Below are 72,089 nucleotides of genomic sequence, written 5' to 3'. Positions count from 1 at the left end.
GGACATGGTCCTCCCACTCACTCAAAAGCCACTGCCTGGGACTGGGAGTAACTGACTGACTGAATCTAAGAGAGCAGGGATAATCCTCTGGGAATGGAAACCCTATCTGGGAGCAGAACAATGTCCTCGCAACACTGTCATGATTAAATGAAGGCCCTTTTTATATAGTATACGGTGCATTCGAGAAAGTATTCAGACCCCTTGACTTTTTCCACATTTTGTTACGTTACAGCCTTATTCTAAAATTGATTAAATAGTTTTTTCCCCCTCATCAATCTACACACAATACCCCAAAATGACAAAGTAAATATACAGTGAGGGAAAAAAGTATTTGATCCCCTGCTGATTTTGTACGTTTGTCCACTGACAAAGAAATGATCAGTCTATAATTTTAATGGTAGGTTTATTTGAACAGTGAGAGGCAGAAAAACAACAACAAAATCCAGAAAAACGCATGTCAAAAATGTTATAAATTGATTTGCATTTTAATGAGGGAAATAAGTATTTGACCCCTTCTCAATCAGAAAGATTTCTGGCTCCCAGGTGTCTTTTATACAGGTAACGAGCTGAGATTAGGAGCACAAAGAGAGTGCTCCTAATCTCAGCTTGTTACCTGTATAAAAGACACCTGTCCACAGAAGCAATCAATCAATCAGATTCCAAACTCTCCACCATGGCCAAGACCAAAGAGCTCTCCAAGGATGTCAGGGACAAGATTGTAGACCTACACAAGGCTGGAATGGGCTACAAGACCATCGCCAAGCAGCTTGGTGAGAAGGTGACAACAAATGGAAGAAACACAAAATAACTGTCAATCTCCCTCGGCCTGGGGCTCCATGCAAGATCTCACCTCGTGGAGTTGCAATGATCATGAGAACGGTGAGGAATCAGCCCAGAACTACACGGGAGGATCTTGTCAATGATTTCAAGGCAGCTGGGACCATAGTCACCAAGAAAACAATTGGTAACACACTACGCCGTGAAGGACTGAAAACCTGCAGCACCCGCAAGGTCCCCCTGCTCAAGAAAGCACATATACAGGGCCGTCTGAAGTTTGCCAATGAACATCTGAATGATTCAGAGGAGAACTGGGTGAAAGTGTTGTGGTCAGATGAGACCAAAATGGAGCTCTTTGGCATCAACTCAACTCGCCGTGTTTGGAGGAGGAGGAATGCTGCCTATGACCCCAAGAACACCATCCCCACTGTCAAACATGGAGGTGGAAACATTATGCTTTGGGGGTGTTTTTCTGCTAAGGGGACAGGACAACTTCACCGCATCAAAGGGATGATGGACGGGGCCATGTGCCGTCAAATCTTGGGTGAGAACCTCCTTCCCTCAGGCAGGGCATTGAAAATGGGTCGTGGATGGATATTCCAGCATGACAATGACCCAAAACACACGGCCAAGGCAACAAAGGAGTGGCTCAAGAAGAAGCACATTAAGGTCCTGGAGTGGCCTAGCCAGTCTCCAGACCTTAATCCCATAGAAAATCTGTGGAGGGAGCTGAAGGTTCGAGTTGCCAAACGTCAGTCTCGAAACCTTAATGACTTGGAGAAGATCTGCAAAGAGGAGTGGGACAAAATCCCTCCTGAGATGTGTGCAAACCTGGTGGCCAACTACAAGAAATGTCTGACCTCTGTGATTGCCAACAAGGGTTTTGCCACCAAGTACTAAGTCATGTTTTGCAGAGGGGTCAAATACTTATTTCCCTCATTAAAATGCAAATCAATTTATAACATTTTTGACATGCGTTTTTCTGGATATTTTTGTTGTTATTCTGTCTCTCACTGTTCAAATAAACCTACCATTAAAATTATAGACTGATCATTTCTTTGTCAGTGGGCAAACGTACAAAATCAGCAGGGGATCAAATACTTTTTTCCCTCACTGTATATATATATATATATATATATATTTTTTTTTTCAAATGTATTAAAAATAAAAAACTGAAATATCACATTTACATAAGTATTCAGACCCTTTACTCAGTACTTTGTTGAAGCACCTTGGGTATGACGCTACAACATTTTACATTTTTACATTTTAGTCATTTTAGCAGACGCTCTTATCCAGAGCGACTTACAGTTAGTGCATACATTATTATTTTTCATACCCCCTGTGGGAATCGAACCCACAACCCTGGCGTTGCAAACGCCATGCTCTATCAACTGAGCTACATCCCTGCCGGCCATTCCCTCCCCTACCCTGGACGACTTGCACGCCGCCCCATGGGTCTCCCGGTCGCGGCTCAAACCAGGATCTCTAGTGGCACAGCTAGCACTGCGACGCAGTGCCTTAGACCACTGCGCCACTCGGGAGACTAGAGATCTCCTAATCACTCAAAAGCCACTGCCTGGGACTGGGAGTAACTGACTGACTGAATCTAAGAGAGCAGGGATAATCCTCTGGGAATGGAAACCCTATCTGGGAGCAGAACAATGTCCTCGCAACACTGTCGTGATTAAATGAAGGCCCTTTTTCTATAGTATACGGTGCATTCGAGAAAGTATTCAGACCCCTTGACTTTTTCCACATTTTGTTACGTTACAGCCTTATTCTAAAATTGATTAAATAGTTACAAGCTTGGCACACATATATTTGGGGAGTTTCTCCCATTTTTCTCTACAGATCCTCTCAAGCTCTGTCAGGTTGGATGGGGAGCGTTGCTGCACAGCTATTTTCAGGTCTCTCCAGAGATGTTCGATCGGGTTCAAGTCCGGGCTCTAGCTGGGCCACTCAAGGACATTCAGAGACTTGTCCCGAAGCCACTCCTGCGTTGTCTTGGATGTGTGCTTAGGGTCATTGTCCTGTTGGAAGGTGAACCTTCACCCCAGTCTGAGGTCCTGAGCGCTCTGGAGCAGATTTTTTACTTCTTCCATTTAAGAATGATGGAGGCCACTGTTCTTGGGGACCTTCAATTCTGCAGACATTTTTTGGTACCCTTCCCCAGATCTGTGCCTCGACACCCTCCTTTCGTTTTTGCCTTAAGTAACCATCTGTCTCATGTAACCATACCAAACGTAAGATATCATACTAAATGGAGTGTCCCGGATTTACATACAGAATAATACGACATGCTCTTAGACCAGGTTGATGTAAAAGATCAACTGTTAAATTTGACTGTATCCTGGTATTATAAACCACGCTGCCTATGATATTGCAAAACTTGAAATACAGTGGGGAGAACAAGTATGTGATACACTGCCGATTTTGCATGTTTTCCTACTTACAAAGCATGTAGAGGTCTGTCATTTTTATCATAGGTACACTTCAACTGTGAGAGAGATGGAATCTAAAACAAAAATCCAGAAAATCACATTGTATGATTTTTAAGTAATTAATTTGCATTTTATTGATATGATAAAAATTACAGACCTCTGCATGCTTTGTAAGTAGGAAAACCTGCAAAATCGTCAGTGTATCAAATACTTGTTCTCCCCACTGTACATAGCCTATCTGTTTACTAGGCTACTAGATTCACAAAATACTTACCTGCCAGCTTGCAATACAATTTTTAACCAGTAGCAGATGTCCGTAGGCATGGTCTAAAACTTGCGGGGAGGTGAGCACATTCTCACATCAAGTAAAAAAAATGAAATACCAACTTTGAGTGAAAACTGGTGCATGTATATTTTGGGTTTATATTTTGTCCTTGATATAAAGTTGCATATGCACAAAATATGCCCCAAAACATGGGTGCGCCAGTTTTCACTCAAAAGTTAGCATTTATAAAAACTGAACTTGACATGAGAATGTGCTTATCCTACCTTTAGACCAGACTGTTCTTAGTGGTTGAAGCATTGCATTGAAATAAAACAGTCAGTGAAATTGTTGAGGGGTGAGAGGGTCTTTCTGGTTTCATTCTACAAAATGTCTGTTAGAGTGTAGTGTTGAGAATGTTGAGCTGATACGACTAGATTAAGTTCATTTTATTTTATTGATAGGCTATACAATTACATATTGGCTACATCATATAATTATAAACAAGTATGATGATAATAATAATGATAATAATTAATTATAATTAATGTTCCACAAAAATACATAGAAAATGTTTTAATACATTTCTTTTGTATGAATAATTGAAGTTTATCATTAAAATATTGAAATTACTCATATACTCTAATTTATCCTTCTTTACAATAAAGAATTAAGTGTCCCGCTTTGCCAATCAAGGTGTCCCAATTTGCCAGTATCGACTTTAAAAATGTGGTCTCAGCACAATTTGTGTTTGAAGAAGAGTCATCCATTCTGTGTTTAATATTTCTAAATTTTTTATTTTGTATGGTGTAGTAGAATTCTTAAGCTATTTAGAATGATATAATGTTGGGGGTTCTGACAATGGAATAATTCTGTAAGGTGTTCCGGAAAACACATTTTCAGAAAGTGTCCCACTTTACCAATACTCACCCTACCAGTAAACAATAATCACTTGACTCCGACCACATTAGGCTATTTTGAATGTTGAATAATTTATTCAAGGCCATTTCTGACTTTGAAGTGAAAAATCAAAATTTCAGTTTAGATTTGTTTCCTTTCCTTGGTCCTGTGCAGTTGTAATTCAAACAAATACATGCATGAACACCTAAAGTTTTTTCAATTTCAACTTATCTTAGAAGAAATAGTGAAATGTGCAAGGGTGCCAAAACACCTTCATAATATTGAGTTGCACCCCCTTTTGCCCTCAGAACAGCCTCAATTCATCGGGGCATGGACTCTACAAGGTGTCGAAAGCGTTCCACAGGGATGCTGGCCCATGTTGACTCCAATGCTTCCCACAGTTGTGTCAAGTTGGCTGGATGACCTTTGGGCACCTACTACCATACCCCGTTCAAAGGCATCTTTTGTCTTACCCATTCACCATCTGAATGGCACACATACACAATCCATGTCTCAATTGTCTCAAGGCTTAAAAATCCTTCTTTAACCTGTCTCCTCCCCTTCATCTACACTGATTGAAGTGGATTTAACAGGTGACATCAATAAGGGATCATAGGTTTCACCTGGATTCACCTGGTCAGTCTATGTCATGGAAAGAGCAGGTGTTCTTAATGTTTTGTACACTCAGTGTATTTGACCGTATCTGTAGTCAAATATAAATATAATTTCTGTTGTCATCTGGCGTGACTGGGATTATTGTCAGTCATCCCAATGTCAGTTGGCATTATGATGACCACTCAGATAAAGTGTGACTGAATGTTGTTAGGTGTTGTTAGGGGTTTGTACTGCATGGCTAGAAGAAGCAGTTTGCCACTGACTCCTGTTGTATAGAAGAGGGAGAGTGAGAGATCAAAGAAGCGATGGGGAGAAAGTCTCACCTCACTGTTACACCACGGGATAACTAACACAACACTAAAGTGGCACATTTAAGTGTGAAAGTTATCACATAACTGCAAATTGGTTGCGAAAGTTCCATTTCCTAAAGCCACATTTCTCTGATTTCCAGATGTATTTTTGTCTATGGCTTCGTTGTTCTATGGTTTATTTTTATTATATGAAGTACCATTTCATATTTACAATGTGTTGCCCTGCTCTTACAATTTTTCACAGAGTTACATCAGATAGAAGGGTAAGGTACACTGACAAACACCCATGGAAATTATTAATGAACGGGTCACCAGCACAGTGGCTGTGTGTGCCTTCAAGGCCATGGTGGCAAAAGGTGAAATGGAAGGTGTGACAAAGGACTATTAACATCAGCTGGCATGGTATTAAAGTCAAGGAGAACTGGTCATTCATCCACCTGTCTTGTCCGAAAGACGTTCATTGAAAGACGTCAGATGTCATTTGAGATTCAGACACGTAGTTGGAGCTGGTCTGATTGATTTGACACAAACACAGAGAAACATCTTGCCTTGAATCAGATATAAAACTATTCACAACTGCCGAACCTTAGATCGTTAGATAGGAAACTGTTTTGGCACAAACAAACTCCACAATTTACACAATACCCAATACGGCACACGGCCAATGGTCAGACACTTGTGGTTTGAACTTACATAAGGTGTAATTATGTGAAACTGACAGACATTTCAAAACAACGAACAGAGTCATAAATCATCTGTCCAGCACTCTGTCTCCCAGTCGCAGAGTCCTGTATAAACAGACCCACATGAATGGGAATCACTCACTGCATCTTCACACATGACATCCCCTCTGCTATCAGGCCTTGTCTGATGTCTCTGTCCCCAGACCTGCTGTGGATGTGTGGTGTTTGTCAGATGGGTCGGCGTGGGCTGTCCCCAGTCCTGCTCCAGCGCCTTCTAACTGGGCTCCAGACATTATCACTCAGCTGGGCCGGAGAGTCTACGTGTTCAAGGTCGTCTTTCCCCCTCTCTGGGGAAACAATGAAGAAAGCTTGCTTTTAGCCAGAATCAGCAGGTTTTCATAGGCTAGAGTGATTCACCAGCCCAGCAGCCGTGTGCCCTGACATGACACAATGTTGTAAATCGATTCCAGAGTCTCTTCATGGCCAAAGGTTTCCAGGTATACTGCGTTTATCTCATAGGTGTATTGTGGAAAGGTACTGTATCATTGGCCTTGGATTCAATCACCTTGTTTTGCTTCCTATTAAATTCTCAGACTAAGCAAGTGAGATGAAACATTGGTATGAAGAGTTTCAACAACATCAACTTGCAAAAACCTTATTTGTCAAGACTTGTTGTTTTTCAATGTTGGGAAATTATTTTAAACTTGGCTTCAGTTCAAAGGCTGATATTTTCATGGCTATACCGGGTACCTGACTTACCTTGCCTGGTGCTGTCGTGCTATATTTACTACACATTACAACTCAATGTTAATCATCATTCCAACTTCCAAGGATAACCTGGAGCTAATCACATGAACAAAAACTAAAAGCCATCTGGCCCCCTGCCCTCTGTTGGAATACAGCCCCTCTGGACACCCAGACAGACAAAGCTCCTCGCTCATCACCCCGCTTCCTTCCCTGCCTGCCACCACCCCTGTCACCTGATCCTGAGGGTTTGGGCCACGACTGTCATATCTGTCCCCTCCCCACACACCCACACAGACACAGATACAAGCACTCTCTCTCTCTCTCTCTTGCTCGCTCTCTCTCTGGGCTATAATCAGGGGGCCCAGCTGTGGCCAGGCTCACCCAAGGCTGAAGAGAGGATCACAGAGCACTGAGGAGCTGTGGTGAGGCTCACCCAGGGCTGAAGAGATCACTCGTGGAGGATGACAGCGCTCTGAGGAGCTGAAGGTCAGCAGTGTCGTGATTATATGCCAGAGGTGGCCCAGCATGGAGCATTCCCAGTGTCACACAGGATGGCAATTCATGGATGAAATGTATTTATTTCCGGAACCGATGAAAGACTTTGCAGTCACCTGTTAGAATATTATTTTGATTCCTGAATATGGAGACATGACTGAATTTCAAATCATCACAGGGCAGAAATTCAAGCGCTCAATGAAAATGACAATGTGAAATAATCTGCTGCAGCACATGCATGAATAAAGGATTTCATGAATAAATCAACCTCTTAAGCCTAATTTGTGATTTTCGGACTGCAAATAAGGAGTGTTTATATACCGCATACATGTAAGCGCTGGCGGTAGCGCTATAGGTTCAGGGGTGTGTCAGAAATATTTTGCTATTTTCACAACCAGAATTATGGGCGCAGTAGCTGGTGGTGGACCTTCAACTTGAATAAACAAGTTAAAGGTACAAGCAAGTTGAAGGTGTGTCGAGGCTTGACCCCTCACTGGCCAATCAGAACGTGCTCCATGGCTAAATGCAGTTGAAGTCGGAAGTTTACATACACCTTAGCCAAATACATTTAAACTCAGTTTTTCACAATTCCTGACATTTAATCCTGGTAAAAATTCCCTGTTTTAGGTCGGTTGGGATCACCACTTTATTTTGGGAATGTGAAATGTCCAGTATGAAAATGTATGCACTCACTAACTGTAAGTCGCTCTGGATAAGAGCATCTGCTAAATGACTAAAATGTAAATGTAAATATAAAAAGGAGTGTTTATATACCGTACCAAGTCTTTATCGTCATTTCTGTGACGAATCTATTTCATGTCATTACAGCCGAGGTCAAGGGGCCAGACAGCACATCAGTCACTCTTGACATTTAATATTGACCCCTTTTAAGAGGCCTTGTCTGCGTCCCAAATGAAACCCTTTCCCCAATGTAGTGCACTACTTTTGACCAGAGCCCTATGCTGCCCTACCAAGCAAAAAGGCAGTAGCTGCTCATAGCGTGGAACTGAGAAAAATTGCTTTTATTTACCTTGGTTTCACAGTAACCTTATGCAGTTACTGCTAACATGACCCCCATTTTCTCCAGAACACAATACAACAGAGGCAGGATACTTGTCCACGTGATTAAGCAGGTATTTAATGTAGCAAAAATGACATTAACTCGTTTTTGACCAAATTAGCAGTTACTGCCTATTTGCTTGGTAGAGCCCTATGGGCCTTGGTGAAAAGTAGTGCACTACATAGAGAATAGGGTGACATTTGGGACACAGCCTGGTCTGAGGCACATTAAAGAGAACAGAGTGGGTGCCTGTGAGATCTCATCCTCGGGAACCAAACCCATTGGAGACGTTTAACTCATCACTTTTCTCTTGTAATTATTATGTTGTTAAGGGTTGTTCATTGTTTGCTTACAACCCATTAAAGTGACAGATCATTGATAGATACAGGGATAATTATTTATTACCGCAATTCCATTGATTTATACGGAATCAGTTGTCGAAAATAATTGTACTACGAATCGTGCTACATGATGAGTTCCTATCTCACACTAAAATATCAAGTGAGCAAAAAATCAACAATTATTTCTAAACACATAGATGTCACATATCTACACATAACTTTTTTTTCATAAATAATTTCAGATTTCTTCTAAACATGTCAGACGAAAACACATCCCTCTCCATGCACTACCGTGGGTCCAGGTGAACCGCCATGTGTGAGGGTTCAGATGGTTTGCTGTGCTGATGACGTGTGAGAGGAGGAGGAGGGCTGAATGAACAACATGATAAGTGCACGCGTTGGTTGGTTCCCAACTGTGAGCTATCTAGTGTTCGGTCTCGCCCACTGTCCCAGTCTCTTCATCCATAATAGATGAGGCCTCCCAGGGGGTCGGTTCCCTCCTCCCTCCTCACCTCTCTCCCCATCTCCATCCCTCACCCTCCCTCCCTCATCTCCCTCCCAACCTCATCTCCCTCCCTCCTCCCCATCTGTTCTCAGCCAGGTCCACCATTTGCATGCTAGCCCACTTTCATTCATTATTCTGACAACACAAGCCACTGAAAAGCACACATCACAGCCTCTATCACCGGGCTTTTATGGTTTGTATGGTACGAGGCCTGAACTGACTCCCTTTATGGAAGTGAAGTAGTGTACCTTGAAAATGCCACAGCACCGGAAAGATCATCTGGTAATGGGCCGTCTCTGACTGCCTCCGGAGATCAGGCGCTATCCACAAACATCTACAGATACATGATGAGGTCAGGCAGGCAGGCTGGCAGTAAATCTCCTACTACGCCCACACAATGTTATGTCTTTCCTCCGCCTTAACTAGATGGGACCGACAGAGGGGTGCCTTTTAATGGGGCTATCTGGTGAGGCTTACAGCCTTGCATAATGAAGCCACAATCACAGCTGTGATTATAGTGTGGCCAGGAGACTGTCTCGGCTGGTGGACTGGAGATCCAGACCCTTCTGTCTACATCTAGACTGATCTACAGCGGCCAATGGATGATGTCTGGTGGGGGGCCTTAGAGGCAGCCCTGCAGCCCAGACTGGGTCAACGCTCCCTGCGGTCAATCTGCCCCTCCTCCCCCTTGCAGATGCTGAAGCACTGGAGCTTTTTTTCCCTGAAAACAACTAAATACATGAAAACCACTACACAGTATGAATGAATGAAGCATGAACAATGTGACTCCTGGTTAATTCCATGTTGACGTGCATCGTAAAAAAAACATGTCTTCATCAATGGAATCAACTTCTCTAAGCAGTCAGAGAATATCACCGGTATTTCTGTATCGTCTCCACTTTCTTATTTTTATAATGCAATGAACACGTCAGCACAGTGAATTACTGGTGTTAAACTTTATCATAATCAGTCAATTAATACCGGTATCATCCATTTTTGTTACTTCTGTGTTAGAAAATGATGTAAGATTATATAATTGTCACACCATTACGATTATATATGTCTCAATCTGGTTCTCTCGATCTCTAATTCAATTCTGCATCAAAATGACCCATCTGTACAACGTAGACTAGAGCAATCTAAGCAGATTGAATAATGGTTGTTCCGCACGACTGGAAAAGCTTGTGTCTTTAACTAAAGATGCATGCTACAGAATGTATCACTGGTCATTTTCATTGGCTGAATAAGACGTAATCATGGATGCTGAAAAGGATTCACCACCATGCACGTTAAGGTACTCCCACACCTCACATAACTGCCGTGCCTCAGCCAAGCACATTATGGAATTATGTATAGTAAGCACTGCAGACTGTAAGCACTGCAGACTGTAAGCACTGCAGACTGTAAGCACTGCAGACTGTAAGCACTGCAGACTGTAAGCACTGCAGACTGTAAGCACTGCAGACTGTAAGCACTGCAGACTGTAAGCACTGCAGACTGTAAATACTGCAGACTGTAAATACTGCAGACTGTAAATACTGCAGACTGTAAATACTGCAGACTGTATGAATTGTCAGACTGTATGAATTGTCAGACCTACTCGTTTAGCAGAGAAGTGTGGCTCTAGTCTTGCACACATACTCCAAACCTGTAAATATTGTGACATGTCTATGAGGTGATCATATTGTGACATGTCTATGAGGTGATCATATTGTGACATGTCTATGAGGTGATCATATTGTGACATGTCTATGAGGTGATCAAATTGTGACATGTCTATGAGGTGATCATATTGTGACATGTCTATGAGGTGATCAAATTGTGACATGTCTATGAGGTGATCATATTGTGACATGTCTATGAGGTGATCATATTGTGACATGTCTATGAGGTGATCAAATTGTGACATGTCTATGAGGTGATCATATTGTTACATGTCTATGAGGTGATCATATTGTGACATGTCTATGAGGTGATCATATTGTTACATGTCTATGAGGTGATCATATTGTGACATGTCTATGAGGTGATCATATTGTTACATGTCTATGAGGTGATCATATTGTGACATGTCTATGAGGTGATCATATTGTGACATGTCTATGAGGTGATCATATTGTGACATGTCTATGAGGTGATCATATTGTGACATGTCTATGAGGTGATCATATTGTGACATGTCTATGAGGTGATCATAGCACAGTAGCACCATAGAAAAAACAATCAACTCTTCTGCAGTTAATAAATTATCCTTTTACTGCTGCACAGCAAATATGGAATCATGATCGCCACCACAGCACAGGGAGCAAGCTAAGCTATAACTAATTTACTTAAGCTCGGCAGTAACAAAGCTCTTTTATCCACTAAGTCAACATGGTGCACAAAAATATTCAGCAGACAATATAGCTTACTTTAGAAGCAATTTATTTACCATAATTCACAGTCTATTATTAGTACTATAGGCAAACCGTGAAATATTCATGTTCTTATGCTTATTAACTCTCAAAGTTGAAGAGTTCAACTGAAAATGTGTAACAGCTATAACCTCTGTGAAATACTGATACAAGACCATGCGTAACACTTAAAGACCATGACCGTCGTAACACTTAAAAGACCATGACCGTCGTAACACTTAAAAGACCATGACCGTCGTAACACTTAAAGACCATGACCGTCATAACACTTAAAGACCATGACCGTCGTAACACTTAAAGACCATGACCGTCGTAACACTTAAAGACCATGACCGTCGTAACACTTAAAGACCATGACCGTCGTAACACTTAAAGACCATGACCGTCGTAACACTTAAAGACCATGACCGTCGTAACACTTAAAATACCATGACCGTCGTAATACTTAAAGACCATGACCGTCGTAACACTTAAAGACCATGACCATGCATAACACTTAAAGACCATGACCGTCGTAACACTTAAAGACCATGACCGTCGTAACACTTAAAGACCATGACCGTCGTAACACTTAAAGACCATGACCGTCGTAACACTTAAAGACCATGACCGTCGTAACACTTAAAGACCATGACCGTCATAACACTTAAAGACCATGACCGTCGTAACACTTAAAGACCATGACCGTCGTAACACTTAAAGACCATGACCGTCGTAACACTTAAAGACCATGACCATCGTAACACTTAAAGACCATGACCGTCGTAACACTTAAAGACCATGTCTATTATAGACTATGCCAAAAACAGTCCTCAAGTTATAGGCCTAATTTGAGTACTGATATACTATATATTATTTGCATGGTCTAACATTCAAGTCTACACAAGTGTAATGAGATGAATACAGTTGTAATTGCCTGTTTCAGAGAAGTCTTAGTAAAATGAGGTTAAGATGGATGAGAGTGTGGGCTAGTGAGGGGGAGGGCTGGGCTGAGGGAGGTAGTGTCTCGTGCGTGTGAGCTCAGCAAGCGGCATGGCTCCTAACCAGCATCGTCAATCTCATTAGCACACACATTCACACGCACACTTCCCTCCCCGCCTAGAAGCAATGACACTGCTCCTCTTCCCACAATAGCCTCCCTTTCACGTACGCAAACAAGGATGCATGCAAGTGAATGCCAGCATACAGTACAGACACTTGTATAAGCAAATGCACACACATGCGCACGCATGCACGCACAGGTAAACAGGCAGACAATGACTGGCGCACACAGACACAATTACATGGTCACATGCATGCCCGCCCGCACACACACTCTACTTAATCAATCGTGGGATGTAGCTCAGTTGGTAGAGCATGGCGTTTGCAACGCCAGGGTTATGGGTTCGATTCCCACGGGGGGCCAGTATAAATTACAATAATGTATGCACTCACTAACTGTAAGTCGCTCTGGATAAGAGCGTCTGCTAAATTACTAAAATGTAAAAGTGTTGGGACGGCTATTGAAAAATCTGTACAGAATAAAGATGCATAAATACTTAACCAAATGCATAAATAAAAATAACAGAGAAATAAATAAACAAGCAAGTTAGTTACAGGAAACACACAGACTCAAGGCAGGCACTGAACAGCAGGACAAATAACAAGTCAAGTTGGACAACATGAATGGGGTGGATTTCAGAGTGCATTAGGAAGCTGCAGAAAGACAGTGTCTGGAGTGAAGGATTGTTCTGTGGTAAACAGATGGGAAAATGTGCAGAGGCAATAGGATTTTCTCTCTGGAACCGTAGGTACTTGGATTTGTGAAACAGGATTAGGTGGTGTGTAATAATATGGATGCTGTGGGGGTAGACTTGCTATACTCTGCTGTTTGTGTTTGTGTGTGTGTGAGACTGTGAGTGTGTGAGAGAGTGTGTGTGTGTGTGTGTGAGAGAGAGACAGAGAGAGCAAGAGAGAGCGAGAGAGAGAGAAAATGGGGGTTGAGGAGGTAGTGGTAGGGATTAGAAGATCTCAAGGATGAAATGGGTTTTCTCAGAGTTTTAAGAATTTATGTGACCGTCCTAATTTTAGGACTCTGGCTGTGGTGAAATATGAATGAGCAGGTTTTGTTGGGATGGCCCTCTCACACAACGTTGGCAGTACTGACAAGATTACAGTACATCCCCAGACAAAGACAACTACTGCTACAAATTACACAGGAGAATCATGGCAGCCGGTTATCACTCTTTCATGTTTTCCAATCTCGCTCCTATATTACAGGGGAAATAGCAGCTTAGCTCGTAACTCACAAGTGCTATCTAGAAAAACACAATTTCCTAGTGATGTCAACAGTCTTGTTTTGCGGCATACGGACACAGCCTGGTATTAAGGCCCATTTACAAGCTACACTACATGGCCAAAAGTATGTGGACAACCTAACCCTTCAAATTAGTGGATTCGGCTATTTCAGCCACACCTGTTGCTGACAGGTGTACAAAATAAAGCACACTGCCATGCAATCTCCATAGACAAACATTGGCAGTAGAGTGGCATTACTGAAGAGCTCAGTGACTTTCAACGTGGCACCGTCATAGGACGCCACCTTTCCAACAAGTCAGTTCGTCAAATTTCTGCCCTTCTAGAGCTGCCCCGGTCAACTGTAAGTGCTGTTATTGTGAAGTGGAAACGTCTAGGAGCAACAACAGCTCAGCCGCGAAGTGATAGGCCACACAAGCTCACAGAACGGGACCGCTGAGTGCTAAGCCCCACCTGTTTTGAGCCCCACCTGTTTAGCTATAAAAAATAATAATAATATATATATATATATATATATATATATATATACACACACAGTTGAAGTCGGAAGTTTACATACACTTAGGTTGGACTCATTAAAACATGTTTTTCAACCACTCCAAAAATGTCTTGTTAACAAACTATAGTTTTGGCAAGTCGGTTAGGACATCTAATTTGTGCATGACACAAGTAATTTTTCCAACAATTGTTTACAGACAGATTATTTCACTTATAATTCACTGTATCACAATTCCAGTGGGTCAGAAGTTTACATACACCACGTTGACTGTGCCTTTAAACAGCTTGGAAAATTCCAGAAAATGATGTCATGGCTTTAGAAGCTTCTGAAAGGCTAATTGACATCATTTGAGTCAATTGGAGGTGTACCTGTTGGATGTATTTCAAGGCCTACCTTCAAACTCAGTGCCTCTTTGCTTGACATCATGGGAAAATCAAAAGATATCAGCCAAGACCTCAGAAAAAAATGGTAGACCTCCTTGGGAGATCTGGTTCATCCTTGGGAGCAATTTCCAAAATTTCCAATTTCAACATAACCTGAAAGGCCACTCAGCAAGGAAGAAGCCACTGCTCCAAAACCGCCATAAAAAAGCCAGAGTACGGTTTGCAACTGCACATGGGGACAAAGATCATACTTTTTGGAGAAATGTCCTCTGGTCTGATGAAACAAAAATAGAACTGTTTGGCCATAATGACCATCGTTATGTTTGGAGGAAAAAGGCGGTGGCTTGCAAGCCGAAGAACACCATCCCAACCGCGAAGTACGTGGGTGGCAGCATCATGCTGTGGGGGTGCTTTGCTGCAGGAGGGACTGGTGCGCTTCACAAAATAGATGGCATCATGAGGAAGGAAAATTATGTGGCTATATTGAAGCAACATCTCAAGACATCAGTCAGGAAGTTAAAGCTTGGTCACAAATGGGTCTTCCAAATGGACAATGACCCCAAGCATACTTCCAAAGTTGTGGCAAAATGGCTTAAGGACAACAAAGTCAAGGTATTGGAGCGGCCATCACAAAGCCCTGACCTCAATCCTATAGAAAATGTGTGGGCAGAACTGAAAAGGCGTGTGCGAGCAAGGAGGCCTACAAACCTGACTCAGTTACACCAGCTCTGTCAGGAGGAATGGGCCACAATTCACCCAACTTATTGTGGGAAGCTTGTGGAAGGCTACCCAAAACGTTTGACCCAAGTTAAACAATTTAAAGGCAATGCTACCAAATACTAATTGAGTGTATGTAAACTTCTGACCCACTGGGAATGTGATGAAAGAATGTGATGATAAAGTGGTGATCCTAACTGACCTAAGACAGGGAATTTTTACTAGGATTAAATGTCAGGAATTGTGAAAAACTGAGTTTAAATGTATTTGGCTAAGGTGTATGTCAACTTCCGACTTCAACTGTAAATATATATATATATATATATATATATATATACACTACCAGTCAAAAGTTTGGACACTGTCACGATCGTTTACGGACGAGAAGGACCAAGGCACAGCGTGATATGCATTCATGTTTATTATCGACTAAACACACGACAAAACAACAAACGAAACGTGAAGTCCAAGGTAGCATACAAACAACATACCTTACACGGAACAAGATCCCACAACTGACTGGTGCCAAAAGGCTGCCTAAGTATGGTCCCCAATCAGAGACAACGAGCTACAGCTGCCTCTGATTGGGAACCACACCGGCCAACATAGATCTACACATAATAGATATTCACCATAGAACTAAACACAACACAGAAACTACACACCCTGGCTCAACATTTAAGAGTCCCCAGAGCCAGGGTGTGACAGTACCCCCCCCCCCCCCTAAGGTGCGGACTCCGACCGCGCAACCTAAACATAACAGGGTAGGGGCCGGGTGGGCATTCCGCCTCGGAGGCGGATCCGGCTCCGGGCGTGACCACCACCTATTATCCGCCTCCCTGTTGCGCCCCTGGTCTGGTCTGGAACCGCTGACTGGAGCTGGACCCGACGACGGTGGATCGAACTGCTCTGGCTCGAGTGGGAGCCGCTGACCGGAGCTGGATCGGGCACCGGTGGAGCGGACTGCTCTGGCTCCGAGTGGAGCCGCTGACCGGAGCTGGACTAGATCCCGGTGGAGCGGATTGCTCTGGCCCGGAGTGGAGCAACTGACCGGTGCCGACCAGGCACCGTGGAACAGGGCACGGCCGTGCCGACTGGATACACGCACCACTGGCTTGGTGCGGGAGTAGGAACGAGCCGCACGACTGGCGACGCGTACCACTGGCCTGGTGCGGGGAGCAGGAACAGGCCGGGCCGGACTGGCGACGCCGCACCACTGGCTTGGTGCGAGGGGCAGGAACAGGCCGGACCGGTTGCTGGGCGCACCACCAGCTTGGTGCGAGGGACAGGAACAGGCCGGACCGGGTGGCGACGCGCACCACTGGTTTGGTGCGAGGGGCAGAAACAGGCCGGGCCGGGCTGGCGACGCGCACCACTGGTTTGGTGCGAGGGGCAGGAACAGGCCGGGCCGGGCTGGCGACGCGCACCACTGGTTTGGTGCGAGGGGCAGGAACAGGCCGGACCGGGCTGGCGACGCGCACCACTGGTTTGGTGCGAGGGGCAGGAACAGGCCGGGCCGGGCTGGCGACGCGCACCACTGTTTGGTGCGAGGGGCAGGAACAGGCCGGGCCAGGCTGGCGACGCGCACCACTGGTTTGGTGCGAGGGGCAGGAACAGGCCGGACCGGGTTGGCGACGCGCACCACTGGCTTGGTGCGAGGACAGGAGCAGGCCGGACCGGCTGGCGACGCGCACCACTGGTTTGGTGCGAAGGCAGGAACAGGCCGGACCGGCTGATGCGACGCACTACCAGCTTGGTGCGAGGGAAAAGGAGCAGGCCGGACCGGCTGGCGACGCCACCACTGGTTTGGTGCGAGGGGCAGGAACAGGCCGGGCCGGGCTGGCGACGCGCACCACTGGTTTGGTGCGAGGGGCAGGAACAGGCCGGGTCAGGCTGGCGACGCGCACCACTGGTTTGGTGCGAGGGGCAGGAACAGGCCGGACCGGGCTGGCGACGCGCACCACTTGCTTGGTGCGAGGAGCGGGACTGGGTTCCCTTATAAACCCTCGCTGCTGCCTAACCAGCTCCTCTCGCCGTGCCTCTACACTCTCCTTCTCCCTTATAGCCTCCTGTAGCTACTCCCTCTGACCAAATAACTCCTGTTCCCTCTGAACCAATAGCCCCCGTAACCTGGTGGCCTCCTCTCCTAACCTGCAGAATCGCCCTGTCGCTGCCTCCTGCTGCCTCGTCGTCCACACCGTGTGCCCCCCCAATTTTTTTTATTGGGGTTGCCTCTCGGGTCTCCGTCGTCGGCACTGTTGGCGCCGTTTCTCCTCTCCTACCTGGACATCCTCATTCATCGCCCTCCGGTAACGGACGGCCTCTTCCTCCGTAATTCTCCCCCAACCGAGGAGGACATCAACTAATGTAACCTCCCGTTGAATTCCCGGCGTTTACTCCTGAACACGCTGCTTGGTCCTATTTTGGTGGGATCTTCTGTCACGATCGTTTACGGACGAGAAGGACCAAGGCGCAGCGTGATATGCATTCATGTTTATTAACGACTAAACACACGACAAAACAACAAACGAAACGTGAAGTCCAAGGTAGCATACAAACAACATACCTTACACGGAACAAGATCCCACAACTGACTGGTGCCAAAAGGCTGCCTAAGTATGGTCCCCAATCAGAGACAACGAGTTACAGCTGCCTCTGATTGGGAACCAAACCGGCCAACATAGATCTACACATAATAGATATTCACCATAGAAATAAACACAACACAGAAACTACACACCCTGGCTCAACATTTAAGAGTCCCCAGAGCCAGGGCGTGACAGACACACCTACTCATTTAAGGGTTTTTCATTAGTTTGACTATTTTTTACATTGTAGAATAATAGTGAAGACATCAAAACTATGAAATAACACGTATGGAATCATGTAGTAACCAAAAAAAGTGTTAAACAAATCAAAATATATTTTATATTTGAGATTCTTCAAATGGCCACCCTTTGCCTTGATGACAGCTTTGCACAGTCTTGGCATTGCCTGTTTTGCATGTTATTTTGGCATTAATACATGTCACATATCAGTTTGCAAACAATGTAAAAATAATAAGAATTCAGTTAATAAAGCTGCATACAAACATGGTCTCTTTTTTGCTTTCAGCCTCAAATTGCTGTTGTTTCAGCCTAGCTCAGTGCTCTCTGTGGTGGTGGGCAGCCAGCGGAAAATATGGAGCGTAGGGGTTGGTAATGTTCTCTAGTTGCGCCGTGATTGGCTCAGTGTTCTGTCACTCATGGGGACACTACGTTACCGTAAAATATACGGGGAGAGGTCAAAAATTCAAGCCCCTTGGGTGCTGCCATAGATTTACATTAGAAGTGCCCATCCAAGAAGGTTCAAGGTCATTGGCCACAGATAAAATGACGTCAAATTATAGATAAAACGTATAGGTGCTCATCGGCCATTGGAAATCGCAAATTCAACAATGAGTGGTTTGGAAGGAATCAGTGGCTAACTGCAAGCTTTGCAAAGCAATCACTAGCCTGCTATTCAGTGGAGAGGGTGTGTGGTCCAAGTCTGTGTTTAAGGGTCTGTTTTCCAAGCTTAAAAGGATCAACATTCACTCGCAACACACCATGGGCCAGAAAAGGTTGAATACATTGGCCATGCTGTCAATCCAGCATGACTTCTGCCGCGTTCAAAACAACTGGAAACTCGGAACTGGGAAATCTCAGACTTCAGTGAGTTCAAGACAACTGGGAACTCTGAAAAAAACGACCTCTGACTGGGAAAATAAGTTTTGAACGGTCATCCAACTCGGAATGCCAAGTCGGGAACTCTGGCCTCTTTCTAGAGCTCCGACCTGAAGATCACTGACGTCATGATTCAACCTTGTTTTTTTCAGAGTTCCAAGTTGTCTTGAAAACACCATAAATCCAGAGAATGCCAGACTTTGATAACAAAGTTTAATGACAATATTTGTCCACAAGAAGGACCGCCGCGCCACCTCGCTGTTCAAGTGAGCACAGCACAACAAAGTCCAAAAATGTCTTGTATGCTGCTGCATAAATGATGTAATATGCCAGGGAGGTATGTATACTGTAGCTAAGAAAGTAATACTAAGTGCATGTTGTGTAGTAAGCTGTTAGTAGCCCATGTGCCTCACCCTAATAATTTGGTCCCTTTCCCTCTCATAACTTAGCCTACTGTTCTGACTTGGTGGTGCACATGTAGCCTATAGCCTGTTATAGAGAAATATAATCATTGAGTATTGTAAGAGCTTTCATTGTCTGCTTATATGACCCCTTTATTTATCCTATTGTTCTGACTGACTTAGTGTACAGGGAGAATACTGTAAGAACGGCCCATGTTCTGAATTATTTCTCTATACATTTCAAAAGTGCTAAACAAGTAGTTATAATGACTACGTCCATCCTAGCTCGCTCATTGTATTAATTGAAATTACGGATTGCCTCTTATCTGCTCGTCGTTCCCTTATGCCATAGTTTGTACATCTCAATTGTCAGTAGAAACCTAATTTGTTTAAGCAAGTCAACCATATCAGCTATGTTTTTAAAAAAAGGCAGTAAATGAGGCTGAATGAACTGTTTAGCTGCCAGACAAGGCTCCTTTGATAGCCAGGTGTAGCTCTGCTGTTGGGACAGCTTTATGTAGGCCCTAACAGTTTGTGGGGACAGTTTTTCACTGTTATAGTGCAATGAATGTGTTGTGTAGGGTTGTGGCTTTGCTGGCATGCATAAAAAAAAAATTGGGGGGAGTTTGCCCCACCAACATTTACATGCTAAAATCGCCACTGGTCCTCAGTTGCAACACTCACTACCAAGTTCCAAACTGCGTCTGGAAGCAATGTCAACACAAGAACTGTTCGTCTGGAGCGTCATGAAATGGGTTTCCATGGCCGAGCAGCCGCACACAAGCCTAAGATCACAGTGTGCAATGCCAAGCGTCGGCTGGAGTGGTGTAAAGTTCGCCGCCATTGGACTCTGGAGCAGTGGAAACGCGTTCTCTGGAGTGATGAATCACGCTTCACCACCTGGCAGTCCGATGGACAAATCAGGGTTTGGCAGATGCCAGGAGAAAGCTGCCCGAATGCATAGTGCCAACTGTAAAGTTTGGTGGAGGAGGAATAATGGTCTGGTGCTGTTTTTCATGGTTCGGGCTAGGCCCTTTGGTTCCAGTGAAGAGAAATCTTTAATGTTACAGCATACAATGACATTCTAGACGATTCTGTGCTTCCAACTTTGTGGCAACAGTTTGGGGAAGGCCCTTTCATGTTTCAGCATGACAATGCCCCCATGCACAAAGCGAGGTCCATACAGAAATGGTTTGGTCAAGATCGGCGTGGAATAACTTAACTGGCCTGCACAGAGCCATGACCTCAACCCCATCGAACACCTTTGGGGTGAATTGGAACGCCGACTGCGAGCCAGGCCTAATCGCCCGACATCAGTGCCCAACCTCACTAATGCTTGTGGCTGAATGGAAGCAAGTCCCCGCAGCAAGATTCCAACATCTAATGGAAAGCCCTCCCAGAGGAGTGGAGGCTGTTATAGCAGCAAAGAGGGGACAAACTCCATATTAAAGCCCGTGATTTTGGAATTAGATGTTCGACGAGCAGGTGTCCACATACTTTTGGCCAAGTAGTGTATCTCTTCAATTTGTTAGCGTTGGATATATAGGTCACAGGATGATCACGGGCACAAATGAATATCAAAATAAGTAAGGAGATCAAAATGAAGCTAGGGTTGTTTGATGGAGAGCCTGCGGGCTGAGCAGTATGTTAGGGCTGACGGCCACCCCTCAATCTGTTAGCAGAGGGCGGAGAGGCCTCCTCTCTCCCTGAACCTGCCATGTGTACCACCACCACCTCCCATCTGTGTCTCCAACTATTTACCCAATGTACTGCAACAAAACAGCCACCTCAGTGAGGGCGCCGCCACGCTTCACGCAACACAACAACAAGGACATCTGCAGCAAACAAGAGGGAGAGTGGGAGAGGGAGGAAGAGAGCGAGAGAGAGCAAACGACTTAAAGCGGTGATCTAACACAGAGTGGAAGAGAAAATACGACGGCTGAAGAAACTGGTGAGGAGAAAGAAGAAGCTAGTGTATAGTGGCACGACTGTCATGACGCTGTGCTGCCAAGAAGGCTGGAGACATCCTCAGCAGACACCGGCCTCCACCATAGAGATAGATAGAGGACTTTTTATCTGTGCAAATACAGTGGGGGAAAAAAGTATTTAGTCAGCCACCAATTGTGCAAGTTCTCCCACTTAAAAAGATGAGAGAGGCCTGTAATTTTCATCATAGGTACACGTCAACTATGACAGACAAAATGAGGGGAAAAAAATCCAGAAAATCACATTGTAGGATTTTTAATGAATTTATTTGCAAATTATGGTGGAAAATAAGTATTTGGTCACCTACAAACAAGCAAGATTTCTGGCTCTAACAGACCTGTAACTTCTTCTTTAAGAGGCTCCTCTGTCCTCCACTCGTTACCTGTATTAATGGCACCTGTTTGAACTTGTTATCAGTATAAAAGACACCTGTCCACAACCTCAAACAGTCACACTCCAAACTCCACTATGGCCAAGACCAAAGAGCTGTCAAAGGACACGAGAAACAAAATTGTAGACCTGCACCAGGCTGGGAAGACTGAATCTGCAATAGGTAAGCAGCTTGGTTTGAAGAAATCAACTGTGGGAGCAATTATTAGGAAATGGAAGACATACAAGACCACTGATAATCTCACCCCGTGGGGTCAAAATGATCACAAGAACGGTGAGCAAAAATCCCAGAACCACACGGGGGGACCTAGTGAATGACCTGCAGAGAGCTGGGACCAAAGTAACAAAGCCTACCATCAGTAACACACTACGCCCGCCAGGGACTCAAATCCTGCAGTGCAAGACGTGTCCCCCGCTTAAGCCAGTACATGTCCAGGCCCGTCTGAAGTTTGCTAGAGTGCATTTGGATGATCCAGAAGAGGATTGGGAGAATGTCATATGGTCAGATGAAACCAAAATAGAACTTTTTGGGTCAAAACTCAACTCGTCGTGTTTGGAGGACAAAGAATGCTGAGTTGCATCCAAAGAATACCATACCTACTGTGAAGCATGGGGGTGGAAACATCATGCTTTGGGGCTGTTTTTCTGCAAAGGGACCAGGACGACTGATCCGTGTAAAGGAAAGAATGAATGGGGCCATGTATCGTGAGATTTTGAGTGAAAACCTCCTTCCATCAGCAAGGGCATTGAAGATGAAACGTGGCTGGGTCTTTCAGCATGACAATGATCCCAAACACACCGCCCGGCAACGAAGGAGTGGCTTCGTAAGAAGCATTTCAAGGTCCTGGAGTGGCCTAGCCAGTCTCCAGATCTCAACCCCATAGAAAATATTTGGAGGGAGTTGAAAGTCCGTGTTGCCCAGCGACAGCCCCAAAACATCACTGCTCTAGAGGAGATCTGCATGGAGGAATGGGCCAAAATACCAGCAACAGTGTGGGAAAACCTTGTGAAGACTTACAGAAAACGTTTGACCTGTGTCATTGCCAACAAAGGGTATATAACAAAGTATTGAGAAACTTTTGTTATTGACCAAATACTTATTTTCCACCATAATTTGCAAATAAATTCATAAAAAATCCTACAATGTGATTTTCTGGAGAAAAAAAATCTCATTTTGTCTGTCATAGTTGACGTGTACCTATGGTGAAAATTACAGGCCTCTCATCTTTTTAAGTGGGAGAACTTGGACCATTGGTGGCTGACTAAATACTTTTTTCCCCCACTGTATAGCGTCTGTGACAGCATGGGCAGTGCCACTGAAGCTATCTCATTTTACATTTACATATTATAATAATAATAATAATAATAATAATATGCCATTTAGCAGATGCTTTTATCCAAAGCGACTTACAGTCATGTGTGCATACATTTTTACGTATGGGTGGTCCCGGGGATCGAACCCACTACCATGGCGTTACAAGTGCCATGCTCTACCAATTGAGCTACAGAGGACCACATTTGAGTCATTTAGCAGACGCTCTTATCCAGTGAGTGCATACATTTTTTATTTTTCATACCCCCTAAAGTAGTACATTTTCTTCTTCACGATTGGCTGATCCCTCCTGATGACCCGGTTTGGTCCATGACTCCAACAGGGTCACCAGGAGGGACCAGCCAATGAAGTTGGAAGTCACACCCAGTTGACTACATTAAAATGGTGGAAGCCCTTAATGGCGCACCCAATACAAGAGGCCTCTATCATTCTCTATGGCCTCCACTCAGACCTGGGTCGGTGGCACCAAGAACAGCAGCAGCGGAGCCGCAACACAATGACACTTGTTTTCCAGACACTTGGGCTGATTCGGCCCATTCTGCTGACATGAGCCTATGTGATAAGGGATCGCCGGATTTTGACAGGAGGCGGCATTGTTGGTGAGGCTCAGGGCTCGGGCTGAGAGGAGAGGACCCTGTGAGCACGACAGTACAGTAAGTTGGTGGCTGGTGGGGTTCTGGGGCTGTGTGTCCTCAGGTCTGGTAATGCCCATGGTTTCAGCTGGCTGTGGATCCAGAAACCCCCACCCCATTGTACCATTACATCACATAATTCATCACAGTGGAGACGCCATAGACATAGAACACTTGTTATATTGTCTATGGGAGACACTGTCGCTCTGCAGTGCAAACTGTGCCCTATAATCTGCCACTAAAAGCAAGATGAGACGTTTATTTAGTTGAGTTGATGTGCGGAAGCGTTGATTCTTCTCTGTGAAGTTTTAGCCTGGAGAGCAAATACTTCTGGAGTTCCTTAGACGGCCTTGCACACTACAGAGTATCACCCCTTCTATTTTCAATGTTATTGTCCATCTTTATGGTTAACACTCAAGTGTCTCAACTAAATACTGTGTGCAGACCATTGAGTTTTTATTTTATTTTTATTGTCAGTTTGTGACTGGGTTAAATTGTCTGCTTCTTCTTCTTGGCCCATTTGTACCAGGGCTGCCGTTATCTCAGCCCATTATTTGAAGGCCAGCGCTCTTTGCACAGTAGTTGACTAGTCTTATCCAGGATTAGTGCATTATCCACTTACTTGAGCTGGCTGGTTCAGGCCACCCTTGACAATTTTCCATAAAAACCTGAATGCTTCATGTTTACTGTCCAGCAGGCCTTGACACACACACACACACACACACACACACACACACACACACACACACACACACACACACACACGAGTAGGACTCGGTTCTGTTCTCTCAGTTGGAGACTCAGCACTGATACTTTTTCCACGGCAGGCTGCGAGCAGCCATCTGTTCCCCATGCTGTAGAATACACAGCTCCCTCAGGCAGTGACTTTGGTGATGTTTTCACATGGTGGCAAAACTGTAAATTGGGTAAAATAACATCCATTACAGAGCTCTAGAGAGGTTTTCTAGAGAGGTGACTTTATTTGTGTATTTTTATTTTGCATTTCAACATCAGGTTCAGAGTGCTCACCGCCTGGTATCTTCACTCCAGAGTTCAAAGAGGACGAAAGTAGAGCAAAGGTTTTATTTATTTTTCAGTTATTCTCCAACTTGTCCTGCCTGCGGCAGAGAAGCATGGCGCAGCTGCCAGAACCTACTCTTAAGTGAGTGACTAACTCATTCGTTTTACAGCGGCTTTAGAGCCCATTCCACATGCCTATTACCACATTGACACAGACACTGCCTGCTAAGGTTGATACAAAAAGAACCAAAGGCTACATAATTGTTTAGTAGGAAACAGCTAATTGAAATGAAAACTTTGCTCAATAGAAATCTCCATAAATGTGATACAAGGCCGTTAAGTGTTTTATTGGGGGCGGAGGGGGACAACGGTTTCCTCTTCTTTTGTTCAGAGCGATGTGGACTTGACAGGTATTACGTGAGGAGGAAGGAATAATGTGAGACCTTCAGAGAAAAACCTGTAGCTATCTGTTTTGGTGAAATCTTGACCGTTGGACAATTCAGTTCATTTAAATGGCACATTTAATATGGCTCCATTTTGTAATGCTCATTGAAAATAATGTGCTCCATCTAGGAACCTCTGTCCTGCTAACTGTGGAGACGAAGATTTGAACTGTGTCGCTACACTCCTATCTGATGAAACTACAGGTGGGAGAATAAATAACGATGCCACTTTTCAGATTACAAAATGGATATATTCCTCTAGTGCTTTAGATTACATATACATGATGTCTTGACACGTTTGTACATTAGTAACGTTTCATCAGCAGTCATATAGAAACATCCATAAAAATAACATTGCCTGCATTTTTCAACAACAACATTCATGTTGCAAATCGGAAAACACAGGTAGAAAAATAGTTAAATTGAAGGATGAAATGTAGTTGGATTACAGTTATATACACACGCACATCATTCGCAGTCAACAAACAAACAGGGAAATGTGAGATCTCCCTCATTATACCAGCACATTGTTATGATAGGTGTCCTGTCAGTGTGCATGGGGAACTTTAATGACAACACAGCTTCCTCCATAGCTGTAATCATGTAAAAATAGAATGGCACACGCATCAAGTGAGGGAGTCCAACTGTGCTTGGACCATCTCTAGCTGCAAGGAGACAGAGAATGTTTGACAATTAGGAGAAAGGCAACATGTCTGCGGGTGTTAAGGAGTCAGTCATGTGGAAAGCCGAACCAACATGCAGCACTGACCTTGTTGTAGAACTGAAGAAGCTCCTGGTGGCTGAACTCCACAAACACGTTCTCCACCACACTCTGGAAGAGAAGGAAAGGTTCACCATGAGACAACCAACGTCACGACCGCTTTCTATAAAAACATCACTCCCATCAATTATTTGTGCACTTCTGTCCATTGAAAGTAAGTACACATACTGTCCAGTAAGTAATTCCCATCACTGCATTTACACTGAACAAAAATAAATGCAACATGCAACAATTTGAAAGATTTGATTGAGTTAAAGTTCATATCAGTCAATTTAAATTAATTAGGCCCTAATCGAGGCGTGGATCAGAAAACCAGTCAGTATCTGGTGTGACCACCATTTGCCTCATGCAGCGCGACATCTCCTTCATATAGAGTTGGTCAGGCTGTTGATTGTGGCCTGCTGTGGAATGTTGTCCCACTCCTCTTCAATGGCTGTGCGAAGTTGCTGGAACACGCTGTCTCGTACACGTCGATCCAGAGCCTCCCAAACATGCTCTATTGGTGACATGTCTGGTGACTATGCAGGCCATGGAAGAACTGGGACATTTTCAGCTTTCAGGAATTATGTACAGATCCTTGTGACATGGGGCCATGCATTATCAAGCTGAAACATGAGGTGATGGCGGCGGATGAATGGCACGACAATGGGCCTCAGGATCTCTTCACAGTATCTCTGTGCATTCAAATTGCCATCGATAAAATGCAATTGTGTTCGTTGTCCGTAGCTTATGCCTGCCCATACAATAACCCTAGCGCCACCATGGGGCACTCTGTTCACAACGTTGACATCAACAAACCGCTCGTCCACACAACGCCATACACGTGGTCTGCGGTTGTGAGGCCAGTTGGACGTACTGCCAAATTGTCTAAAATGACATTGTCCCCAGCACAAGGTGCACCTGTGTAATGATCATGCTGTTTAACTAGCTTCTTGATATGCCACACCTGTCAGGTGGAAGGGTTATCTTGGCAAAGGAGAAATGCTCACTAACAGGGATGTACACTTTTTGCACCAAATTAGAGAGAAAAGCTTTTTGTGCGTATGGAACATTTCTGGGATCTTTATTTCAGCTCATGAAACATGGGACCAACACTTACATGTTGTGTTTATATTTTTGTTCAGTGCAAAATGAGAACCCCCACCCCCCTCCTCTGATAAGCAAGCATTCGCTCTGAAATGATCGTCACCCAAAACGGAATGTTCCAACTATCATGATTCACCTAAACATAAACCACAATTTCAATATCAGGGATGTGATGGTATCCACATTTCCAAACATACAAGGACACTTCTTAAGCTCAGAAAAGGGCAACTATAAGATAGGAAATATATTGTGAAAAAAATAAACCAAAATTAACATAAATAAGAAGATACCAAGGAAGTTAATCAAACCAAGACTTTGCTGTGAGGGTTGTCCCAGTGTTGGGTTGTATATACACACACACGAAGTAGCCGATGCTGTGGGGCTGAAGACCCAATGGGGGAGGGAATGTGTCAGAGCACATTAATGAAACAGATATGAATTAGACCCAACATTATCATCCATAATTAAGCGAAGGGGAAATATTGTCTCTCACCAAAGCCCACTTGGTATGTAGGGCACACACACAGACCCACCCACCCACACTTGAATTGAGGTTTGACAAGGTAACAGATTTTGTGCAACCATATTTGCACATTGCAAATATAATGTGACACAAATCAAATATTATATTGTGGCAAATTAATTGTGGGAATGAACCGGAAAGCAACATCTACAGAAATCCCAAAAGATGACAAAATGCCAGAGCATATTGGCTTTATAATTGCCCATTCAATCTTCATCCCTCAATACTTAGATTTGTGTTGGTTTGCAGAGACCTCAGGATGATACATAGTGCTGGTTGAGATCTTTAACATCCAACAACAAACCTCCTGCGATGCGGAGGTGAACCAGAGGACAGACCTGAAGGGTGAGGGATGTTCCTGATGTCTGTGATCTTCTCCAGTGTAGACATATCGACTGGGGATCCTAAACATCAATGTGTCTGTCTGCCTGCCTGCCTCAGTCACAGAGGGATTGGCTGTGTTTGGAGGAGTCAGTGAGGAGTCAGTGTGCGTGGCATTGGTGATGATGGGGAGGGAGCCACGTTTAAACCCAGCCCAGTGTTTCAGCACCAAGGCCTGAGTAGGATTTGACAGATCTGGGCTAACACTAATGGGTATACTTCCAGAGCACATCAAACATTGAGGTAGCTAGGACAAGAGGATCAGGAGATCCACCACCGTGCTGCATTTCTCTGTTTGCATGGGCTTCCTGTACAGGAGAAAATGCTGGTTAGAGCATGACAAGTAAATTATGTATTGGTGAAGAAATAACCCTTTGGGTACAAGGTATGGAAGAGTAATACAGTGGCTTGCGAAAGTATTCACCCCCCCTTGGTATTTTTCCTATTTTGTTGCCTTACAACCTGGAATTAAAATGGATTTTTGAGGGTTTGTATAATTTGATTTACACAACAAGCCTACCACTTTGAAGATGCAAAATATTTTTTCTTGTGAAACAAACAAGAAATAAGACAAAAAAACAGAAAACTTGAGCGTGCATAACTACTCCAAAACCGCCATAAAAAAGCCAGAGTACGGTTTGCAACTGCACATGGGGACAAAGATCGTACTTTTTGGAGAAATGTCCTCTGGTCTGATTAAACAAAAATAGAACTGTTTGGCCATAATGACCATCGTTATGTTTGGAGGAAAAAGGGGAACGCTTGCAAGCCGAAGAACACCATCCCAACCATGAAGCACGGGGGTGGCAGCATCATGTTGTGGGGGTGCTTGGCTGCAGGAGGGACTGGTGCACTTCACAAAATAGATGGCGTCATGAGGAAGGAAAATTATGTGGATATATTGAAGCAACATCTCAAGACATCAGTCAGGAAGTTAAAGATTGGTCGCAAATGGGTCTTCCAAATGGACAATGACCCCAAGCATACTTCCAAAGTTGTGGCAAAATGGCTTAAGGACAACAAAGTCAAGGTATTGGAGTGGCCATCACAAAGCCCTGACCTCAATCATATAGAAAATGTGTGGGCAGAACTGAAAAAGCGTGTGCGAGCAAGGAGGCCTACAAACCTGACTCAGTTACATCAGCTCTGTCAGGAGGAATGGGCCAAAATTCACCCAACTTATTGTGGGAAGCTTGTGGAAGGCTACCTGAAACGTTTGACCCAAGTTAAACAATTTAAAGACAATGCTACCAAATACTAATTGAGTGTATGTAAACTTCTGACCCACTGGGAATGTGATGAAAGAAATAAAAGCTGAAATAAATCCATTCTCTCTACTATTATTCTGACATTTCACATTCTTAAAATAAAGTGGTGATCCTAACTGACCTAAGACAGTTTTTGTATTTGGCTAAGGTTTATGTAAACTTCTGACTTCAACTGTATACTGAGATCATGTGACACAGATCTTATTTAGGGGCTTCATAGGAAAGGGGGTGAATACATATGCACGCACCACTTCTCTGTTGGGGTGAATACATATGCACGCACCACTTCTCTGTTGGGGTGAGTACATATGCACGCACCACTTCTCTGTTGGGGTGAATACATATGCACGCACCACTTCTCTGTTGGGGTGAGTACATCTGCATGCACCACTTCTCTGTTGGGGTGAATACATATGCACGCACCACTTCTCTGTTGGGGTGAATACATATGCACGCACCACTTCTCTGTTGGGGTGAGTACATCTGCACGCACCACTTCTCTGTTGGGGTGAATACATTTGCACGCACCACTTCTCTGTTGGGGTGAATACATATGCACGCACCACTTCTCTTATTTATTTTTTAGAATTTTTTGAAACAAGTTATTTTTTTCATTTCACTTCACCAATTTTGACTATTTTGTGTATGCCCATTACATGAAATCCATTTAAATTACAGGCTGTAATGCAACAAAATAGGAAAAACGCCAAGGGGGATTAATATTTTTGCAAGGCACTGTAACTGTTTGGGTACAAGATATGGAAGAGAAATAACGCTTTGGGTACAAGGTATGGAAGAGAAATAACCCGTTGGGTACAAGGTATGGAAGAGGACACTGAAGTGGCCCTAGTGCTGCCATATAGTTTTATCTATGATTTGTAAATGAATCATTATGATTTTATGTTTTAATGTCAACTTATCCGACGACATTCAAGCAGCAGGTAGTGTTATTTGATGATACGCCTAATCTCAGCAGGTGAGGAAAGGTTGACATTAAAAGGCACTTTTCATGAATGATTTGTTATTGTGCACTAAAAGAATTCTGATTTGCAACACTTGTCAAAGCTTTATGGAGCAAGTGCTATGGAAAGGAGAATTCATATTAGTGATAAAAGCACAGAGAGATAACCCAGGAGTGCTCCCACTTGTGACAGATCATCCTAGCCATCCAAACCATTAACACAGGACCTAAATAAAACACACCATGTCAGAGATAAAATGTTGATTTAAATGAAGAAACAGAAAAAAACACTAAGACTAAAAACATTGTCAGAGAACCCTCGGTAGATACGTATAGAGAGAAGGGGAATGTCAAACAGCTAAAATTCAATTAATCAACGTATTGATCGTGTTTATTGGTCAATACAATCCCCTACCTATGTACTGTTTTAAATACTTGCTGTATACTTTCGATGAATGGGACTAATTGGGAAACGTACAGATTTCCCTGGAAATCAATATGAACCCCCTAAATAAATGTGCAAGGCATACAAGTTTTGCAGGGTTATGTGGCTTAACAGTTAAATGAGGCCATTTTGAATGCTCTTGCCTTTGCCTTGTGAATTGTTGATGGAAATCTTGACAGAAACAGGAGGCAGAGCTGTTGGGTTTCTGGCATCTCACCCTCAGCTACCCAAACATTCTTAATTATGAATAAAAAACCCAACTCCTGGGTTAACCGTTGCCATGGACACAGAGCTCTTAAAAAGCCAGCTTGAAGGTGTATGGTGCTGTCTGTCTTGGCACAAAATGTCAGACATCCCTCTGTGTATTTGCCGAGCTGCTCTGAGGGATATGCTCTTAAAGGGAAATGTTCTACTTCATACTCATCATGTCCAGCACCACCCCAACATCAACATGTGAAAAGGGGTGTGTTTATATGTTTTGTAGTAAAAAAGATAGAGGAAGATAAGTTCCCAATGACATCATCGGTCTGCATTGTGTGATTTTAACCAATTATGAGTAGGCATTGCTTACCAATTGCCTCCTAATTGTCTCCTAATTGGATGAGGATGTCATTGGAAACACTTTCTTTTTTACTACAAAACGTAGAAAGGTGCCATTTTCACATATGTTGATTTTGGGGTGGTGCTGGAGATGATGAATATGAAAGTAATTTTTTGAAATTTCCCTTCAAGTAGAATCTTTCTGTCAATAATTTCTCACAGGTGACAGTAAAATGAATATTTTCAAGGGAGAGAGCTGTAATATTTTGCTACAAACACATGGGCATGAAAACTGCTCCATTGTCAATGTAATTTGTCTTTTAATTGAAGGTGAGAAGAATATAATTTTCATGCTTGCTGGAATGCTTATTGACAAGTCTTTGATGAGTCGAAGAAAAACACTGACTTGGAGTAGAATTGGCAAAAGCCAAATGTGTATCTCTTACAATCATATGTTGGACATTTAGGTCATCATGAAATCTATCAAACTTCTTCACTCACATGTCAACACAACCATTATGTTGCATGGCAAATGTAATGAAAAGTCCCCAAATCTGACATACCATTATCCATTGTTATTTCATGGAATGAGGCTTCTGTTGAGCCAACCAACACAGCACCACATGGAGGCTCCAAACATCCGACGTTCACTCTGATCTAATAAACAAGTCAAACAGTCTTCCCTGTCACATCACCCTGGAGGGCTTGACGCCTGGGGAAAGGTGTCTGTCTGCCTGCCTGCCTGTCTCGGAGAGAGTGGTCAGCCTAGGGAGAGACTACTGTTTATATCCCCTACATTCCACCACACCATAAACATACCAGGAGCCAAAATGTAGGATATTTACAACGCTACAATTCAATGGGATTTTCAACTGTTATAAATAGATGGAGGGTTCGTGCAAATTCCTGGCTAGGGCCCCCAGCATGCAGCCTGAGAGATGTGTAGATTACGCACACTGAGCTGAGGTGGCCCCAGGCTGGGGGCCAATGTGCCATTCTGCCACTCAGAGCTCTTCTGAATGGAGCGACCAGGTACAGGGAGAAGTGAGTGACTATTAGAAGTCACAGAGGGACACCGTAGTTTATGACCATTAACTGGAAACCATGGGCTTTCGCAACAACCAGAACTGACCCAAGGTTGTTTTGATATGTCTTCACAGAACAGAAGCATGACGGAGTGAAGCGTTGCTCCTGCCGAGCCTGTGCAGAGGCAGGACTTTGACCTCCTGTCTTTCACACCTTTGTTCCCGCTGCTGTAGAAGCCCAGAGGCAGAGAGGTGTTTTTTCCTCTAGCTCTGCCTGCATTTCGAAAGCCCACATATAAACAGGCTACCAGGAAAGCATCCATCCATTGCGAGATTGGATTGACATTTGTTGAAAGCTAAGTCGAGTCAATCCCCAGATGAATACAAAGATCCAATTAGAGAATAGGAGAGCATATGTCTAGATGCTCGGCCAGCCAGACTTGAGCACTGCAGAAAGATCAACAAAAAAATGACGGAGAGGATCAGACAGAGGACACAGTCAGCAGACAATCCTAATACGCTGCTGCACACTAATGGTAGCACTCCTGAAAGGATTGGGTTATCAGACTGTTACAAATGGAAACTGGGGCTTTCTGGAGAATTATGAGTATTAGGATGTTTAAATAAGAGCCTTTTTGATGTCAGAACCTTGCGTCTATGCAAGAGACAAGGATTTCTCTAGATTAGAATATACGTTCAGGATTTAGGATATCAAAGAAAACATCCTCTGTGTCTTTTAACACCAGGTTTGACTACACACCAAGCTCGTACTCAACGATGAGCATATATTTGTGAACGGTACAGGTATTTGGGATACAAAGGACGTCCTTGGTGGTCAAATGAAAATACCAATGGTAGTTTTGCCTATTGGTTTGTATACTAAAGATGTCAGAGGCAGACTTCCTGTCAGTGCTTGATTACAATAAGCCACATCCTCTGTTGTGGCTTCAAAACAATGAGGCCGTCGCTGTGCTCCAACCACGACATGCAGTGCACACATCCGACTCCTGACCCACCTAATCTGCATTGCTCAACCACAACACAAAACCCTGAATTCTTTTTTGAGAGGTTAATGTTGGTCTGAGATCGAAGCCTCCATGTCATTTTGTTTAGCAGTTAATGAAATAGAAGAAAACAAATATCCCATTGAGGACTGGTGTCCCCCCAGCTGACTGACTGACTACCCCAGCTGAATGGCTGTACCCTAGTCTGACTGTACCCTAGTCTGACTGAATGTACCCTAGTCTGACTGAATGTACCATAGTCTGACTGAATGTACCATAGTCTGACTGACTGTACCCTAGTTTGACTGGACCTTAGCTGACTGACTGTACCCTAGTCTGACTGAATGTACCCTAGTCTGACTGAATGTACCCTAGTCTGACTAACTGTACCCTAGTCCTACTGGACCTTAGCTGACTGACTGTACCCTAGTCTGACTGAATGTACCCTAGTCTGACTGAATGTACCCTAGTCTGACTGAATGTACCCTAGTCTGACTAACTGTACCCTAGTCCTACTGGACCTTAGCTGAAAGACTGTACCCTAGTTGACTGACTGTACCCCAGCCGACTGACTGTACCCCAGCCGACTGACTGTACCGCAGTCTGAATGGACATTAGCTGACTGACTGACTGTACCCTAGTCTGACAGACTGTACCCTAGTCTTACTGGACCCTAGTCTGACTGACTGGACCTTAGTCTTACTGGAACTTAGCTGACTGACTGTACCCTAGTCTGACTGACTGGACCCTAGTCTGACAGACTGTACCCTAGTCTGACAAGACTGTACCCTAGTCTGACAAGACTGTACCCTAGTCTGACTGACTGTACCCTAGTCAACTGACTGGACACTAGTCTGACTGACTGGACCCTAGTCTGACTGACTGTACCCTAGTCCGACTGACTGTACCCTAGTCCAACTGACTGTACCCTAGTCCGACTGACTGTACCCTAGTCCGACTGACTGTACCCTAGTCCGACTGACTGTACCCTAGTCCGACTGACTGTACCCTAGTCCGACTGACTGTACCCTAGTCTGACTGTACCCCAGCTGACTGACTGTACCCTAGTCTTACTGGACCTTAGCTGACTGAACCCTAGCTGACTGACTGTACCCAAGTCCGACTGAAAGTACCCTAGTCCAACTGACTGTACCCTAGAATGACTGTACCCCAGCTGACTGACTGTTCCCTAGTCTGACTGTACCCCAGCTGACTGCCTGTACCCTAGTCTGACTGACTGTACCCTAGTCCGACAAAGTACCCTAGTCCAACTGACTGTACCCTAGTATGACTGTACCCCAGCTGACTGAATGTCCATAGTCTGACTGACTGTACCCCAGCTTACTGCCTGTACCCTAGTCTGACTGACTGTACCCTAGTCTGACTGAAAGTACCCTAGTCCAACTGACTGTACCCTAGAATGACTGTACCCCAGCTGACTGACTGTACCCTATTCTGACTGTACCCCAGCTGACTGCCTGTACCCTAGTGTGACTGACTGTACCCTAGTCTTACTGGACCTTAGCTGTCTTACTGTACCCTAGTCTGACTGACTGTACCCTAGTCTGACTGAAAGTACCCTAGTCCAACTGACTGTACCCTAGAATGACTGTACCCCAGCTGACTGCCTGTACCCTAGTCTAACTGACTGTACCCTAGTCCTACTGGACCTTAGCAGACTGTACCCTAGTCCGACTGACTGTACCCTAGTCCGACTGACTGTACCCTAGAATGACTGTACCCCAGCTGACTGCCTGTACCCTAGTCTAACTGACTGTACCCTAGTCCTACTGGACCTTAGCAGACTGTACCCTAGTCCGACTGACTGTACCCTAGTCCGACTGACTGTACCCTAGTCCGACTGACTGTACCCTAGTCCGACTGAAAGTACCCTAGTCCAACTGACTGTACCCTAGAATGACTGTACCCCAGCTGACTGCCTGTACCCTAGTCCGACAAAGTACCCTATCCAACTGACTGTACCCTAGTATGACTGTACCCCAGCTGACTGAATGTCCCTAGTCTGACTGACTGTACCCCAGCTTACTGCCTGTACCCTAGTTTGACTGACTGTACCCTAGTCTTACTGGACCTTAGCTGTCTTACTGTACCCTAGTCCAACTGACTGTACCCTAGTCGACTACCCTAGTCCAACTGACTGTACCCTAGAATGACTGTACCCCAGCTGACTGACTGTACCCTATTCTGACTGTACCCCAGCTGACTGCCTGTACCCTAGTCTGACTGACTGTACCCTAGTCCTACTGGACCTTAGCAGACTGTACCCTAGTCCGACTGACTGTACCCTAGTCCGACTGGCTGTACCCTAGTCCGACTGGCTGTACCCTAGTCCGACTGACTGTACCCTAGTCTGACTGTACCCCAGCTGACTGACTGTACCCTAGTCCTACTGGACCTTAGCAGACTGTACCCTAGTCCGACTGACTGTACCCTAGTCCGACTGACTGTACCCTAGTCCGACTGACTGTACCCCAGCTGACTGACTGTACCCTATTCTGACTGTACCCCAGCTGACTGCCTGTACCCTAGTCTAACTGACTGTACCCTAGTCCTACTGGACCTTAGCAGACTGTACCTTAGTCCAACTGACTGTACCCTAGAATGACTGTACCCCAGCTGACTGACTGTACCCTAGTCTGACTGTACCCCAGCTGACTGCCTGTACCATAGTCTGACTGACTGTACCCTAGTCCGACTGACTGTACCCTAGTCCTACTGGACCTTAGCAGACTGTACCCCAGCTGACTGCCTGTACCCTAGTCCGACTGACTGTACCCTAGTCCGACTGACTGTACCCTAGTCCGACTGAAAGTACCCTAGTCCAACTGACTGTACCCTAGAATGACTGTACCCCAGCTGACTGACTGTACCCTAGTCTGACTGTACCCCAGCTGACTGCCTGTACCCTAGTCTGACTGACTGTACCCTAGTCCACAAAGTACCCTAGTCCAACTGACTGTACCCTAGTCCGACTGACTGTACCCCTAGTCCGACTGACTGTACCCTAGTCCGACTGACTGTACCCTAGTCCGACTGACTGTACCCCAGCTGACTGACTGTACCCTATTCGACTGTACCCCAGCTGACTGCCTGTACCCTAGTCTAACTGACTGTACCCTAGTCCTACTGGACCTTAGCAGACTGTACCCTAGTCCAACTGACTGTACCCTAGAATGACTGTACCCCAGCTGACTGACTGTACCCTAGTCTGACTGTACCCCAGCTGACTGCCTGTACCATAGTCTGACTGACTGTACCCTAGTCCTACTGGACCTTAGCAGACTGTACCCTAGTCCGACTGCCTGTACCCTAGTCCGACTGACTGTACCCTAGTCCTACTGGACCTTAGCAGACTGTACCCCAGCTGACTGCCTGTACCCTAGTCCGACTGACTGTACCCTAGTCCGACTGACTGTACCCTAGTCCGACTGAAAAGTACCCTAGTCCAACTGACTGTACCCTAGAATGACTGTACCCCAGCTGACTGACTGTACCCTAGTCTGACTGTACCCCAGCTGACTGCCTGTACCCTAGTCTGACTGACTGTACCCTAGTCCGACAAAGTACCCTAGTCCAACTGACTGTACCCTAGAATGACTGTACCCCCAGCTGACTGACTGACTGCCTGTACCCTAGTGTGACTGACTGTACCCTAGTCCTACTGGACCTTAGCAGACTGTACCCTAGTCCGACTGACTGTACCCTAGTCCTACTGGACCTTAGCAGACTGTACCCTAGTCCGACTGACTGTACCCTAGTCCGACTGACTGTACCCTAGTCCGACTGACTGTACCCTAGTCCGACTGACTGTACCCTAGTCCGACTGACTGTACCCTAGTCTTACTGGACCTTAGCTGACTGAACCCTAGCTGACTGACTGTACCCTAGTCCAACTGACTGTACCCTAGTCCGACTGACTGTACCCTAGTCCGACTGACTGTACCCTAGTCCGACTGACTGTACCCTAGTCCGACTGACTGTACCCTAGTCTTACTGGACCTTAGCTGACTGAACCCTAGCTGACTGACTGTACCCTAGTCCGACTGACTGTACCCTAGTCCAACTGACTGTACCCTAGTCCGACTGACTGTACCCCTAGTCCGACTGACTGTACCCTAGTCCACTGACTGTACCCTAGTCTTACTGGACCTTAGCTGACTGAACCCTAGTCCGACTGACTGTACCCTAGTCCGACTGACTGTACCCTAGTCCGACTGACTGTACCCTAGTCCGACTGAAAGTACCCTAGTCCAACTGACTGTACCCTAGAATGACTGTACCCCAGCTGACTGCCTGTACCCTAGTCCGACAAAGTACCCTATCCAACTGACTGTACCCTAGTATGACTGTACCCCAGCTGACTGAATGTCCCTAGTCTGACTGACTGTACCCCAGCTTACTGCCTGTACCCTAGTCTGACTGACTGTACCCTAGTCTTACTGGACCTTAGCTGTCTTACTGTACCCTAGTCTGACTGACTGTACCCTAGTCTGACTGAAAGTACCCTAGTCCAACTGACTGTACCCTAGAATGACTGTACCCCAGCTGACTGACTGTACCCTATTCTGACTGTACCCCAGCTGACTGCCTGTACCCTAGTCTGACTGACTGTACCCTAGTCCTACTGGACCTTAGCTGTCTACTGTACCCTAGTCCGACTGACTGTACCCTAGTCCGACTGGCTGTACCCTAGTCCGACTGGCTGTACCCTAGTCCGACTGACTGTACCCTAGTCTGACTGTACCCCAGCTGACTGACTGTACCCTAGTCCTACTGGACCTTAGCAGACTGTACCCTAGTCCGACTGACTGTACCCTAGTCCGACTGACTGTACCCTAGTCCGACTGACTGTACCCCAGCTGACTGACTGTACCCTATTCTGACTGTACCCCAGCTGACTGCCTGTACCCTAGTCTAACTGACTGTACCCTAGTCCTACTGGACCTTAGCAGACTGTACCCTAGTCCAACTGACTGTACCCTAGAATGACTGTACCCCAGCTGACTGACTGTACCCTAGTCTGACTGTACCCCAGCTGACTGCCTGTACCATAGTCTGACTGACTGTACCCTAGTCCGACTGACTGTACCCTAGTCCTACTGGACCTTAGCAGACTGTACCCCAGCTGACTGCCTGTACCCTAGTCCGACTGACTGTACCCTAGTCCGACTGACTGTACCCTAGTCCGACTGAAAGTACCCTAGTCCAACTGACTGTACCCTAGAATGACTGTACCCCAGCTGACTGACTGTACCCTAGTCTGACTGTACCCCAGCTGACTGCCTGTACCCTAGTCTGACTGACTGTACCCTAGTCCGACAAAGTACCCTAGTCCAACTGACTGTACCCTAGAATGACTGTACCCCAGCTGACTGACTGACTGCCTGTACCCTAGTGTGACTGACTGTACCCTAGTCCTACTGGACCTTAGCAGACTGTACCCTAGTCCGACTGACTGTACCCTAGTCCTACTGGACCTTAGCAGACTGTACCCTAGTCCGACTGACTGTACCCTAGTCCGACTGACTGTACCCTAGTCCGACTGACTGTACCCTAGTCCGACTGACTGTACCCTAGTCCGACTGACTGTACCCTAGTCTTACTGGACCTTAGCTGACTGGAACCCTAGCTGACTGACTGTACCCTAGTCCAACTGACTGTACCCTAGTCCGACTGACTGTACCCTAGTCCGACTGACTGTACCCCTAGTCCGACTGACTGTACCCTAGTCTTACTGGACCTTAGCTGACTGAACCCTAGCTGACTGACTGTACCCTAGTCCGACTGACTGTACCTTAGTCCAACTGACTGTACCCTAGTCCGACTGACTGTACCCTAGTCCGACTGACTGTACCTAGTCCGACTGACTGTACCCTAGTCTTACTGGACCTTAGCTGACTGAACCCTAGCTGACTGACTGTACCCTAGTCCGACTGACTGTACCCTAGTCCAACTGACTGTACCCTAGTATGACTGTACTCCAGCTGACTGACTGTACCCTAGCTGACTGACTGTACCCTAGTCCGACTGACTGTACCCTAGTCCAACTGACTGTACCCTAGTATGACTGTACTCCAGCTGACTGACTGTACCCTAGCTGACTGCCTGTACCCTAGTCTGACTGAAAGTACCCTAGTCCAACTGACTGTACCCTAGTCTGACTGTACCCCAGCTGACTGCCTGTACCCTAGTCTGACTGAACCCTAGTCTTACTGGACCTTAGATGTCTTACTGTACCCTAGTCCGACTGACTGTACCCTAGTCCAACTGACTGTACCCTAGTCCAACTGACTGTACCCTAGTCCAACTGACTGTACCCTAGTCCAACTGACTGTAACCCAGCTGACTGACTGTACCCTAGTCCGACTGACTGTACCCTAGTCCGACTGACTGTAACCCAGCTGACTGACTGTACCCTATTCCAGCTGACTGTACCCTAGTCTGACTGACTGTACCCTAGTCTTACTGGACCTTAGCTGACTGAATGTAGCCTAGTCTTTTTGGTCTGGAGGGGATTTTCACACGCCTCTCCCACTGCCGTTCAGTACAGTACACAGCCTGGTGCAGTAAAAGAGCACAAAGGCTGGGATTGTCCCCAGCCGTGGCCTAGCCAAAGAGCTGTAATGACAGGCCTTGCCACACAGAGGCCTCTTTCAGAGCAGGCCTCATCTTTGGGCACCAGCTAGGTCTTGCCTTCCCTCCCGGTGCCCCCACCCCCTCACCCACCACCTCCCAACATGGGAATGAGGTCTCCTCCTCTCCGGTTCCCTTGACCTCTGCACAACAGGAATACTACAGGGGCAATGAGGTACAACGTTGTTGTGACACTCCCTGTTAATCACTCAGCCGGCTGTTCTGTTAACTCATGCACTGGTTCTTTTTGTAGAATGGCCTCGACAAGTTATGTTGAACCAATCCAACAAAGACGTTTACAAAGGATGAAACCCAACGCAAGCAGATTACCGGACTTAAACTCAAACACACCACCAGATCCTATATCTCTCTCATCCTCTTAGATCCAAAAAAGGGGGAGGTCGACATATCTCTTCGGTTTAAACAAAAACACATCTACACATAAATTCTCATCAAGCAGTAAGCTTTGCAGTGCCTCTGATGCCTCTTTACTTCCATGACCAATGTTCTCTCTCGGGCTGCTGTGGTTGGGTGCTGTCGCTCCCTGTCTGAGCTCATTTTGAAAGGCTGACTTTGGTAACTGCTCTACCACATGAGAAATCAACTGGCCCTTGTGGTAACGACCGAGGCTCTTTATTTTGTCTGGAAACAAGCGTCAGTGTTTTCCATGTGCCGTGGCCTTAAAGCAACGCGGGGAGCTTCCAGTGTTTGAGGGGACGGAGCAGATGTCAGGGGAAAGAGTGAGGCCCCCCTTCCGTTTACTCACAGAGTGACACAGGCTGTACAGGCTGCAATAATTCTCAACACTTTGATTCCAATCTGCGGACGGAGAGGCCTAGCCAACGATGAGCATTTCATATTCATAGAAGCTGGCCTAGATACATGCAAATGAATCAAGTTGTATTTTCTTTGATAAAAGTATTGGGATAAGGCTCCATACATACATTTCTATTGACATGCTCAATAGAACATGCTAATTTGGTGGAAAATATGAATACAAATGGATTCCTTTTTTCAGCCAAGTACATCAACATACATGTTCCACTGCACTAGGCGTAGAACAGGATATAGAACAGTGACCACGTACCATCTTTATTCATTTCAGAACAACAAGTCAAAGTACATGGATGGGGCTTATTCTCTCGGCCAGCAGCCTAGTGGTTTTTCCACCATGGCCTATTTACCACCATCCGCTACTTTGAAACAGCAGTCCTCACTTGTGAAATCTCCCCATGCAAGTCATTAGTGTGTTTGTTTATCTTCTTCTTGTGGCCTCAAAGGACAACATACCTTGTTAGGAAAGCTTTAAAAGTGGAAATAAGGCTACATTTCTGCTGTCCCATGACAAGTTATTTCCATAACGTAGCACTCACGGAGGGCATGTCGGTCTCATTAAGACACTCGCTAAGGACCAGATTAGCACTTCATTAGCATACAGGAGGGTCCTACAATATAATTACTTTCCACTTCACAGTAAAGTAAAGAGACTGAGATAGTTTGGAGAAAATTGAAAATAATTTTTCGGCTGATATGGAGAAAAAAAAAAATCTATATACGGAGTTACGGGCTCTACATAATGTCACCCTGAAGCTTTCTCGTGAAGCGAAACGTCGGACAGACCTTCGTTAGCCAAGTCAAAGGAGCTCTGGCCTGGATATTGTTTTAATGACGCATGCTACTGCAGACAGGAAAGATAAACTTCCCCCGTTCTAATTAGTGAGACGTGAAGGGAAACTGAGTTCCAGTAGGAGGAACAATGAGTCTACAGAGAGAGCACCACGAGGCCAGGCACCTCCAGCAGCCTCCATACTAGTCATGTGTTGCTCAGAGCTCATGTCCCTCTGCTCTCCATTTAAAATCATCTCCAATGTGTGCTCCCGGGGGCCAAGAGATGATTTTTTTTTTTTAAAGGTTGGCAAGTTCATTAGGAGCCAGTCCATGCCCAATGTCCATACCAGCCAGTTCCCACTCGTGTAGTTATTCACCGTCAATTGGTTCTCAAAGTAGGTCTTGGAGATATTCTTTGAGATAAGAAATTATGGTTGATTTGGTTGAATTTGGAGCTGCAATGCTAAACGCAATAATCACATTAGGTTTTAATGGTTCTACACTGAACAAAATATAAAATGCAACATGTAAAGTGTTGGTCCCATGTTTCGAGAGCTGAAATAAAAGATCCCTAAAATGTTCCATATGCACAAAAAGCGTATTTCTCTCAGGTTTTGTGCACAAATTTGTTTACATCCCTGTTAGTGAGCATTTCTCATTTGCCAAGCTAATTCATCCACCTGACAGGTGTGGCATATTGAGAAGCTGATTAAAACAGCATGATCATTACACAATGCCACAGATATCTCATGTTTTGAGGGAGCGCGCAATTGGCATGCTGACTGCAGGAATGTCCACCAGAGCTGTTGCCAGAGAATTGAATGTTCATTTATCTACCATAAGCCACCTCCACCGTCGTTTTAGAGAATTTGGCAGTACGTCCAACCGGACTCACAACCGCAGACCACGTGTATGGCGTCGTGTGGGCGAGCAGTTTGCTGATGTCAACGCTGTGAACAGAGTGCCCCATGGTTGCGGTGGGGTTACGGCATGGGCAGACATAAGCTACAGCCAAAGAAACACAATTGCATTTTTTCCATGGCAATTTGAACGCACAGCGATACCGTGACAATCCTGATGCTCTGGATCGACGTGTACGACAGCGTGTTCCAGCTCCCGCCAATAGCCAGCAACATCCCACAGCCATTGAAGAGGAGTGGGACAACATTCCACAGGCCACAATCAACATCCTGATCAACTCTATGCGAAGGAGATGTGTTGCTAATGGGGATCCTAATAAATCAAATCGCACTGCATGAGGCAAATGGTGGTCACACCAGATACTGACTGGTTTTCTGATCCACGCCCCTACTTTTTTTTTAAAGGTATCTGTGACCAACAGATGCATGTCTGTATTCCCAGTCGTGAAATCCATAGATTAGGGCCTAATGAATTTATTTCAATTGACTGATTTACTTATACAGTGGGGAGAACAAGTATTTGATACACTGCCGATTTTGCAGGCTTTCCTACTTACAAAGCATGTAGAGCAGGGGTGTCAAACTCATTTTAGCTCAGGGGCCACATGGAGGAAAATCTATTCCCAAGTGGGCCGGACCGGAAAAATCATGGTATATATAACTTAAAAACAACAACTTCAGATTGTTTTCTTTGTTTTAATACGATCAACATACAACATAAAGCTGGAGCCTGAGGACAGTGTGTCCAAAATAGTACAAGCACAACATCACTATTAATCATAAAACACGTCAAGTTTATTTGAAAATTCTAAAGAAAAAGAACACACAAACACACAATGTCTCAGTGATTAACAGAACTGTTTCACAGATCACAGAACTATATCAGGTGTCATTTCTCAGGCAGAAATGTAGATAAAAATAATGAAATCCTGTTCCCCAAACAAGTGCAAGAACCACAGAGTCAAGAATAGGTTAAATATACAAATAAAAATAAAATCAATTAAAAACAATAGCACATCAACATAAAAACATATAAACATAAAGCTGGAGCCTGAGGACAGTGTCCAAAAGCACAACATCACTATTAATCATAAAACACCTCAAGTTATTTGAAAAGTTCTGAGGACAAAGAACACACAAACACACAATGCCTCAGTGATTCACAGAACTGTTTCCATCACAGAACTAAATCAGGGTGTCATTTCTCAGGCAGAAATGTAGATAAAAATAATGAAATCCTGTTCCCCAAACAAGTGCAAGAACCACAGAGTCAAGAATAGGTTAAATATACAAATAAAATAAAATCAATTAAAAACAATAGCACATCAACATAAAAACATACATAAAGCTGGAGCCCGAGGACAGTGTCCAAAAGCACAACATCACTATTAATCATAAAACACCTCAAGTTATTTGAAAGTTCTGAGGACAAAGAACACACAAACACACAATGCCTCTGTGATTCACAGAAGTATATCACAGAAGAACTATATCAGGGTGTCATTTCTCAGGCAGAAATGTAGATAAAAATAATGAAATCCTGTTCCCCAAAAAGTGCAAGAACCACAGAGTCAAGAATAGGTTAAATATACAAATAAAATAAAATCAATTAAAAACAATAGCACATCAACATAAAAACATATAAACATAAATCTGAAAGCGTTGCTCAAACTCCCGTAACAGTCCCGTTATTTTATCTTTGAACCGCGTCATGTCTGCCACATGTTGGGTCGCGCACACATTTTTCAGTCAGGGGAAGTGAGCTGCATCACCACCGGCAAGTTGCGTCTCCCACAATGACAGCTTCAACTTGAAAGAACGTATGCTGTCATAATACTGCGTGACAACTTTGTTGCGCCCTTGCAGCTGTTTGTTCAAGTTATTCAGGTGCTCTGTAACATCCACCATAAATGCAAGGTCCTGCATCCATTCTGCGGAATGAAATTCTAACACTGGTTTGCCCTTTTCTTCCATGAACTGTTCAATTTCTTCTCGTAAATCAAAGAAACGCCTCAGCACAGCACCTCGGCTTAACCATCTTACCTCAGTGTGGTATGGCAGGCCATAGATGTGGTCTTTCTCTCTGAGAAGGCTGTCAAACTGACGGTGATTCAGGCTTCTGGATCGGATGAAATTAACAGTTTGGATGACCACCTTCATGACGTTATCCATCTTTAATGACTTGCAACACAAAGCCTCCTGGTGCAAAATACAGTGAAAAGTCAAAAAATCACGTCCTCCATTTGCAGATTGCACTTTCTCTCTGAACTTTGTCACAACGCCTGCTTTTTTCCCCGATCATTGAGGGCGCACCATCTGTAGCCAGGCTGACAGCGCGGGACCAGTCCACTCCGACCCTGTCCAGCGCGCCCGACGAGTGCGGTAAAAATATCAGCTGCTGTCGTTGTATCTGTCATCGGCACCAACTCCACGAACTCCTCGGTGACGGTCAATGTGTCATCAACTCCGCGGATGAAAATGGCCAGTTGTGCAACATCTGTAATGTCCGTGCTTTCATCAATTGCAACCGAAAACGCAATAAATGACTTTGCTTCAACTGGCTGTCCAAATCCACTGAAAGATCGGAAATCCTGTCTGCAACTGTGTTTCTTGTCAGGCTGATATTTGCAAAAGCCTGCCGCTTTTCAGGGCACACAATCTCCGCTGCCTTCATCATGCATGTTTTTACAAATTCACCCTCACTAAATGGTTTTGAAGCCACTGCGATTTCATTAGCAATGAGGTAGCTAGCTTTCACTGCAGCGTCACTGATGTCTCGGCTGTGAGTAAACACAGACTGCTGTTTCTTCAGACCCGCCAACAGTTCATTCACCTTCTCTCATCTCCGCTGTCCTTGAAAGTTGTCATATTTGTCGGCATGAAGACTCACATAGTGGCGACGAAGGTTATATTCTTTCAGCACTGCAACATGCTCTGAACACACCAAACATACAGCTTTCCCATTCAATTCCGTGATTAAATAGGATGACAATTTTTCTTGGAACACTCTGCACTCTGCGTCCCACTTTTCTCTTTTTTGACAGAGACATATTGGGGCAATGAGGGTGCCAAAGCACATAATGTTAAAAGTAGAAGCCGTAATAAATATCGCAGGCAAAACAAAGTAGCTCATTGGCTGCACGTGCTTGACCTACTTGCTCTGCCCCGGTATAAACAGTTTGCTTGCTTAACACAATTGATATTGCGCCATCCAGTGGACGCAATTGGAACAGCAGTTTATTTTATTGAAAAATTGCAGCGCATTTTTATACTTTACAAATTTTTATTTAAAAAAAAAAATATGTAATCATCTCGCGGGCCGGATTAAACCCGTTTGCGGGCCTGATCCGGCCCGCACGTTTGACACCCCTGATGTAGAGGTCTGTAATTTTTATCATAGGTACACTTCAACTGTGAGAGACAGAATCTAAAAAAATCCAGAAAATCACATTGTATGATTTTTAAGTAATGAATTTGCATTTTATTGCATGACATAAGTATTTGATACATCAGAAAAGCAGAACTTAATATTTGGTACAGAAACCTTTGTTTTCAATTACAGAGATTTTTCCTGTAGGTCTTGACCAGGTTTGCACACACTGCAGCAGGGATTTTGGCCCACTCCTCCATACAGACCTTCTCCAGATCCTTCAGGTTTCGGGGCTGTCGCTGGGCAATACAGACTTTCAGCTCCCTCCAAAGATTTTCTATTGGGTTCAGGTCTGGAGACTGGCTAGGCCAGATGCTTCTTACGGAGCCACTCCTTAGTTGCCCTGGCTGTGTGTTTCGGGTCGTTGTCATGCTGGAAGACCCAGCCACCACCCATCTTCAATGCTCTTACTGAGGGAAGGAGGTTGTTGGCCAAGATCTCGCGATACATGGCCCCATCCATCCTCCCCTCAATACGGTGCAGTCGTCCTGTCCCCTTTGCAGAAAAGCATCCCCAAAGAATGATGTTTCCACCTCCATGCTTCACGGTTGGATTGGTGTTCTTGGGGTCTTCTTCCTCCAAACACGGCGAGTGGAGTTTAGACCAAAAAGCTCTATTTTTGTCTCATCAGACCACATGACCTTCTCCCATTCCTCCTCTGGATCAGCCAGATGGTCATTGGCAAACTTCAGACGGGCCTGGACATGCGCTGGCTTAAGCAGGGGGACCTTGCGTGCGCTGCAGGATTTTAATCCATGACGGCGTAGTGTGTTACTAATGGTTTTCTTTGAGACTGTGGTCCCAGCTCTCTTCAGATCATTGACCAGGTCCTGCCGTGTAGTTCTGGGCTGATCCCTCACCTTCCTCATGATCATTGATGCCCCACGAGGTGAGATCTTGCATGGAGCCCCAGACCGAGGGTGATTGACCGTCATCTTGAACTTCTTCCATTTTCTAATAATTGCGCCAACAGTTGTTTCCTTCTCACCAAGCTGCTTGCCTATTGTCCTGTAGCCCATCCCAGCCTTGTGCAGGTCTACAATTTTATCCCTGATGTCCTTACACAGCTCTCTGGTCTTGGCCATTGTGGAGAGGTTGGAGTTTGTTTGATTGAGTGTGTGGACAGGTGTCTTTTATACAGTTAACGAGTTCAAACAGGTGCAGTTAATACAGGTAATGGAGAACAGGAGGGCTTCTTAAAGAAAAACTAACAGGTCTGTGAGAGCCGGAATTCTTACTGGTTGGTAGGTGATCAAATACTGATGTCATGCAATAAAATGCAAATTAATTACTTAAAAATCATACAATGTGATATTCTGGATTTTTGTTTTAGATTCCGTCTCTCACAGTTGAAGTGTACCTATGATAAAAATTAAAAGACCTCTACATGCTTTGTAAGTAGGAAAACCTGCAAAATCGGCAGTGTATCAAATACTTGTTCTCCCCACTGTATGAACTTAACTAAGTAAAATCTTCGAAATTGTTGCACATTGCGTTTATATTTTTGTTCAGTATATTATTAGGCACTTCAAAGAAATGTATTGTGTCATTGTTTTCTGTTGGAATTCACTCTCAAAACATAATTGTTCCTCTGCCATACATCATGTAACGATTAATACAATTATTTACAGATTTAAAATGAAAAAATAAATCAAGAAATTAGCGTATAGTATTTTTTTGTATTTTCTCCTTACTGGAGAGTTATAGAATTGTGCCCTTGGTGATATAATACTGGCAGAAAGTACACAAAAATGTACTGTCAGCAATATTTTTAAAAACCCCTCCGGTGACCTTTGAGCCAGCCCCCCCCCCCTCCGGTCACCTTTGAGCCAGCCCTTCTTTCATACTCAAGTCATGACACAGACCGAGACAAAGACGTGATAGAGACCTGTGTCCTTGCCAAGATGTGAGTTGTTTTTCTACCCCATTTCTCCATCTCAGGTAAGGCGCAGTCACATCAGACTTCTGTCATGCAAACTCTGTAAAGGTCTCAAATGTTGAGGTCTGATGGTTTCTCTCCAAAACAAAATTATTTCAGGGCGAGAATGGTATTTCAAATTGAAATTCACAGTGCTACCTATATTAAATGGGAACCCTAGACTAACTGTTTCAGAGTCTTTTATATAGTTGGACTAAAATGCACAAGTTACACAGCAGACAGATAGTAGACTGGCATCTGACCATAAACAGAGTTGTGGTGGCAAGTTTTTCACAACAGTTAACTTCAGTTTCTGAGCTGTAGGGATAAGGAAGCTCCAGAGGGGGGAAATTGTCTCCTTCGGAATGCTTTTACCAGCACAGCTCTGACTAAAAGGATTTTGGGGCTTTTTACGTAATGGTGAGGAAACTTCCTGGTTGGAGTAATTGCCAAATGCAGAGGGCTTTTTTCTCTCCTCCGCATCTTATCTCGCCATTCTGCTCCACACCAATGTGCCGTTTTAGGGGCTGCAGAGCTGGCTGTCTTATCAAGGATTCCCAGGTCCCTGCAACGCTGAGTGGAAGCCACTGTCAAAACCATCCTGTATCATCCCTTCACCAGCACAATAAAGCCGACATACACATTCTGTTTACAGGTTTATCGCGCCCAACAGAAATCTGCCGTCTACTGGAGGCCATTTCTACAGATTTCCAACAGACACTGTGCTTAATTGGCACACTATTAAAAAGGGTATATAAAAGCAGTCTAAGAACAGACCCAAGAAATAGTCACATCTCAATCTAGACAGGAGGCTACATTAAATGAGATGGTCGTTATCCTTCAGATAAAATATTAATATAGAGGCAATTATTGGGAGAGAGAGTACATTTATGAAGGTTAATGATATGATATGCCAGACCTTGGTCCAATATGCATTGCAAAAATGTTTGAAACATTAGCTTGGCGGTGAGCACGATTTAGCTTGCCTGGCATGCAGATTTGCTAGCTTTGGGACTATTCCATTGGTTCCATTGCACCTGAAACGCTTAAATCATATAGAAAACTCTGAATAACACACTAGATCGCAGGGTTCAAAATATTATTCTTACATGTATAGAAATGCTAATTTTTACTAGCTAGGTCACAGCCTCTCATTAATCTATTTTCAATTACTTATTATTTCATGGTTTTCAAATGGATGAACCATGTAATCTAGTATGTGCAGTAGACGGAATTCATCAGATAATGCCACTGCAAAACAAAAGCAGGGAAACTCCAGTTAAAGTGCTGCTATTTGATGCATGACTGCAAAGGCAGATCCTCAACAAGAAATGACAGGCAGGATTATTCTTTGTCCATTGTTCAAAGGCTATCCAGATAAGCATGCAATCAAAATACCCATATTGTCTTATCCCCTGAACCAAGTTTAGACAATGTTGTAATCACGTTGTTGCCTAGAGATGCTTTTCCATTGCCTTGTAGCACCTCTATCACCATGTTTCCAATTAAGATAGCCTACCATCCTGTTAAGTTTTATATTTGCAAAGCCACAACAAAATGAGAAGGTGAGAGAGGTGTGGGGGGGCAGATGGGGGTGGGATTAGGGCTAGAGAGAGGGTGTAGGCGGAACCAAGGATAGATCACCTACAGGATGCAGTACACCTAGAGCATCCCGTCTAAGGCCACATCCTTGGAAATATTCCACGCCTACATAAAGAGTGTGGTTTGACAGTTGTAATAAGCTACTAAATAGAACAATGAAGATGAGACCTCCTACAGCATGTTTGGTCTTGTAAAATGCACAATCTGTGTGGAAAACAATCTCACAGAAAAATTTACTTAAATCTGAAGAGTTTATGAAGAAGCAAGTGTCCTCATATCAAAATGAACAATTAAGATATCAAATATTTGTCATGCCTGCTTGCCAGTTGGTAGAAACAATGTTGAAATGAATTCTCAAACACACTGCCTATTTATAAAACCACATATAAAAAATTAAAAATAAAAACATTTGCATTGAACAAACATGTACAGTGGGGAGAACAAGTATTTGATACACTGCCGATTTTGCAGGTTTTCCTACTTACAAAGCATGTAGAGGTCTGTAATTTTTATCATAGGTACACTTCAACTGTGAGAGACAAAAATCCAGAAAATCACATTGTATGATTTTTAAGTAATTAATTTGCATTTTATTGCATGACATAAGTATTTGATACATCAGAAAAGCAGAACTTAATATTTGCCACAGAAACTTTTGTTTGCAATTACAGAGATCATACGTTTCCTGTAGGTCTTGACCAGGTTTGCACACACTGCAGCAGAGATTTTGGCCCACTCCTCCATACAGACCTTCTCCAGATCCTTCAGGTTTCGGGGCTGTCGCTGGGCAATACAGACTTTCAGCTCCCTCCAAAGATTTTCTATTGGGTTCAGGTCTGGAGACTGGCTAGGCCAGATGCTTCTTACGGAGCCACTCCTTAGTTGCCCTGGCTGTGTGTTTCGGGTCGTTGTCATGCTGGAAGACCCAGCCACGACCCATCTTCAACGCTCTTACTGAGGGAAGGAGGTTGTTGGCCAAGATCTCGCGATACATGGCCCCATCCATCCTCCCCTCAATACGTTGCAGTCGTCCTGTCCCCTTTGCAGAAAAGCATCCCCAAAGAATGATGTTTCCACCTCCATGCTTCACGGTTGGGATGGTGTTCTTGGGGTTGTACTCATCCTTCTTCCTCCAAACACGGCGAGTGGAGTTTAGACCAAAAAGCTCTATTTTTGTCTCATCAGACCACATGACCTTCTCCCATTCCTCCTCTGGATCATCCAGATGGTCATTGGCAAACTTCAGACGGGCCTGGACATGCACTGGCTTGAGCAGGGGGACCTTGCATGCGCTGCAGGATTTTAATCCATGACGGCGTAGTGTGTTACTAATAGTTTTCTTTGATACTGTGGTCCCAGCTCTCTTCATGTCATTGACCAGGTCCAGCCGTGTAGTTCTGGGCTGATCCCTCACGATCATTGATGCCCCACAAGGTGAGATCTTGCATGGAGCCCCAGACCGAGGGTGATTGACCGTCATCTTGAACTTCTTCCATTTTCTAATAATTGCGCCAACAGTTGTTGCCTTCTCACCAAGCTGCTTGCCTATTGTCCTGTAGCCCATCCCAGCCTTGTGCAGGTCTACAATTGTATCCCTGATGTCCTTACACAGCTCTCTGGTCTTGGCCATTGTGGAGAGGTTGGAGTCTGTTTGATTGAGTGTGTGGACAGGTGTCTTTTATACAGGTAACGAGTTCAAACAGGTGCAGTTAATACAGGTAATGAGTGGAGAACAGGAGGGCTTCTTAAAGAAAAACTAAGAGGTCTGTGAGAGCCGGAATTCTTACTGGTTGGTAGGTGATCAAATACTTATGTCATGCAATAAAATGCAAATTAATTACTTAAAAATCATACAATGTGATTTTCTGGATTTTTGTTTTAGATTCCGTCTCTCACAGTTGAAGTGTACCTATGATAAAAATTACAGACCTCTACATGCTTTGTAAGTAGGAAAACCTGCAAAATCGGCAGTGTATCAAATACTTGTTCTCCCCACTGTAGCTAGGAGCTGCTTGGTGTGGTGTGAAAGTTCTGCTTTATTAATCCAGCATTCTTAGCTGTAGGGATTGGAGGATGAGTACATAATTAGTGTGAACAGAAAAAGGTCAGTGTGACACTAACAGTTCATAAATAATTAAGTGATACAGAAATTAGACTTTATAATTACGACTGCAATGTGTGTAGAGCTGCCATGTAATTTGCTCCTAAATAATAACTATTTTTGAGTGGTTCAAGTCTAGGCTGAGGTGCGTAGACATGTCTGTTAGTCTTTCAGGTCAACTGCAGTTCACTTCGCCATCACCATCCACATCGCTTGCCGATTATCTGAAACCCCAGATGATATTCGGTTGCTGCTCTTATGACATTTAGGATGGACCATCACCCAGACCATTAAAACAGATGCAGTGTTAGATGAACTACAGTAGGAGCAGTTTTAAAAAACAGCTCCCCTCAAATTTGGGTTGAATAATTAAAAATAGGGCACAGCAAAGCACCTTGCAGAGCACCTTGATGAGGCTAGCACATTCGCATGAATGGTCAAAAACAAAAAGGTCAAACGTCTTCAGCTTTGAGTGTGAGCAGTCATGCTTTATCAGCACCTCTGAGCTTAACTCATCCTTTGTGAGTCCATAACACGCAACTCTAAAAGGTCAGGGTCTCAGGGGGGTGCTGTCCTGTTTGTCCTACTGCAGTATGGGACCTACAACAGGATTATGTACTGTGTCTAATGAAGACAAGGGGTAGTATTCTAGCACTGTGTATACCCTCGAATGGTACTTCAGGACAATCACAGAAACATCATGTAATATCACCTTGGCTAGCTAGTTGCTGTTCGGTCTGCAAAACCAGGTGTAAAAAACACTGGGGGGGGCGGTTTTTCAAGAGGCACATAATGTATTGGACTAGCATTTTGAGAGACAACTTTGACACTTAAAATCGGAAGGTAAGATTGTGCAAATAAGAGCACAAAATGTGGTTCTGGGTTAACGTGAGTATACTGTTAAGCCGAAACCACACAGAGAGACGCCGTCAACGGCGTCAAACTTTGCGTGTGAGTAGAGAGCGTCAATTCACATACACTGCATAGCGTATGCCAACTTAATTGTCACGAGAATCCATAATAAACAGTTGTGTTTGTGATGTTCGCTATGTAGCCCTTGTGAATGATTGTTGCGTGCTCCTTTTGACTCACCTTATATTTACATTTACATTTACATTTTAGTCATTTAGCAGACGCTCTTATCCAGAGCGACTTGCAGTTAGTTTATTTTTCATACTGGCCCCCCTTGGGAATCGAACCCACAACCCTGGCGTTGCAAACTGAGCTACATTATATGTCCTTCGGGAGCCACCGTACCTGCCTCCTGTTATGTTGGCTCAGGAAGGAAGCTTATGCACCCGAGCACTTCATATAGAATTTAGCTAGTCTCGTTCTTTCTACATAACAGTATTCTCTCTTGAACGGAGTTCCTCGAGTTTCCCGGCCGTAGCCTGCCTAGGCTATATGCCTGTGCTCGAAATCAACAAAGGTAGGCATAAAGTTATTGTTTTCAAATAGGCCTGTGTATTATTGGTACTGGCAGCTAAACTTAGAAACACTTAAGACACTTTTTAACTATACTATGTCACAATTCCAGATGTCAATGCAAACTGTTCATTTTCTCACTTTACCAGCATTGCTTAGCGTAAACGCAAGAAAAATAGACTTCAGATTAGAACGCATGACGGCCCGTCTGTTTTCTCGCATTCACTACAGTGCATTCTGATTCCAGCGTGTACATGCTCGTTCACGCAAATAAAAAAACGCTTTTTCGTTTGATATGGGCTTTATTCTAACCTGGATCAGGAGAAGGCAATGGCACAGGCAGACTATGGGGTCCCCAGGCCCATGACCTACAAAATGTTTGAATGATTAAGTAGAATTCACCAAAGAAGGGATTGTTTGACTGTTTTAACTTTCAGGTTAAATCCTATGCATATTTATACCTGACTGAACTTTTTAAAGCACACAAAGTATTCGATGTATGACAGGCCCCAGCCAGCCAGCAAAGAGAAAATAAAACTAGCTTGATTCATTCTTTCTATGGCAAAGCTAAGGTCTATTGATTCAAATCCCATCTACGTGTCTGAATCCAGTATACATTTCAGTGCTTGAACAGCGTAATTTCCAACCGCGCTTCCCCTGAAATACAGCATAAATAGTTGATCAGTCATGTTTATTTAACACTATTTCAATTCATTTTAGAGGTTTTAGAGTTGAAATGAGAAGTGTTTGATACAAAACGCTAGATGTTAATTTTGAGTCACTCTGGATATTTGCGGCGAGATTGTCACTCTCTACAACATGGGCCTCTTAAGTTCTACCTCTCTCCACGTCTTTAGCTAAGTAACTAGCGACGCCACAACAATAAACAAGGTTTCCCTAACATCTTTCATGTAGCTTTGTTTGCGAGAGCCATATCTCCACGCCAGCTATCTGCACTACCTTCGCTATCTAGCTCGCCCGAGAATGCATTGGAATTTAGCATTGCTTTGATGAAGCCCTGATGCAATAAAGCCATCTGGTCTCATCATGTAGAGCTTGCTTGATTTTCTAAGCCCCCATCTCTGCCGAGCAGATCCCAGCGGATAAACTCCAACAGGGAGTGGGTTCCAAGTATTGTGTCCACACAGCCTTTATGATCCAACAACCGATAAGAACTCCCGCTATTAATAGAACAATAATGGAGACATATGGCAGAGCAGAGGATATGGTCAGGGAACGTAAGTAAATTGCTTATATGTTCTTTCCAATCCATCCCATATTTCATTGAAAATGCGCAACGCAGCAGAAAATGATTGGTTAATGCTTTAAGAAGTTCAGTGCCACTATAAGCCACGTCGCCATTAATCAGGTTTGATGATGATAAGAGTCGATACACAGGGACCAAGGACAAGAGAGCAGAGTAGCAGAGATCAGTTTATAGCTATGGATACACAGAGTATTCCTAATAGGCAATACAGTACTGTACTGACGTAGGCATGCTTTCATTAATTCAACGTTGTACAAAAATACACAGGTTTTATCAACCCGATGAGACCTGAAGAGAGACCTGAAAAGAGCTGCAACCGTATTCTTCAAAAACTTGCCTGAATTGTTTATGATATAGCCTAAAGGAATAAAAAACATTTACAGTGCATTCTGAAAATATTCAGACCCCTTGACTTTTTCCACATTTTGTTACGTTACAGCCATTGTGTCGAGGCACAGATCTGGGGAAGGGTACCGAAAAATGTCTGCAGCATTGAAGGTCCCCAAGAACACAGTTGCCTCCATCATTCTTAAATGGAAATAGTTTGGAACCACCAAGACTCTTCCTAGAGCAGGCCACCCGGCCAAACTGAGCATTGGGGGAAAATGGCCATGGTCAGGGAGGTGACCAAGAACCCGATGGTCACTCTGACAGAGCTCCTCTTTGGAGATGGGAGAACCTTCCAGAAGGACAACCATCTCTGCAGCACTCCACCAATCAGGCCTTTATGATAGAGTGGACAGACGGAAGCCACTCCTCAGTAAAAGGCACATGGACAGCCCGCTTGGAATTTGCCAAAAGGCACCTAAAGGACTCTCAAACCTTGAGAAACAAGATTCTCTGGTCTGATGAAACCAAGATTGAACTCTTTGGCCTGAATGCCAAGCGTCTGGAGGAAACCTGGCACCATCCCTACGGTGAAGCATGGTGGTGGTGGCAGCATCATGCTGTGGGGATGTTTTTCCGCGGCAGGGACTGGGAGACTAGTCAGGATCAAGGGAAAGATTAACAGAGCAAAGTACAGAGAGATCATTGATGAAAACCTTGTCCAGAGCGCTCAGGACCTCAGTCTGGGGCAAAGGTTCACCTTCCAACAGGACAACGACCCTAAGCACACAGCCAAGAGAATGCAGGAGTGGCTTCGGGACAAGTCTCTGAATGTCCTTGAATGGCCCAGCCGGAGCCCAGACTTGAACCCGATCTAATGTCTCTGGAGAGATCTGAAAATAGCTGTGCAGCGACGCTCCCCATCCAACCTGACAGAGCTTGAGAGGATCTGCAGAGAAGAATGGGAGTAACTCCCCAAATACAGGTGTGCCAAGCTTGTAGCGTCATACCCAAAAAGACTCGAGGCTGTAATCACTGCCAAAGGTGCTTCAACAAAGTACTAAGTAAAGGGTCTGAATACTTACGTAAATGTGATTTCCCCACATTTCTAAAAACCTGCTTTTGCTTTGTCATTATGGGGTATTGTGTGTAGATTGATGAGGGAAAAAAACTATTTAAATCAATTTTAGAACAAGGCTGTAACGTAACAAAATGTGGTAAAAATCAAGGGGTCTGAATACTTTCCGAATGCACTGTAGCGTTACCAACCAGTGATTGCTTTAACAAAGCTTTTCAAGCACATCTTATGCCCCCCGTCTCAAATTTAAACAATGTTGCTTTGGTGTTGAAAAGGCTTGTTTGTGTTATGGTGGGGATCGATTTAACGCCGACGGCACACAGACATGAAACAGAAATGGTTTCTAGAGAGTGGGATGCTGTGGGCATCTCTTTAGGCCTGCTGAGCCATTTCCCATGGAGCAATCTGATGGGAAGAACTGCGCATGAAAGTGACATATTGATGCTGCTTCCTGATGCTGCGTTCTGCTTCCTGTATCTATAATTCATCTGGTTGCTCTAAACAAAGGTCTGCGTGTGGGGTTAAAGGTCTGCGTGTGGGGTTAAAGGTCTGCGTGTGGGGTTAAAGGTCTGCGTGTGGGGTTAAAGGTCTGCGTGTGGGGTTAAAGGTCTGCGTGTGGGGTTAAAGGTCTGCGTGTGGGGTTAAAGGTCTGCGTGTGGGGTTAAAGGTCTGCGTGTGGGGTTAAAGGTCTGCGTGTGGGGTTAAAGGTCTGCGTGTGGGGTTAAAGGTCTGCGTGTGGGGTTAAAGGTCTGCGTGTGGGGTTAAAGGTCTGCATGTGGGGTTAAAGGTCTGCGTGTGGGGTTAAAGGTCTGCGTGTGGGGTTAAAGGTCTGCGTGTGGGGTTAAAGGTCTGCGTGTGGGGTTAAAGGTCTGCGTGTGGGGTTAAAGGTCTGCGTGTGGGGTTAAAGGTCTGCGTGTGGGGTTAAAGGTCTGCGTGTGGGGTTAAAGGTCTGCGTGTGGGGTTAAAGGACTGCGTGTGGGGTTAAAGGTCTGCGTGTGGGGTTAAAGGTCTGCGTGTGGGGTTAAAGGTCTGCGTGTGGGGTTAAAGGTCTGCGTGTGGGGTTAAAGGTCTGCGTGTGGGGTTAAAGGTCTGCGTGTGGGGTTAAAGGTCTGCGTGTGGGGTTAAAGGACTGCGTGTGGGGTTAAAGGTCTGCGTGTGGGGTTAAAGGTCTGCGTGTGGGGTTAAAGGTCTGCGTGTGGGGTTAAAGGTCTGCGTGTGGGGTTAAAGGTCTGCGTGTGGGGTTAAAGGTCTGCGTGTGGGGTTAAAGGTCTGCGTGTGGGGTTAAAGGTCTGCGTGTGGGGTTAAAGGTCTGCGTGTGGGGTTAAAGGTCTGCGTGTGGGGTTAAAGGTCTGCGTGTGGGGTTATAGGTCTGCGTGTGGGGTTTGATCAGACACGCAATGGGGATCTGCCACAACCACACACACCACTGAATACAACAAAAACAAACCCCATTTTACTCCTTTGTACGTATATCTAACAGTATATGAGAGAGAGAAAGAGGGTTATACACACAGACACCCACTAGTGCCAGGTAAATACTGAATCAGATCAAAGAAAGGTATGTACACAGGTGGGAACAATGGAGCAAAACCCTTACTTTCTCAGGTAAAACTGTCTTAACACCACCTCTTCTCTCTGTATAGAACATTCGGCTATCATTAGACCTCCAAAATGTTTAGCACTAGCAAGTGTCATACTGCGATTAACAAGAATTATATCATTAATAACACTCAGGCAAGCAAAGAAGATGCCAGTGATTGTGTGGGGGGGAGGGGGGGGAGAGACAGAGAGAGAGAGGCGCTCTTCTAACCAATGCATGGATTCACTGCATCTATTCACATGTCATGACTCATCTTCTGAATGGCCGAAATAGCTCGGCACAAACAGTATTCAACACTTTCCACGCATTCCATTTCAGATCTCTCATTCAGCCTGTTGGGAAGTCACACTGTGGATGAAGGGTTGACTGACACAGAATCTATTGTGGCTGCAGATTGTGAGTGACACATTAATAACATAGCACATAAAGCTAGTGTGCTGCAGAGTGATATTCAAAAACTCTTTCTTTCATCAAATCCTCTTTTTCTACAATTCATTTTTTGGAAGTGTAAATTGGAGAATATTGCCACACGGTTGCCACAATGTAATAGGTTAAACCAACACTGACTGAACTTTCTCTGGGGATGTCTTACAGCCTCGCTACAAGGGGCTCAGGTTGGAAAGCATGGCACAGACTATTTAATTCTGGCAAGATGAACATGCAATAAACAGGACAAGTATAAGCCATAACAAAACGATTAGAGGGAGCTTTGCCTGCTACGGACTAGGCACTATGCACTTATCACGATGCCAAGGGCCAACCCCACAGCCCTTTCAAGAGCAGCTCATGCTGGAAACAATGTGCTCAAATTAAATGACAGAAACAGTGGCATGCCAAATGCCGGGATACATGGACCCACCATGGCCTCCATTTTGAAACTGTATACATTTAGTAGAATGTATGCTTTGGCCCAGGGAGGAGGGAGAGGCGAGGCTGATGGCTGCTATTCACTACTGTAGAGCTTCTTCTGTGTGGCAACCCTAGTGATTGTCTAGGCAGCCAGCTTGAGCCCTCTGGTATGCAGACACTGCGGCTGTGAGAGCTGGAGAGCCTTGTCCATTTTTACACTAGGCTTGTGGGAAACAAGCATCCTCCAGGTCAAACATCTACAGCTGCCTCCCTCTCCAAATCCACTAGGTTTAATCAACTAAATCCAATCCGATGCTGGACATAAATGGTGTGAAGTGGTCAACCAACTATCCGCAGCATTGTCGTAGTCATACATCTTTAGGGGGAAATACAGAACAAAGAAAATAGGCCACATTTAACAGTTCAAGACATAATACTGAAAAAAGGCCTTTCATTTCCATGCAATATTATTCACTATGTAGCCTACCCAGGGCATGTCTATCTTTAAGTAGTGCGGTACATACTTGATTGTTTTCCTGCATTACATGCAGCACCTTTCAACAGAATCCTCAAAGATGTAAACATTCAAAAGGAGTATGCTGTAAGAGTGACATTTCATTGATATAGAAGGAAAAACCCTTGTCTGTCATTAAAGGGCTGTTGACAGTACCTACCAGGACTGGCAAGGAAAACCATACACTAATGACTACCCTTTCATAACCATTATGTGTTATCATATAGAAATAGTGGACGAAGATGTTTTTCCAACATCGAACACAGCACAGACAGACAGCTAAATAACTATATACCCAAGATAATCTTACAGAGCAAAAAAGTCACATAGAAAAGTGTATGGTATATCAATATAAAAATGAGGCTAGGTATTTCACCTCACTTCATGCCACAGCCTTCATTGAGATGACAAGTTATGATTTTTCTTCCCATTACACAATCAACAGGGCTTGTTTGAGATGTCAGAATCCACGTAAACGTGTACGAATGAGAGAGAGAGAGAGAGAGAGAGAGAGCCCAGACCACCTTAAACAACACCTCGAACAAAAACATTGGCTAACACCTAAAAATAACTTTGCTACTGCAGAAAGAAAAACAATTGTCATCTGGCAATTTACATTTTGCTGAAGAAACCGTGTTGTACAGGGCAAAACAACTAGCTCAGATTTGAGAACCAAGATCTGAGACCAAACAAGACAAACAAATGGGAATTAAATGTGTGTTTGGATGGATTTGCCACCTTCCCCGCTCATATCTGCATCCAACATGTATCGTGGGTGTGCTAAACTCCCACAAATCCCCCAAGCTTTTTAAGAAGCACAGAATTGGGGTATAGAAAATTAGGAGAGGCAGAAAAGGGGGTGAAATCAATGGTCCCCGCAGCAAATAAAGCTGTGACATCATTGTATGGGTACTATTATGCCACTGGGCTGTACACATCACCAGAGGAATGGATAATCACAGAACAATGGGCACCCTGAATGGGATCCCAAAGGAGAAAAAAAACTAATCACCAAGGAGAAAGGAGCCCAAAAGATGGCTGCACAAAGCATCCTGGGCCATGAAGAGGAAGACAAGCCCCAGACAAGGCTTTATTGTGCCATGTGACGGGTGGGAGTTTGAAGGGGTGTCAGTCTGCCTGCCACCATTTTGGTTTAAGCTATCTGAATATATTGATCGCCTGACATAAACCGTCAAATAACAGGAAGAGGTTTTATTTCTAAGACTGCTTGTTAGCTCTGTTTTTGGGGTCGGGAAGGGTGGGGGAGATGGAAACCGAGCTTTGTGCAACTTTCAGGGCTTTGTGTTTTAAACTTGTAGCAATCATCTGTGGCAGAAATGTGAGGAAAGGAGCGTAGATGTTTTGAATAGGGATAATCACCTCTTCATAAGTCAAAATGTAATGTTTAATTGCATTCTTTATCTCTAGGTGATAGTAAATGAGGTCACCGCATCACTGGGAGAATTCCAACAAAGAGCTTTCGCTCCTCAGTGGATAAATACATTAGAATCAGAAGTCTTTCAAGTCAGACGCTTTGATACAAAACAAGTAGATTTGACGAAATATAATTAGTTAGGCACTCACTGGCTGGGAATAGCATTACAGGGAAATGGCAACCAACAACAGTAACCTCATGAATATGACGGAACAGAAAAATACAATTAGGCATAATCTATTTATCTATATGAAGTAGGACGCCAGAAAACACTAGTCTGTAGGGGTAGGGTGCAGGATTAGTTAGGTGTGATACGAGAGGGCAGAGTTTTGAGGTGGAGATGAAAACGTTCTGAGGAAGAGACGAGCACGTTTGACAAGAACCGTCAATACACTGACACAATTCTAAAAGTCACCCAACTTGGATCGAAGCAATTCCATAGTAATCAACTTAATACACATTCAACCTAATTAAGCAATAAAGCATGAGGGGGTGAGGTATATGGCCAATATACCATGGCTAAGGGCTGTTCTTATGCACGAAGCAATGCGGAGTGCCTGGATACAGCCATTTGCCGTGGTATATTGGCCATATATCACAAACCCCCAAGGTGCCTTATTGCTATTATAAACTGGTTACCAACATAATTAGAGCAGACGAACCACCCAGTTTATAATATATCTTAGACCCCTCAAATTCAACCTTGAAGCCAGTTCCACTGCTTCCCCCCCCCCATTGTTCCCCTCTAATCAGGGACTGTTTAAGACGTGGGACACCAAGGTGTGTGCAATTAATTATCAGGTAGAACAGAAAAACAGCAGGCTCCGGACCTCGTAGGGTAAGAGTTGAATACCCCTCCCTGCCTTAGACCATCGGATCAAATATCTATAAATGAATAACCATTCTATGACTCATACTGAAGGTTACATTAAATTAGCACACTGGTAGGCTTATTTTAATTAGATATGTCTACAAACACATGTATAATGAGCTTGTGCCCGAACTGGTCCATTTAGAGCAGTGAGCAACGGAATCCTCTAATGCTGAGGGACAGAGAGATGAGAGAGAGGGAGGCCCACAGACTGTTGAAGGATTTTACCGTCTCAGACTCCAAGTAACATCTGAGAGACTGTTCGTTCATGTGCGTGTGTGTGTGTGTGTGTGTGTGTGTGTTAGGGATATGTAACTCCAGTTGCTCCCTGGCTGGTTTGGACGGTGAGGAGAGGAGACAGGTTTCATACTATACACTACTGGAGATCTGCCTGCTCGTCCTCTGGGATTGGCCTGATGAAGCAAGACACTGATCAGGTGGGAGTTCTCTACCTCTGATGCTTGGCTTCCAAATCAATAATGTACAGCTGTCCTCCTCCTCCGCCACCACCACCTCTCCTGTTTCCTCCCTCTCAGAGATACAATGTCACACTACCTGGAAGGCTATCAGGGTATTATCAAACCTTCTCCTTTCAAATCAACACTCACACTGAATTGGTTTCAGAGATACTTCTTATTTTATTATGACGTGCATGCAGAATAACTTCTGAATTGAATTGCATTGGATATTTTTGTTTATTAATGATATTGTGAAACTCTGAAGCCAAACAAGACCTACAAGATTATCTACAACACAGAAAACAATGAAGGAACTCAACTTGAAGAAAAACTGTGTGTACAGCCATACACTTGATCTCCAGTTTAAAAAGTTGAACCAGAAAGCCATTCCTCTCTGTTGACAGCAGAGCCTGGGAAAGCCATAAATTGTTGTGGGGCAACAGTGCCCCCTCTTGGGCGTTAGAGGAACAGCCTCCCAGCAGATGATTGTGATGAATTGTGGCTGCTCCTCCCATTAGCTTGGCTTGCCTCAGGCCTGTAGCTATCTATTCCCAACAGGGCCCATGTAAGTGGATTTAAATAAATTGATTGATTCATGTTTTTCTTGCTTGGGAGGAAATATTGAGATATTTTTTTAATCATCCTGCTATAGTGTGCATGAGATAAAGAATAGCACATATTACTGTTATGAACTGATGCAATTTAAATATTGAGAGATAGTGTGAGAGATAGTGTGAGAGAGAGTGTGAGAGAGAGTGTGAGAGAGAGTGTGAGAGAGAGAGAGAGAGAGTGTGAGAGAGAGTGTGAGCGCACTCTGGGGACAGAATACTAAACAATACACCATAAACAGGAACACTTGATAAACCTGGTGTTACCATAACAACCAATGGAACCATTAGGTTCACATTTTCTGATAAAAATCTGCAGATGCTGTCCATTTGGATGGACATACATGGTCTACTGACACTGTACAGATACAGACTCCACAGGACTAAAAGGAAAGCAGGCCCTTGAGGCCATCGTTAACAAGCTCCCTGCTCACTGGTTTCAGGTCTGCTTCAGTGTCAAGAGGGACACATGCAGAATTAGCATCCATTTGGAAGATTGGATGGATCCCCTGAGAACTGTTAAGTAAACAGCCCCTCTGTTTTGAGCGGGTAACAAAGGTGTGTGTGTGTTCCACAGTGTGAAGTAGGCTATTTACCTCAGAATCCTCATTTCTGACGCCGAGCTCCAGCACTGCATGTGGCTCCTTCAACTTGGCTTGGGTGGACTTGGCCATCTGAAGGTTGAGCTGCCATCCGACATGTTCCAGCTATCAACCACACAGACACCATGATAAAAACAATTTAAATAGTGTTCGTTGTTTTCAGTAACTTCATTGTTGTTGCAATATCCCCAGCGGACTTGGCAGTTTCACTCATTAAGGATTCTAGCATTATGGGCCGGGTTTCCCGATAGCGATGGAACTTAGGCTTACGAGTGTTTAAACGATGCATAGTTCAAAATCTTGATTCTATGTTTAGCGCAGATCTTGTATAAAGTGATGTGGAAGGGCAAGAAAGCACCTAACGACAGACTTAGCTGAGGCAGTCGGTAAATAACAAGCATTTAAGTGCAACTTTAGTAACAATGATTTTGGGAAACGGCTCTGAGATTTAACGATGCTCCTACGAAGGTTCTAACGTGCTTTTTGGGAAACCGGGCCCTGATCAGTTGGATGGTACAGTGAAAGCACATTTAAAGCAGAGGCCCAAGGGGATCGCTAAGTGGCAGATTTATAGATGGACGCTCCATTAATCTGCCTTAACAGTGAAATAGATTAGGTGTGCTTAGAGGAGGGGGTGGGCTAAGTGTTTTATGATGCAGAGTGGCATAATATACCCGGAGATCTCTCTGTGTGGTCCCAGGACGTCACAGCACCAAGTGTGATGACACCCACTCCAGCCTCCCAAGGGGCACATTGCTAAAACTACTTCCCAAATGTCACCCTATTCCCTATATAGTGCACTACTATTGACCAGGGACCATAGGTAGTGTACTATATAGGGAATAGGGTGACATTTGGGACACCCCCGAAGACTGCTGTCGCTGAGATTATCATGACAACATCACAGGCTATGCCTGCTTTGACTCTATTCTATGGTGTTAACATACACAGAGATTTGTATAATATTTTATGTTCAAATGATCAGTTGGATCTGGCAGTTTCCTATGCATGCCAATGTTGCTCGGGACTCTGGCTCAACTGGACTGGTTTAATGGCACAAAGAACGTTCGCCGCTTTCATTGCATATCCACCAGAGACAGGAAAGCCTAATTTATACCTTGCGTACATACGCAATGCAATAACGCAATTAGCCGTTCTATGTACTTGTGTAGCAAAAATATGCAAATGTGTGCAGCAACGCAATTTGCAACTGGACGCAACTACGCAGGATCGCCATTTCTCGTAGCTCCAGTAATTGCAATCTTGCGTTGAGTACGTACGTTATAAATAAAGCTTAAACGGCATTGCAGGGGCAGAATTATCGCACTGCCATGGACACACCTCACCTTTTTGGGAGCAAAAATCCTCTGCCTGATCTTCTCCACGACATCTGGGCCGACAGTGGTCCAGGCCTGGCAGAAGGCCTCCGCCGTCTCTGGGGAGAGATGGATTTTCTCGAGCTGCTGCTTCAGGGATGCAGGCTTCACATTATGATAGACAGTCTGAATAGAGATAGAGAGAGGATCTGCAATAAGACTCAAAGCACTTTTTTATTGACCGTCGCATAATACATGTTTAGATGCTAAATCTAGGTGTACATGGAAAATCTCTTCTCTCATGACAGCAGTCACTTGACTGCAAAAAACATATTGAATGGTACTGAGCATCCAACCAAGCTTCACTGAGGAAAAAATATACATGTACGTGGCCATTCCATTAGGATGTTATGCCAATTCTACACATGACACCTCAACTCATATTGCTCAGTGGAGAAACCTACCGTCAGGTGAGGTTTCTGCAGAATTCTTGGTGAATTGCATTGATGAAAGTCAATGCTTCTGAAGTTAGTTAGTAGTCAGCTATTTGGCTGGCATCTGGCGCTTATGTAACACACTGTTATAACAATGATGCTCCGCAAAGCATGTTGTGACCTTTCTTTCAGGCAGTAGCCTACTGCTTTTATATCCTCATCACCAATAGCACCATAAAAGGGTTTCAATGTACATACTTTGGATACTTGTGCACAGTGAACACTTCAAACATCATGTTTTAAATTGCTCTTTATGTGACACCTAGAAATTCTCAATCAGCTTCAAACTGGGCAACAGTACACTAAACACTAGACTGGAAAAGATAGGTTAACTGTGCAACAATGAACTAAATATATTTTATTCTACACTATATATAGAAAAGTATGTGGACACCCCTTCAAATTAGTAGATTCAGCTATTTCAGCCACACCCGTTGCTGACAGGTGTATAAAATCGAGCACACCGCCATGCAAACTCCATAGACAAACATTGGCAGTAGAATGGCCCGTACCGAAGAGCTCAGTGACTTTCAACGTGGCACCGTCATAGGATGCCACCTTTCCAACAAGTCAGTTCGTCAAATTACTGCCCCGGTCAACTGTAAGTGCTGTTATTGTGAAGTGGAAACGTTTAGGAGCAACAACGGCTCAGCCGCGAAGTGGTAGGCCAGACAAGCTCACAGAACGGGACCACCGAGTGCTGAAGCGCATAAAAATCGTTTGTCCTTGGTTGCAACACTCACTACCGAGTTCCAAACTGCCTCTGGAAGCAACGTCAGCACAAGACCTGTTCGTCAGGAGCTTCATGAAATGGGTTTCCATGGCCGAGCAGCCGCACACAAGCCTAAGATCACCATGCGCAATGCCAAGCGTCTGCTGGAGTGGTGTAAAGTTTGCCACCATTGGACTCTGGAGCAGTGTAAATGCGTTCTCTGGAGTGATGAATCACGCTTCACCATCTGGCATTCTGACGGACAAATCTGGGTTTGGCTGATGCCAGGAGAACGCTACATGCCCGAATGCATTGTGCCAACTGTAAAGTTTGGTGGAGGTGGAATAATGGGGGCTGTTTTTCATGGTTCGGACTAGACCCCTTAGTTCCAGTGAAGGGAAATCTTAACGCTACACCATACAATGACATTCTAGACGATTCTGTGCTTCCAACTTTGTGGCAACAGTTTGTGGAAGGCCCTTTCCTGTTTCAGCATGACAATGCCCCCGTGCACAAAGCGAGGTCCATACAGAAATGGTTTCTCGAGATAGGTGTGGAAGAACTGACTGGCCTGCACAGAGCCCTGACCTCAACCCCATCGAACAACTTTGGGATGAATTGGAACGCCGACTGCGAGCCAGGCCTAATCGCCAAACATCAGTGCCTGACCTCACTAATGCTCGTGGCTGAATGGAAGCAAGTCCCTGCAACAATGTTCCAACATCTAGTGATAAGCCTTCCCAGAAGAGTGGAGGCTGTTATAGCAGCAAAGGGGGGACCAACTCCATATTAATGCCCATGATTTTGCAATGAGATGTTCGACGAGCAGCTGTCCACATACTTTTGGTCATGTAGTGTAGCTAGAGTTGAGGCGAACATCAAGGCCTACTTACCTGTTCTAGAATGAAGGCAGCTGTATCCAGCACCAGACTGAGATCCTGCTTGTCCAATGACAGAGCACTCTGCAGTTTCTGTTCTTCCTCCTCACTAAACGTGCGCTCTTCCTGAGGGACACAAGTAACTGCATCATTCTTCGTAAACATGTGCACTGGAAAAATGATGATTCAAGTGGGCTGCAGTAATATCATGACTAAAGCCTGATGTTTGACGGCACTAGAAATGCAATAACACCAGTGGCACTTGCACTATTCTAGTAAACCCAAATTAGGCTTATCATGCATGATACTGAGTTTGTGTAGCCTGGGTGCCAGTCTTTCGTCTCTCTTACCAACTAATCCTTAGTGAATTGTCAGGCTTGACAATGACAGCAATGGAGTTGGCAAGAGAGACCAGGCAAGAGTACTTAGGAACATATGTCTATGTTATGCCAATTATACGCCACCTGACTTGCTCTCTGGAGACACCTACCTTCAGGTGAAGTTTCTGCAGAATTCGTGAAAGAAGTCTGGATAACTTATTCAGTTCAATTGTGTTGATGAAAGTCACAGCTTCTTTTATGCTGTGGATTGAATAACAATGTCAGATTGTGTGGCGCACACTAAGCTAACTAACAGAAATGGATGAAACTGCTGTCATGAATGGATGAGTAGGACTATCCTAAAGATCACCGACATTACGGTCGTACTGTAACGTTCGTTCCATCTCCCCTTAAGAAATGAACTAAAGTCAGATTCTTATGGCTGGAACATGGCTAGTTATATTTTTCATGTAAATATTGCTATAGAGAGTGAGACCCTCGTGCAATTTAATAAAGATTGACTAGAAAGATGACTTTTCGACTTATATTTAGCTAAGCTTCTTGCAAACTAATTAACAGTCGCTAACGTTAGCTATCTAATTAACTTGCTAGCTTAACGTTTCATTTAGAAAATCAGTGTTACCTTGAAGTAGAATAAACGTAAACTAAATGCCTACCTTTGTGTTTCTGTGATTATGGCAGCCATCACTGTCTTCTGTATGTTTAACAAATATAGTATTCGTTTCAAAGTTTAAATCTGTTACTACAAAATGCAACAGCAGTCATCCTTCTGTTCTCTTCCTGTTGTGAAACACAGCCTTCGCGACCATCTACATTGCGCGTTCATTCACTGAACCACTTTATTTCACACAAATAACAAATCAACTTGATATAAGATTGTCATCTATGCTGTTATAATTAACAATAAATTATATATTACTGGTTTGCATACGAACTGACAATTAAATAAACATTTGTACGAATTTTGCTGCATAAAAGCTGCGCAAAACTTGCCCTAAAGCAGTCACGTGCAGTCATACGTTATTCTTCTTCTTCTGTGGGTTTTATGGCGGACTACATCCAAAAGTTGTATTGCCGCCACCAACCGGACGATTTGAAACCCCCAAAAAACATACTTAATAGTGATTCCAATAACCCACCCTAATAAAAACAGTACATTGCCAAAACAAACAAAACTCCCACTTCTTCCTTCTTTTAGTTCTCCATAGTGTAGACATTACCGTGAAATGCTTACTTACAGCCCTTAACCAACAATGGACTCTTCTGGTGCAACATTCAAACCCTCAACCCTTTTCACAGCTTCTGCATATGAAATGCTCTGTACAACCCTGATTTTGCCCCACGTCATTCTCCTTTACCCTTGTGGGGCATTCAGAAGACGTGGCTTCATGATTCCCACCCCAATTACAACATGTCACATTTTCTTCACTTTTATAACACATATTATATTTCCCACATCTTGTATATCTCGGCCACCCCCAAAGACTTTCTACATGACCAAAAGCTTTACAATGATCACATTGGTCTTGGGATAAATGCTCTGACTCTGTAGTTAATATACCGTAACTGCACTTGAGTAAGGAGAGACTCCATATCTAAAAACAAAAGAACAGATAAACTCTTTACTTTTTCTTCATTCACCACACGATTCATCCGGCGAGCATCAATCACTCCAGGAATATTTTTCATCCCGTCAACATCTACTTCCCACGAGACTCCAGATATAACCCTCTTGAGGGGTGCCCTGTTCCTAAGAGACACACACGACACTTCAAACTTAACACACGTTTCTTCTGATCCTCAGAAGCACAAAAATTAATTTGTACGAATTTTGATCGTCACAGCCTTCACTCTACCCTGCACTCGCTCCACCAGTTTGGATATCTCAAATGGATTCCTCACGATTGGTAATTCAATCAGCTGCTCCTCATTTACAAACCGTACTCCTACAAGATACGAAGTGACATTCTCATCACTGTACTCTACTTTGCTCCGTTTCCCTTTCTTTTGGACAATAGTCCAATTCTTCTTGATTCTACCGCCATTAGAGTCAGAATCCACTTCCATCGTATTTTTTCCCCGCCGAGCCGGTCGTGAGAATTCGCACTCTCCTGCGTGATGACCAAACTGCACATAGTATATTTGTGCATGACTTTATTGGATATCGCAGTAAATTGTCAATCAATTATCAATGGCATTTTTGTTTAGTCAAGTACTGGCCACTAATATACTTTATGATGGCGTATTGCTTTACGTAGTAGCATGGAGCACCTATCACTTCAAAATGTGTTTGGTTTCTCACAGAAGCTACCGACAACAAGAATGCAATCATGGGATGCCTGTCCATAAGATGTTACCTACTTAGATCAAACAGCGGTCCAACTTGCTCTTCTTTCAGACAAACATACTTAACTGCACTATTCCATTATTGAATACAATGAAACCTCTAACTGCCAACACAAATTCCAAATAGGCATAAAATGATTCAATACTTTATTAAGTTGCAAAAAAACAAAACAAAAACATACATGCACTGATTAAAATCAAGAGAAACATTTTTGATAAGACAAGATAATTTGTTTAAACCATTGTGTATACAGATAAGACAAAGATATACAATTTCAGCTTACATCATCATATCAATGGAGGCTGGTGAGGGGAGGACAGCTCATAATTGGTAGAACGGAGCAAATGGAATGGCATCAAACACATGGAAACCATGTGTTTGATGCCATTCCACATATTCTGCTCCAGCCATTACCAGGAGCCCGTCCTCCCCAATTAAGGATGCCACCAACCTCCTGTGCATCATATACTGTATATAAGAATATTCTGTTAAGTTTTACAAACCACTACTAAAGTATGAATTTCCAAGGGCACACCTCCAGTGAGGGTAGAGGAATGTAATAAATAAATACTTAATTTTCTCAAACAGAACAAAGCCACATCGATGACATTCATTTAAAAACAGGGAAACAAAAAAAGAAATTCACACAGTACCTTCATGATTTTTGAGAAAAGTTGGTATTTGTTTGGATTTTGGTAAACAAATTGCATGGTAAACATTGGTCGACTTCTGCACGGTGGGTCTTGCCGGCTATTTGAAGGAGGGTAAGTTTGGCACTTTTATACTGATGTCTCCAATGTTGATGTTTCTGGGCATTTCGGGAAGGTTCATGTTCTTTACAGCGGACACAGCACGAGCAGGGGCTCCTGCAATACCAGCCTGCACACAAAACATAAATAAAACGCAGTTAAGAATCCCTAGAAACACAGACACCACAGACACCACCAGACACTCACAATGGACAGGGACACACAACCCCACAGGACTAAACACACAGCACCACAGACACCACCAGACACTCACAATGGACAGGGACACACAACCCCACAGGACTAAACACACAGCACCACAGACACCACCAGACAAAATGCAAAGCATCGACTACTAACAGACATATGTGCAAATGTACATCCAAACGCCTAGCTTCATATGCACATGCAATATTTGGTTCATTTATGATTTACATCACAACCAGGGCCAATTATGAATCAACTGTGAGAACAGTGCTACATTCATTGATCTTCAAATATTAAATTTACTTTTCTTTAAAGACAGAGGCAGCATTGCTTGAAAAGTGAACCCACCGAATTCTTGAGGACCCATAAGGATACAAATGCAAGGAGAGAATTGGGTAAAGCAGAAAAAATGTATTTTGATATGAGGAGGAAATGAAGCTATAGGTATGTATAGAATGTTTATAGAATTTAGAAAACATAAATTGGGCATGTGACTGAAGTAAAATGTCTTATATAGGCTGTGTGTCTTGGGAAACTAACTAGAGCAATATCAGACGGCCTAATGGAAATCACGCTACGCTAAGATTTACTCTGCTCACTCATATACAGTGCATTCAGAAAGTATTGAGACCCCTTGACTTTTTCCACATTTTGTTACGTTACAGACTTATTCTAAAATTGATTTTTTTTTATTCTCTCATCAATCTGCACACAATACCTCAATGACAAAGCGAAAACAGGTTTTTAGAAATGTTTGCAAATTTCTTACAAATAAAAAAACAGAAATATCTTAGTTACATAAGTATTCAGATCCTTTGCGATGAGACTCATAATTGAGCTCAGGTGCATCCTATTTCCATTAATGATCCTTGAGATGTTTCTACAACTTGGAGTCCACCTGTGGTAAATTCAATTGATCGGACATGATTTGCAAAAACCAAGCCATGAGGTCAAAGGAATTGTCTGTAGAGCGCCGAGACAGGATTGTGTCGAGGCACAGATCTGGGGAAGGGTACCAAAACATTTCTGCAGCATTGAAGGTCCCCAAGAACACAGTGGCCTCCATCATTCTTAAATGGAAGAAGTTTGGAACCACCAAGACTCTTCCTAGAGCTGGCCGCCCGGCCAAACTGAGCAATCGGGGAGAAGGGCCTTGGTCAGGGAAGTGACCAAGAACCCGATGGTCACTGACAGAACTTTAGAGTTCCTCTGTGGAGATGGGAGAATCTTCCAGACCTGCAGCACTCCACCAATCAGGCCTTTCTGGTAGAGTGGCCAGACGGAAGCTACTCCTCAGTAAAAGGCACATGACAGCCCGCTTGGAGTTTTCCAAAAGGCACCTAAAGACTCTCAGACCATGAGAAACAAGATTTTCTGGTCTGATGAAACCAAGATGAAAGTCTTTGGCCTGAATGCCAAGCGTTACATCTGGAGGAAACCTGTCACCATCCCTACGGTGAAGCATGGTGTTGGCAGCATCATGCTGTGAGGATGTTTTTCAGCAGCAGGGACTGGGAGACTAGTCAGGATCGAGGGAAAGATGAATGAAGCAAAGTACTGAGAGATCCTTGAGGAAAACCTTGTCCAGAGCGCTCAGGACCTCAGACTGGGACGAAGGTTCACCTTCCAACAGGTCAACAACCCTGAGCACACAGCGAAGACAATGCAGGAGTGGCTTCGGGACAAGTCTCTGAATGTCCATGAGCGACCCAGACAAAGCCCGGACTTGAACCCGATCGAATATCTCTGGAGAAACCTGAAAATAGCCGTGCAGCGACGCTCCCCATCCAACCTGACAGAGCTTGAGAAGATCTGCAGAAAAGAATAGGATAAACTCCCCAAATACAGTTGTGCCAAGCTTGTAGCGTCATACCCAAGAAGACTCGAGGCTGTAATCGCTGCCAAAGGTGCTTCAACAAAGTACTGTGTAAAGGGTCTGAATACTTATGTAAATGTGATTTCAGTTTATTTATTTGCAAAAATAAAAATGTTTTTGCTTCGTCATTATGGGGAATTGTGTGTAGAATGATGAGGGATTTGTTTCTTCCTTTAATCCATTTTAACAGAACAACATTTGGAAAAAGTCAAGGGGTCTGAATACTTCCGAATGCACTGTACATTTCTTACAGCTTAAGTAATTCTCAGTGAAATAACATCATTATTACAATTCATAATAGTTTCGTAGACCTTTTTCTGACCATTCCTGAAGTACAATAAACAACAGACTATGTTTTACTGATTAAAACATTTAGGAACTTTTTCAAAGACATAGTGTAATTTATTACAATTGCAACAACTCTTCACACGGTAAGGTAAGGACTTACTAGTTGGTAACGGGGGGTGACAAGGTTCAGTGCAAAATATGACTGTTCAATCTAGGCTAATGTTTGATTATTAAAATGTACAT

General features: G+C 44.2%; 2 protein-coding genes across 4 annotated transcripts in view; both read right to left on the bottom strand.

Moving 5' to 3' along the window:
- Positions 1–24,850: 24,850 nt before the first annotated feature.
- On the bottom strand, positions 24,851–67,380 carry LOC121584407 (COMM domain-containing protein 10). Its single transcript, XM_041900253.1, has 7 exons — positions 67,036–67,380; positions 66,529–66,619; positions 66,054–66,164; positions 63,985–64,140; positions 62,633–62,743; positions 26,127–26,189; positions 24,851–26,022 (listed from the first exon to the last, which is right to left on the bottom strand). The coding sequence occupies exons 1-7, from the start codon at positions 67,062–67,064 to the stop codon at positions 25,984–25,986; spliced, it is 600 nt and encodes a 199-aa protein (XP_041756187.1). The 5' UTR covers positions 67,065–67,380; the 3' UTR covers positions 24,851–25,983.
- A 1,785-nt stretch (positions 67,381–69,165) lies between these two features.
- LOC121584406 (AP-3 complex subunit sigma-1) overlaps positions 69,166–72,089 on the bottom strand; it is a 16,484-nt gene continuing 13,560 nt past the window's right edge. For 2 of the 3 annotated variants that reach the window (XM_041900250.2, XM_041900251.1), the window contains exon 6: positions 69,166–69,605. In XM_041900250.2, coding sequence (XP_041756184.1) covers positions 69,477–69,605 — 129 coding nt within the window. In that variant the 3' untranslated portion in view covers positions 69,166–69,476. The remainder of the gene's footprint in view (positions 69,606–72,089) is intronic. The other variant, XM_041900252.2, reaches the window with a different exon arrangement.

The sequence above is a fragment of the Coregonus clupeaformis genome, chromosome 16 (genome assembly GCF_020615455.1).
Source record: "Coregonus clupeaformis isolate EN_2021a chromosome 16, ASM2061545v1, whole genome shotgun sequence".
Lineage (NCBI taxonomy): Eukaryota > Metazoa > Chordata > Actinopteri > Salmoniformes > Salmonidae > Coregonus > Coregonus clupeaformis.
Note: the sequence above shows the minus strand (reverse complement) of the source record. Positions and strands in the feature narration are given on the sequence as shown.

Coding starts and splice junctions, on each gene's coding strand:
- LOC121584407 (XM_041900253.1), bottom strand. CDS start 67,064: ATGGCTGCCATAATCACAGAAACACAAAG. Junction 66,620..67,035: donor ATAATCACAGAAACACAAAG/GTAGGCATTTAG, acceptor TTCAATCCACAG/CATAAAAGAAGCTGTGACTT. Junction 66,165..66,528: donor TGCAGAAACTTCACCTGAAG/GTAGGTGTCTCC, acceptor TGTGTCCCTCAG/GAAGAGCGCACGTTTAGTGA.